The sequence below is a fragment of the Aotus nancymaae genome, unplaced genomic scaffold (assembly GCF_030222135.1).
Source record: "Aotus nancymaae isolate 86718 unplaced genomic scaffold, 86718_ANA_hifiasm-v0.15.2.pri h1tg000057l, whole genome shotgun sequence".
In the NCBI taxonomy this organism is placed as follows: domain Eukaryota; kingdom Metazoa; phylum Chordata; class Mammalia; order Primates; family Aotidae; genus Aotus; species Aotus nancymaae.
In genome coordinates this window covers 4,888,171-4,960,259 of record NW_026988471.1, presented here as the reverse complement: position 1 = coordinate 4,960,259, position 72,089 = coordinate 4,888,171, and positions in this window count along the sequence as shown.

Genomic DNA, 72,089 nt, shown 5'->3' with positions numbered 1-72,089 from the left:
ATTATTGTCATTAAGAATTAATCTTTGGGATCAGGATGCTAGACTGCATGGCAGGAAGGATGTATGTCCTTCCGCTTCATGGGAAAACCCAACACCCATCAGTTTCCAGGTGTCAGTGGCACTAGCATCGCTACAAGTGTGGAGGAATCTCTCCTCCATAGACCAGAGCTGATGGTTGAAGGGTCTCTTGCAGATGTGGCTCACAGGGCTTTAGGGTATGGATAGGAGGAGACACTTGGAGCCCCCGGGATCTACCTGGGCACCCTTGATGCTCCTTCACCAAATGGGATCCTAAATGTAGACAGACAGTAACGCTGGTCTGTGAAGGGGAGTGGCTGGAGGCTGACGAGGGTGTGAGGAGGGAAGTGACTCACTGAGGCTAGCAGGCAGGGTTGAGCAGGCAGAGGATCTAGAGAGGAAGCAGAGCGTGGGGGTAGTGAGTGTTGCTGTGGCTGTGACCAAGGGCAGCAGCAGGGGCTCCAGCTCTGTCTCCATGCTGCAGTGGTTCATTGCATGGGTTGACTTGGCTAAGCTGTGGTGCCCAGGTGTTTGGTCAAACAACAGTCTAAATGTGGCTGGGAAGGCATTTTTCAGATGTAATTAACATACATTTATTTATTTATTTATTTATTTAGACAGAGTCTCACTCTGTTGCCCAGACTGGAGTGGTGCAGTGATGCAATCTCGGCTCACTGCAACCTCCGCCTCCTGGATTCAAACGATTCTCTGCCTCAGCCTCCTGAGTAGCTGGGACTACAGGCGCTGCCATCACACCTGGCTAATTTTTGTATTTTTAGCAGAGACGGGTTTTCACCAAGTTGGCCAGGATGGTCTCAATCTCCTGACCTCGAGATCCACCCTCCTTGGCCTCCCAAAGTGCTGGGATTACAGGCGTGAGCCACTGCTTCCAGCGTAATTAACATTGAAGTCAGTAGATGCTGGGTAAAGCAGATGAGCCTCCTGTCAGTTAAAGACCTTGGAAGGAAAAAACTGCGGTCCCTGGAGGAGAGGAGACTCTGCCTTCAGGTGCCCTTGATGACATCAGCTCTTCCCTAGGTCTCCAGCTTGCCCTGAACTTTTCTGACTGGCTGTCCCCACAGTCATGTGAGCCAATTCCTTTAAAAATAAGTTCCCCGACCGCGTCTCTCTCTATCCCACAGGTTCTGTTTCTCTGAAGAATCCTGAGTGACTCTGGAGTTCCTGCACAGAGAATGCCCCTGGCAATGGGAGCCTCTGCCTAAAGGTGTCCTCAGATAAGTGGGTGGAGCACGTGGAGGGGCTCTGGGTCCACACAGAGATCTCTTCAGGGCAGAGCTCATGGCCAGCTGCGTCACAGCAAGGACACAGCCCCTGCAGTGGGTACATGGGCAGCTGGTCAGGGAAAGGCCTGGGGATGGCTCCATCAATCGGCGTCTGCAAAGCCAAGCACTTTTCAGGATGACATCCTCTTTCAAAACTCTAATTCTATTTGGAATTATTTCCACTGTTGTTTTCCTTTTCTTGAGTTTAAAGGGATAGGGAGGATACGTCTCAAAATCTTTTACAGAAGGGATTTTTCTTAATGGTATCTTTTTTTTTTTTTAATTTTGGGGTGGGAAAAGGACTTGAAACTTTAATTTTTTGGAGCTCCTTAAAACCTACCAGTCAGCGTAATAGCTCTGTGTCTCACTCCATAACGGAGATGCTGCAAGAAATACAAATTTCTTGCTTTTCCATAATTCAAGGTAATTTTCACTTTGAGTTTCTGCCTAACTAAGCTGGCATAAACTTAATCTCAGATATTTAGGATCCTCTTTTTCCCTATGGCTAGACTAGAAGTCTATGTTCAAATGTCGTTAAGACACCAGGGGAAAATGTATCTAGTCCTGAAGTCACCCAAGCTGCCAAGTCATGTCCGCCAAGACTGTCACGATCACACCTGGTCCTGCTGTCGGCCCACGGAGATTGCTCCTGTTTCCCCTCATGTCCCCAGGGGTGGTCATTCTCTCCCATACCAGGTTCCCTGCAAGCGGGATCTTCCTTCTTCTCTGTGCAGCACCAAAGCACGATTATCTTGTCGACACTGTCGAAAGCCCTGTCTCCCGCAATCCACTTTCGAGTTAATCCCTGTCTTGGCTTGGCTGCCTCCATGGGGTTTCTGCTGGAAATCAGGGCACAGGATCCTCCCCTATTCACGACTCCACTCCCGCCTTTTCTCTTACCTTTTAAACTTTAGAGAATCTTCATAACAGTGAGGATGTGGCATAATCAGGTGAAAAGAGAAAGCCACTCTTGTCACAGCCCGATTCATGAAACATTTTGTCTCCTGTGTTCTTTTTTTTTTTTTAACATATTTGATAGTCATGCTGCTTAGAGAGAGAGAGAGAATCTGCTGTTTTCTTTTTTTTCTTTTTTTTTTAAGAAGAAAAAAAGGAAGAAAGAAAGAGAGAAGAAAAAAAGAATGAAGAAGAGGAAGAAAAAGGAAGAGAAAGAGGGAGAGAGAACGGGAGTATTGCTTTATTGCCCAGGCTAGAATGCAGTCTAAAAATAGGCATTGAAAACCTCTTTTATGCCAACAATTGTGCTTAACAATGGAGACAGGAAGGAATAAGGGAAGAAAATAACAAACAAGCAGCCAACCAATATTTCATTTAAACCTATGAAATGCTATGCAATTATTGAGGAGTGATTTACTTCCAATTATATAGTCACTTTTGGAATAGGTGTGATATGGTACTGATAAGAATGTATGTTTTCTGTGTTTGAAGTGGAGAGTTCTATAAATGTTTATTAAGTTTACTTGTTCTGGGTCTGAGTACAAGTCCTGGATAGCCTTGTTAATTTTCTGTCTCGTTGATCAGTCTAATATTGACAATGTGATGTTACAGTCTCCCACTATTATTGTGTGGGAGGCTAAGTCTCTTTATAAGTCATTAAGAACTTGTCTTATGTATCTGGGTGCTCCTGTATTGGGTGTGTTTATATTTAGGATCATTAGCTCTTCTTGTTGCATTAATCCTTTTACCATTATGTAATGTCCTTCTTTGCTTCTTTTGATCTTTGTTGCTTTAAAGTCTATTTTATCAGAGGTGAGAATTGCAACTCCTGCTTTTTATTTATTTATTTATTTTTGTTCTACGTTTGGTTGGTAAATCTTCCTCTGTCTCTTTGTTTTGAGTCTTTGTGTATTGTTGCATGTGAGATGGGTCTGGATACAGCAAACCGATGGGTGTTGGCTTTTACTGCCATTTGATGCTAGCTGGCTGTTTTGCCCATTAGTTGAAAGGCTGATACTGGTTGCTCCTTTATATGTGTAGTGCTTCTTTCAGAAGCTCTTGTAAAGCAGGCCTGGTGATGGTGAAATCTTTAAGTACTTGCTTCTTCACAAAAGATTTTTTTTCCTTCACTTGTGAAGCTTAGTTTGGCTGGATATGAAATTCTGGGTTGAAAGTTCTTTTCTTTAAGGATGTTGAATATTGGCCCCTGCTCTTTTCTGGCTTGTAGGGTTTCTGCTGAGAGATCTGCTGTAAGTCTGATAGGCTTCCCTTTGTGGGTAACCTGACCTTTCTCTCTGGTTGCTCTTGGTATTTTCTCCTTTATTTCAACCCTAATGAATCTGACTATTATGTGCCTTGGGGTTGGTCTTCTTGAAGAATATCTTTGTGGTGTTCTCTGTATTACCTGGAGTTGAATATTGTGCTGCCTTACTAGGTTGTGAAAGTTTTCCTGAATAATATCCTGAAGAGTATTTTCCAACTTGGATTCATTCTCTTCGTCACATTCAGGTACACCTATCAAACGTAGATTAGATCTTTTCACATAGTCCCATATTTCTTGGAGACTTTGCTCATTCATTTTTATCCTTTTTTCTCTAATCTTGACTTCTCGTTTTATTTCATTAAGTTGGTCTTTGACCCCTGATATCCTTTCTTCTGCTTGATCAATTCGACTGTTAAAACTTGTGCATACTTCATGAAGTTCTCGTGTTGTGTTTTTCAGCTCCATTAATTCACCTATATTCCTCTCTAAATTGTCTATTCTCGTTAGGATTTTGTCAAACCTTTTTTCGAAGTTCTTAGTTTCTTTGCATTGGGTTAAAACAGGTTCTTTTAATTCACAGAATTTTCTTATCATCCACCTTCTGAAGCCTACTTCTGTTAATGGAACACACTTGTTCTCCATCAGGGCTTGTTCAGTTGCTGATGAGGAACTGTGATCCCCTGTAGAGGGAGAGGCATTCTGATTTTGGGTATTCTCAGCCTTTTTCTGCTGGTTTCTTCCCATCATTGTAAATTTATCCCCCTGTCATCTTTGTGATTACCGACTTTCATATTAGGTCTCTGAGTGGATGTCCAACTTGTTGATTCCCAGTGCCGAAATCTGAGCAATCCACTGCGCCGGCCAAAACAGCAGTGTTAAGATTGATGGTGCTTTTCTGCCCAGGACTCTGCACCAAGAACTGCCACGCCAAGGTGCCGGCAAAACCGCCATGCCAGCAAAACTGCCACACCAGCCACAAGAGTCACTCTGGCGACCCGTGGGGCTCCTCCGCTGGGAATCTCCTGCTCCGTGAGCAACAAAAGTTCGTCTGAAAGTGTGGCGTCCTCTCATTCTCTGCACTTACACTGGGAGCTACAATCCCGAGCTGCTAGTAATCAGCCATCTTGTCTCCTATGTTCTGTTTCTCTAAGGCATTAGGACGTCAGTACTCAAAGAGGAGGGGCCTGCCAGGCTGTGCCCTTTTGTGGATCCTGTTATCTCTCTTCTAGGAGGCTAGGAGTGGAGGGCAGTTCATCTACCAAATAGGATGGAAAACAGTGGTGGGAATAGTGAGTATAAAATACAGCGACCCTCATAGATGCAGCAAATCACCATGGCACGTGTATCCCTGTGTAACAAACCTGAGCATTCTGCACATGTATCCCAGAACTTAAAGTAAAATAAAATATAATCAAAAAAAAAAAAACAAAAACCACAGTGACCGGGGAAAAATAAACCTCCAAGAATATTTTGAATGCCTCCTTCCACCACACAGATGTGAGAAACTCACATTCCAGTGGTGATCGGGATCCCAATGTATTGAGGCTTCTCTGTTTTGGATTGTACTTGATTGATTGATATGACCTGACAGTTTCATTCTATGCTTGGAGGAGCCACTTCTTAACTCCCTCTCATATCCTCTGCCTTCTGCCCTTACTTCTCTGGGCTTACCGCAATGCTTGATCATAGTGCAAGTGCACAGAAATATTTGTTAAATAGGTGAATGAATGAGTTTAGATGGATTTAAAACTCCTAAAACACCACCAACAACAAAAATCCTGTCCCTTTGCTCATCTCCTGTGTATGTCTCTTTGTTTGGGCTTACTGATATAAAGCATAGACTTCAATTGTTCTGACACATTACCATGGGCATCTGCCTTCTAAAGATGCAGGAGAACAGATGCTAGTGAGCCTCCCACAAATGGTTGTCTGCAAGTAGTGTGTATAAATCAGGCTGCTCAGTCTGGAATCAGTTCAGTACATGCATAGTACACTATTGAAGATTTGCTGATTAAATCACCCAAGCCGAAAACAGTTACAGTAACTCCAGACTCCAATTGGATTCCAATGTCAAGGCAAATCATTTGTGAGCACTGAGCTCATTTAAGCCTGGGAAGTAAACATCACAGGAGAACTGTTTGCTTTCCATACTACTTTATTGCTCAGTCCTTGCATTCATCATTGTGTCTAGCAAACAGCACATCAAAATGCCATTAAATAATGTTGTTGAATAGGTTTTCTTCTTCTGCACAATTAACTATAATATGACCTAATAGATTATGTTAATACTTCAATGGAAATTTATAGTCTCTAAAGATTGATTGGTCTGCAAATCCTTTTTCTTTTTCTGTCATTTCAGAAGAGGTAGTTGCTTTAAAGGGATGTAAAATATTATTTTAAAATGTGGAACCAAATAAAAGTTCAAGCCTGACAAGGTAGCTCATTGTAAATCTGAAAGATGATTGCAGTGATGGTGAAGTCTCTGGAAAGGCCAGTTACTTCATGGGAAAAACAATGGGTTTAGTATCAAGGAGATTGGACTTCCATCTTGGCTCTCCTCCTGGGCACCTTTGGGGTGTTGGACAATCCAGTTGACTAATATTTCTGGGTTTTCTGTAAGTATAAAGTGAGAAGTTTGTTCTCTAGTTTCTATGGCTTTATGAACAAGAAATGCTAGCGGTGTGGTATTTTTCATATTTATGTACTCACTGGCACCTAAATCAAATAATATCATTTGAGATAAGGTTGAAAGGCATCTGGTCCTTAGGTTTTGTGGAGATATTAGGAAGGTTTTGTAATCAGAGTTGGGCCTACTTTCTTGAATGGTCCTCTGCTAGCAACATAACCCTGGGTAAGTTCCTCAGTTTCTTTGGTTCAGTTTCTCAACCTGCAAAATGGTGGTAATGTTACCAAATTTGAAACGTGGTCATAAGAGTTGGAGATAACATATATAAATCACTGAACAATCTTTGATATGTGGTAGGTATTTTGTAAGTGTTGGATAATTTTATTTTTAGCAATTAAGTCAAATTACAGTAAAAGGGACAGGAGGGACATTATCAAAATCACCAAAGTTTTTAGAACTAAGGGACTGTCAAAAGGAAGAGAGTATCTCAGTGAAGCTTTCTCAGAGTTTTGCTTGAGCCTGATTCTTCTAGCAGGTGTACATTTTGGGAATCATTAATGATGAGGATGGACAGAATCTATTATTGGCACCAGTTACAAGAAAAGATAGCATATTTGAGTTTCTTGGACTAGTAACTTCACATACTTGTTTCTAAAATTAAGAGACCTTATTTTTAGAGCAGCTTTAAGTTTATAGAACTTATGGAAAAATTGAATAAGTAGTACAGAGAGTTCCCATATCCCCCTCAAGATATAGTTTCTCTTTGCATTGGTGTGGCACATTTGTTGCAGTTGATAAACCAATATAAACACATTATTATTAATGTAACATAGCTTCTGTGTTGTGCAGTATATTCTATAGGTTTTGACAAATGCAAATGTCACGTATGCACCATTACAATATGACACAGAGTAGTTTCACTGTACTAAAAATCCCTTATGCTCCACCTTTCCGTTGCCCTTATTTTATTCATACAAAAACCTGTGCATGAATGCTTATAGCAGCTTTATTTATAATTGCCCCAAATTGAAAACAGCCATGATGCCCTTCAATAGGTGAATGGCTAGACAAACTGTGGTATATCTACCCTATGGGATATTATTCAGTGATGGAAATAAATGAACTACCAAACCACCAAAAGACATGGAGGAACCTTAAATGCATTGTACTAAGTGAAAGAAACCAGTCTGAAGAGGCTACGCACCATATGATTCCAACTGTATGACGTTCTGGGAAAGGCGAGAGACACTAAAAAGATCTGTGGTTACCAGGGAGTAGGGGAGAAGGAGGGATGAGTAGGGGGAGCACAGAAGGTTTGTGGGGCAGTAAGCAGTCTGAATGGCACTCTAACGGTAGATGTCATCTAGTTGTCAAAATCCATGGAATGTAATACAAAAAGAGTGAACCCTAATGTGAACTGCTGATGTCAGTTAGTACAGGAATACCTTGTTCTACTGTGTTTCACTTTATTGTGTATTATAGATATTGCATATTTTTTTCCTTTTTACGAATTGGAGGTTTGCGGCAACTCTGTTTTGAGTAAGTCTATTGTGACTAGTTTTCTAAAAGCATGTACTCACTTCTTGTCTCTGTGTCATATATTGCAATATTATTGTAATATTCAAGCTTTTTCATGGTAATTTTTGCAATAGCTCAGTAATTTGGTATTCTAATATGGTGATTATTGCAATATCTCAATAATTTGGTATTCTAATATGGTGATTATTGCAATATTTCAAGCTTTTTGATTATTACCATGTCTTTCATATCATATCTGTGATCAGTGATCTTTGACATTATTACTGTTATTGTTTGGGGGCACAAAAAACAGTGCCCATTACATTCAGCAAACATAATTGATAAATCTGCACATGTGAGTTCTCCACTTGCAGGCTGTTCCCCCATTTCCCTCTCTTTCCTTGGGCCTCCCTATTTGTCAAAACACAATATTAAAATCAGGCCAATTGATGCTCTGTAGTTGCCTCTTAGTGTTTCAGGAAAGAAAGAGTCACACGTCTCTCACATTATTAGCTAGAGAGGAGAAGTCAACAACTGGCTTCAGATCTTCAAAGGACAGGCTGACTTTTTGTGAGGGGCTCATGCATCTGGTGACTGTAAGTTGAAACCAGGCTAATTTAACATTCTGAAAACCCTAGGATTCCTTAAGAAGTATGCTAAATTGACTCCTTGTCCTCTGTAAATGGAACAAAAAGCCTATGTGACAGCACATCTGTTTACAGCATGGTTTACTGAATATTATAAGCCTACTGTTGAGACCTACTGCTCTGAGAAATAGACTCCATTCAAAATATTACTGCTCATTGACAGTGCACTTGGTCACTTAAGGTCTGTGACATACATATGCAATATTGTTTTCCTGCCTGCTGACACAGCATTTACTCTGTGGCCCATGTAGCAAGACGTGGTTTTGACATTGTATACAATAGACACAGTATAGTATACATGAAACTTTTATATGCACTGAGAAAACAAAAAAGTTGTGAGACTTACTTTATTGACATATTTATTTTATTGTGGTGGTCTAAAACTGAACCCTTAATATGATGCCTTAATAATGTGTTGACTTTGCTTCACCAGTCCTAACCAGTATATGCACAAATGCGTGATGTTAATAGTCATGTTAATAATAGGAGAAATAGTGTGTGGGAGAGAGAGGTTACAGGAATTCTTTAAACATTTCATAAAACTTTTATATAAGCTTAAAACTCAAAAATAAAGTCTGTTTTTTAAAAAACATAATATCAATTTAACTGTTATGGGAGATTGCAAAACTTTGTTACATGAAAAATCTGGGCAAAACAGTATGTAGTCTATTCTAAAATTTGTATTTTTAATAATATACATATGTTTCTCTGTATAAAAATATCTATGAAAAGATATATAAAGAAACTATGCAATATAAGAAAACAGTAATAGGAAAAATGATAATTTAAATATAAAGCTAAAAGACAAAATAGAAAAAAATATCATTTTGTACTACATGTACATACAATATATATGGTACTAAATGATAAATAACACTGGGAGAATTTATACACACACCTAATACACACACACACCTAATACACACACACTTAACAGCATATATGTATTCTATTCAAAAGATAATACCAGAAGAATTTGTTAATTCAAGTAAAATTTGTAAAGAAAAGAATTTCATGTAGCACAAATATTTAAATAGCATTACTACACAAAATTTCAGAAGCAGCGATCTATAAAAACTCATATATATTCATGAATAATTGTGAAACTTTAATACCAAAAACATTAAATCTATGTTTTAAATTTTAATTTTTAGGTATTAAAGTTGCAGACAATGGAGAATTTTGAAGAAATGTGTGATATTGTCAAAGTTATGCCTTGAGTGGATGAATTCAAGTCTTGTAGAGAGATCCAAGAGAGGCACTAAAACCATCCTGAGCAAAAAGAGCAAAGTGGGAGGCATCACAGCACCTGATTTTAAATTATACTATGGAGCTATAGTAACCAAACCAGCATGGTGTTAGCATTAAACCAGATGCATAAAACAATGGAACAGAATAGACCTCAGATAGAAATCCAGGCATTACAGCCAACTCATTGCTGAGGAACCCACTAAGAACATACAATGGAAAAGGACAGTCTTCGCCAGACAGTGCTGGGAAAACTGGATCACTACACAGGATAATGAAACTAGACCCCTATCTCTCACCATACACAAAAATAAAATCAAAACACATTTAACCCTTAAATCTAGGAGCCCAAACTGTGAAAATACTAAAATAACAATTTAGATAAACCCTCCAGGACGTTAGTCTGAGCAAAGATTTTCTGCATAAAACCTCAAATGTACAGAAAACCAAAGCAAAACTAGACAAATGGGATTATGTTAAGCTGAATAACTTTTGCAGAACAAAGAAAATGATAAACAAGGTGAAGAGACAACCCTCAGAATGGGAGAAAGTATTTGCAAATTACCCATCTGACAAGGGATTAATAATCGGAATATATTTAATATAAGGAGCTCAAAACTCAATAGCAAAATCTGATTTAAAATGAGGGAAAATCTGAATAGAGGTTTTGCAAAAGAAGACACACAAATATCCATGGGATATAAGAAATAATGTTCAACATCACCAGTTATCAGGGAAATGCAAATCAAAACCACGATGAGACATTATTGCAGCCCAGTAAGAAGAGCGTTTATCAAAAAAAAGACAAGCAATAACAGATGTTGGTGAGAATGCAGAGAAAGGGGAATGCTTGAGGACTGTTGGTGAAAATGTAAATGAGTACAAACACTATGGAGAACAGTATGGAGGTCCCACAAAAAAACTAAAAGTAGAACTGCCATAGGACCCAGCAATTCTGTTACTGAAAATACACAGGAAAGAAAGGAAATCAGTATGTGGAAAAGATGCCTGCACGCCCATATTAATCACAGCACTATTCACAATAGCCAAAATATGATCTCAACTTAAGTGCCATCAATGGAAGAATGGATGAAGAAAATGTGGTAAATATGCACAATGGAGTATTATTCAGCCATAAAAAGAATAAATTCTTGTAATTTGTAGGAAGATGGATGGAACGAGAGGTCATGTTAAGTGAAATAAGCTACACACGAAAGACAAATACTGTTCTCACTCATATGTAGGAGCTAAAATGGTAGATTTCATGAAGACAGAGAGTAGACTGGTGGTTATCAGAGGCCGGGAAGGGTACAGGGGAGGGAGGAAGATGAGCAGCTGATTAATGAGTAAAAATATATGGTTTGAGAGAAGAAATAAGATCTAGAATTAGATAGATCAGTAAGGTGACCATAGTTTACAATAATCAAACATACATTTAAAAATAGTTAGATGAGAATAATTCAAACTTACCTATCATAAAGAAAACACAAATATTTAAGGTGATGGATATAACAGGTACACTGATCTGATCTTTGCAATTTATATCCATGTTCAAATTACTGCACACACCCTGAAACTATGTACAACTATTATGCATCAATAAAAAATTTAAAAAGAAGCATAAGAAAAATAGGAAGTCACCACGGTATTTCAACCAAGAGATAATCAAGACCTGTGCCAGCAACGTGACCCCGGATGCAAGACTGAAGTGCACAGAGCTTGAGAAAAATGGTGTGCAAAAGAAGGACAAGAGTGAGCAATGAGGATCCCAAGTTTTGATTCCTAGCAACTGAGAAAATTGTGGCGTGAAATTTAAAAATGGGGAGGAAAGAAGTGATTTGTTTTTTTCACTTTTAGGAAGGAGTTAGCAAGACATGACTGGTATGAATTTTGCATCACAGTGAGAAATAGAGACATAATTGGCCCCAAATATCACTAACTCCAGGGCTTATAGAGTGCTTCATCTTGCAGGGCTGTATTTACAGAAAAGGTGTATGTGTATGAAAAATGCATGTTTTGGTTTTGTGGCAAACAAGCTATATATCGTATGATGGTTTATAACAAAATTAGGAGAAATGATTTGTATAAGGGAACAGGAGCAGCTTAAAGCAATGTTCATAATAACCATCTGCCTGTTTGGCTCCAAGTCAAAAAAAACTTCCAGTGTTTCATGGTTGTAGAAATGTAGAATTTGGAGGGTTTTTATTTGGAGTGGAAAAGCAGACTGTGGCAAAATTTCCAGGTCTAGCAGCGGGCTATCAGTTGCATGCTTAACTTGTTAACAGTAATTGAGGGTGGTCACAGCGGCTCATGCCTGTAATCCCAGCACATTGGGAGGCTGAGGTGGGTGGATCACTTGAGCTCAGGTGTTCGAGACCAGCCTGGGCAACATAGCAAAACACTGTCCAACAAAAAGTACAAAAATTAGCCAGTCGTGTTGGTGAGTGCCTGTGGTTCCAGCTACTCCAGAGGCTGATGTGGGAGGATCCCTTGAGCACTGGAGGTGGAGGTTGCAGTGAGCCGAGAGCCTGCCACTGCACCCTATCCTGGGCCACAGAGCAAGACCCTGTGTCAAAAAAAAAAAAAAAGAGGGTGAAGAAACACACTTATAATTAGAAAGAAAAACTCAGGGTGTACTGGAGGTCGATTTAGGTTACGCTTTTTTGTTTTATTTTGTTTTTTGCAACCTCAACCTCAGTGTGCTTATTCTAGTTAATTCTTGAATTTTAGAAGTAAGCAAATATAGCTGAATGGGAACTAATTTCTTTCTGTTTTTCTTCTCTCTCTCTCTCTAATGGAACACTGCTCTGTCATCGGCTAGGCCAGAATGCAGTGGCACGATCTTGACTCATTGCTATCTCTGCCTCTCGGGTTCAAGTTGTTCTCCTGCCTCAGCCTTTTGAGTAGCTGGGACTACAGGCACGCACCACCAAGTCTGGCTAATTTTTATGTTTTTAGTAGAGACAGGGTTTCACCATGTTGGCCAAGGCTGGTCTCCAGCTCCTGACCTCAAGTGATCTGCCTGCTTTGGTGTCTAAAGTTCTGGGATTACAGGCATGAGCCATTGCTCTTTAAAGCAGAAATTGTTATGTCCTTCTCCTCTGCCCCTGCCACAGGGGGGCTCTTGCTCTCTTCCCTCTCCTCCACTACAACTGTTTTCAAGAGCAGAGCTGGCCGGGCGCGGTGGCTCAAGCCTGTAATCCTAGCACTTTGGGTGGCCGAGGCGGGTGGATCACGAGGTCAAGAGATCGAGACCGTCCTGGTCAACATGGTGAAACCCCGTCTCTACTAAAAATACAAAAATTAGCTGGGCATGGTGGCGCGTGCCTGTAATCCCAGCTACTTAGGAGGCTGAGGCAGGAGAATTGCCTGAATCCGGGAGACGGAGGTTGCGGTGAGCCGAAATCGCGCCATTGCACTGCAGCCTAGGTAACGAGCGAAACTCCATCTCAAAAAAAAAAAAAAAAAGAGAAGAGCTGCTAGCAGTATTTGCACCTTTTGCTTTCAGCTCTTGTGCTCCCTGCCCTCAAACCCTGTCCCTTACTGTGGCAGGCCCTAGCGTGTGTTGTTTCTCCCCATGTGTCCACGTGTTCTCATCATTTAGTTACTAGTTATAAATGAGAACATGCAGTATTTGGCTTTCTGTTCCTGAATCAGTTTGCTAAGGATGATGGCCTCCAGGTTCATCTATGTCCCTGCAAAGGACATAATCTCCTTCTTCTTAATGGCTGTATAGTATTCCATGGTGTGTATGTACCACATTTTCTTTACGCAGTCTAACATTGATGGGCACTGAGGTTGATTCTATGTATTTGCCATTGCGAATAGTGGTGTAGTGAACATACACATACATGTGCCTTCATAACAGAATGATTTATATTCCTTTGGGTGTATACCCAGTAATGGGATTGCTGGGTCCCCTGGTAGTCCTGTCTTTAGGTCTCTGAGGAATTGCCCCATGTCTTCCACAATGATTGAACTCCACCGACAGTATATAAGCATCCCTTTTTCTCCTAAAGCTTGCCAGCATCTGTTAATTTTTGACCTTTTAGTAATAGCCATTCTGACTGGTGTGAGATGGTATCTCATTGTGGTTTTGACTTGCAATTCTCTAATGATCAGTGATGTGGAGCTTTTTGTCATGTGATTGTTGGACGCAGGTGTGTCTTTTGTTTTTTTTTGAAAAGTGTCTTTTCATGTCCTTTGCTCATTTTTTAATGGGGTTGTTTGTTTTCCTGTAAATATAAGTTCTTTATAGATGCTAGATGATAAACTTTTGCCAGATGCGTAGTTTGTAAATATTTTCTCCCATTCTGTAGGCTGTCTGCTTACTCTGCTGATAGCTTCTTTTGCTGTGCAGAAACTCTTTAGTTTGATTAGGTCCAATTTGTCCCTTTTTTTTGTTGTTGTTGCAATTGCTTTTGGTGTCTTCATGAAATCTTTGCCCATGCCTTTTTCCTGAATGTTGTTGCCTAGATTGTCTTTTAGGGTTTTTATAGTTTTGGGTTTTACATTTAAGTCTTTAATTCATCTTGTGTTAGTTTTTGTGTATGGTGTCAGGAAGGGGTTAAGTTTTAATCTGTATATAAGGTAGCCAGTTATCTCAGCACCAAAAAACGATAATTTAAATGTGAAGAAGAAAGATAAAAAGGGAAAATGCATTCATATATGCTATTAAACAAGAAATGATACTGTAATTTTCATATCTTTATTTTACACACACTCCCCAATAGCCTATACATATGTATATTTGAATATATAATATGAAATATATACACGTGCATATGATTTCTTATATAGTATAAAATAATACTATGAGAATTAACTGAAGTAAAATTTATAAAGAAAGGAAATCTGTAGAAAGATTTTAGCACAAATATTTAAATAGTATTGCCTCACAAAATTTCAGACGCAGCTATCTATAAAAATTCATATACATGTCATATGTATTACAGACAAAACAAAGGTAAAGAATTGCTTATTTTTCTCACAACAAGACTATAAGGCTCAATGCAATTATGTTAAACGTTAAAGGGGAAAATGAGGACCTAAAACATTGCATTTAAAGTAAAAATATATAGTTTCCAAATAAGGGTTTGAGGCACTTCCTAAAAAGGAAAATATGCAATTTAGCACATTTATTTCATTATATTTTGGAGGTTATTTAGAGATTTCCACTGCTTTAACTTTATTATTTCAGTTTGTTTTCTCTAGTTTGGCATGCCATATATGTGGCCTCCCTGAGACATCGCTATGAACATTGAATATTGTAAGAAGAGCTCTTCAGAGCCTTAGGCAGGAAGGAAGTGGAGGAAGGAAAGATCAAGTCTGAGGGGTGCAGGGCTCAGGAAGAACTGCAGAGAAGAAACTCAGTGCTGGCCAGGGCAATGAGAAGGGTGTGGAAGTGGGTACAGGGCCAGGAGGCAAGCAGAGCCTTGTAGGAGCAGTTCATGGTGGGATTCAATCATAGAGGTTGTCGAGGGGGTTTCCATGGTGTGACTTACCCTGTCTGTAGCCTCACGGCTCACTGCCCCAAGATTGGCATTGATGATGTGGAGGTCCTTGGTTATACATTGTGACAATCTTCCCATGGTCTAATTTCGCTTAATCACGTTTTTTTCTAATGGTGTCAGTTTTGCTAATGGATGAGACATGGCTTCTTTAAGGTATGGAAACCTATAATTATTGCCAGTAATATTCAGTACATTACTTATGCATGCTCTAATTTCATTTCCCCATCGTTAGAGTGAATGTGGTTTTGGAGATGGAGGGACATCATCCTGATTTCATGCTATGTGATTTTGGACTTATTCAAAGCTCTAGTTTCTTTGTCAGGAAAACAGGGAGTTGGTGTGGGACAGATGTGACACACAGGAGTCCATGGCCTGTGGGGTCACTGAGACTGGGAGCTCCGGGTCCCACTGGAGAACAAAGCCTCTTCTGAGTGTGGCCTGACCACGTCCTTCTGTGGACAGAGTTACTACATTCAATTTGAATAGACATTAATTTTTTATTTTGTCTTTAAGTTTATGTGAAAAGTATTTTAAACCTCAAATTGTCATGGATATGGATAGTTTCTTTTTCTTAATGGGCATTTTGAGCTCCTAATGTGTTTTGGGTGCAAGATATCTTGAAACTTACATGTGGAGTGGAGCTTATGAATTTTTGAAACCCAATATACAAGTAATAAGAAATAACTTATATTTGAAATTCCTGTCACAATGCAAACATGGCCTTCGTGCTGATGGAGAGGTTGCAAATGAATGATATCTGGGTTCCTAAATACCATGGAGCTCACATACCCGTCCTCCCACAGAGAGTAAGATATAGCCCAGCACTGCCCAGGCCAGAAATAGCTTGAGAGTCTAAATTCCTTCACGGCTTTTAGAAACAACGGTTGTAGGGAGAAAGTTCTACAGCCATGGCAATATTGCCTAATGATACTTCTTTCTATGATGGTCATTTTATAATATTGTTTTAAAGTTTTTCTTATTAAGCAATGGAAATTTGAACAGAAAAATATTTAATTAAAACAATAAAAATTATCCATAATCACACTAGACTGTGATAACTGAACTGTTAACATTTTGGTTTCATAAGCTTTTCGTCTTTTTCCCTATGTATACAAAAATATTTAAAACCCAGAGAAAATTATATCACAATGGATATATCAACTTAGTATCAATTTTACTCATTTAATATGCAAAGGTAACCCACTTATCCTTTGACTACAAGATCTTTCTAAATGTCTGTATAATATTACATCAGGTGAATGCAAAATAATTTATTTTAAATATTTTCTTATTGCATATTTAGATTCTTTGACCCATATTCCTGTAGCTAAATGCTTATGTTATGTATCTGATTATTTCCTTAGGACAAATTTCTAACAGTGGAGTGTCAGTCAAAGGATATGTATGCCGTAAACATTCAGGTGTGTATTATAAAATTATCCTTCACTAAGTTCTAAAATATGCATATTTACTGTCATGGTATAAAAAAGCATAATTGTTATTATCATTTCAAAACATCTTTATCAGTTTAAAAGATAAACTACGTTATCCTCTTGTTGTTAATAAAGGTGCATTTCTTTGATTACTCCCCCTTCTACAGAAAAGTAAATGAAGATTCAGTAAGTTTGAGTGAGTCATGCATGGACGCATAGATAACACATGTAGAAAGCGATCACTCCAATTTTCCATATTTGAGGACCTCTCCGGGCCAGGTACAGTACAAGGCACTAGAAATTCAAAGCCACAGATAATGCCCTCCCGGGCCTGTAGGATGTCCTTGTTAGGAGACAGGGGCAAGGCCCATCCAGTGCCCACAGTGATGTTATAGCCCCAGGTGAGTGCCGGAGGGGATCTTGTAGAAATACTGTCCAGCCAAAGAACTCAATGAAGTAAAGATAGGCAGGAGGCAGGCAGAAAGGAGGCAGAACTGGCAGGTGGTGGGGTTGAGGAGGGACCATGGAAGCGGAGCCAGACTTGGCAACATAGATGCAGGTGGCACCTGTCATAGGCACAGGCATGGAGATCTGAGGGCTTGGAGCAGAGAACACCACTCGCCACCAATGTCAACTGTGTGGAAGCAAACTTAGGCTACATCTAAGCGTCCTAAGGGCAGGAGAGGAGGAGGTAGAAAGAGAGAACAGAAGTCCTGGGTGGGAAGCAGAAACATTTCCTGAGTCAGTGAAAGAGCCCCGAATCTCCAGACCTGCCAGGGCTCAAGCAGGCAGCTCCAGATACCAAAGCCTATAATCCAGCAGCTCAGGTTGATTTTGCCGGAAGAGTGTGAAGAGGCCCTGATTTTCCCCTTTGATGTATATTCATACAAAAGGCAGAAGAGTTATTTGAAAAGCAGGAGATTCACACAGTTACAAGCACTTGAGAAACACAAGAAAAACTGGCTAAAGGGGTCTGGGCCCTTCGATGCCGACAGCCTTCTCCAGGAGCCCTGGCTGCAGCAGAATGAGGCCCCTCGGGGACAGAATGAGGAGGAGCCTCAGTGGGTATAAAAAGGTGGGAAGGACAACAAGGCAAACAAAACAGCACCCTCAGGACTGCGGAGAAGTTATTTCAGGAGATGCGCTGATTCCACAATTTTCTTTCCAGAGGTTGCTGTTTTGTGACTTTTTCTTCCTTAGGTGAAAGAATTAAGCATCCTCCCCCACTGTCTAAATAAAGATATACCTGTCATCAGGCGTGCTTTTACTTACTTTGAAGGGGACAACCCTTTTCTAGCTTCAATATTTATTTCGTCTTTTGATGGGGAAACTTGTAGGAAAGTAGAAAGGCTTGGGGGAGACAATTTACATGGTTACTAAAAAATGAATTAAAATATTTAGTACATGTCTTGAATGTAACCCAGCCCTCCAGAGCTATTTTTCTCACTGTATGAGTCCATCTTCATACTGCTATAAAGTGCTGCCTGAGACTGGGTAATTTTTAAAGGAAAGAAGTTTAATTGACTCACAGTTCAGCATGGCTTGGGAGGCCTCAGGAAACTTACAATCCTGGTGGAAGGTGAAGGGGAAGTAAGTTACCTTCTTCACGAGGCGGGTTTTAATTTAGAGCCCTACTCTTGACACCTCTTTACACAGTCATGTGTCACTTAACAACTGATATATATTCTGAGAAATGTGTCCTTAGGCTATTTCATCATTGTGAGGACATCATAGAGCGTACCTACACACACCAAGATGGTAGCACCTACTACACACCTGGACTGTATGGTGTAGCCTATTGCTTCCAGGCTACAAACATGTACAGCAGGTTACTGTACTGAATATTGTAGGCAATGGTGAGTATTTGTGTATTTAAACCCATCTAAACATAGAAAAGGTACAATGTGGCTGGGCACAGTGGCTCACTCCTGTAATCCCAGCACTTTGGGAGGCTGAGGAGGGTGGATTACCTGCAGTCAAGAGCTCGAGACCAGCCTGGCCAAGTGATGAAACTGCATCTCTACTAAAAATAAAAAAAATTAGCTGGACATGGTGGCGGGCACCTGTAATCCCAGCTACTCAGGAGGCTGAGGCAGGAAAAGCACTTGAACCCAGGAGGTGAAGGTATCAGTGAGCCCAGATCATGTCATTGCACTCCAGCTCGGGCGACAAGAGAGACACTCTGCCTCAAAAAAAAAAAAAAAAAAAAAAAAGAAAGAAAGAAAAAAATAATAAAAATAAAAGGTACAATATAATATGGTATAAAAGGTAAAAAACGGTATACCTATATAGGAGTGGAGCCATGTATAGAGAAAATTAAAATCTTTCTGTAGGCTTATACAAATAGTAATGGCAAAATAATAATCCAAAAGCAGTTGCACAGATAGAAAAGAGTGATGGAATTTATCTGCTGATTTCAGAATCCCATAATGGAGGGTTTTCCCTTAGGGATAGTAATAGCCCTACTACCTCCCTCATCTTTACACTTCTAGGCTACATCTGGCCTAGAACTCTCAAGGATTGGTATTAAGCCCCAAGGAATTCCTGTGAAAGATACTTGTAACCCTCTGTTTTAGTCCAATTGTGCTACTATACTAGAATACTTGAGACTGGGTGATTTATAAACCATAGAAATTTGTTTGGCTCATGGTTCTGGAGGTTGGGAAGTCCAAGAGCATTGCACCAGAATCTGAGGGGTGCTTTCAGGTTGCATCATTCTGTGGTGGATTGTGAGAAGGTGAGAGAACAAGAGGCCAAAAGAGTAAGAAGATACTAAATTCACTTTTATAACAAGCCCAGTATTGTGATAACTTAACCCACTCCCACAATAACCATGTAAGTTCATTCATAAGGTCAGAGCCTTATTAGGCCTCACCTCCCAATACTTTTACATTAGGAATTAAGTTTCCAACACATAAACTTTGATGAACACATTCAAACCAAACCACCCTTGATGTGTGAAGCCATCAGTCTCCTAAACATGTGGTCCAGGAGTCATTTTGCCACATCACGAGGGGATCTAGCCCAAGACTATGGCCATTACCCCAAGCTTTAAAAAAGTAGAAACCATTTTCTATAAAAGAATGCTTAAAAAGCAACTGATACTTAATGGAAGTGAATTTGTTTATTGTCAATGATGCTTAGGAGAACCGTGTCCTTGTTCCAAATAACACCAGAAAGAATAAAATTTTACTAAGCTGGACTGTGTCAGAAACATTTGAAATGAATTCTTCAGTGTCTAATACAGTAACAGCTGACCACCTGTGGCTATTTAAGTTTAAAGTAATCATAATTACATATAATTAAAAGTAAAATAGCCACATGTGGCTAATGCCACCATCCTGGACAGACAGCACAGATGCAGAGCATTTCCATTGCTGCAGAATGTCTGTTGCTTAGTGCTGGTATACATTATGTATGGTTGACTGCAAAAGCAGTCTGGAATTCTTGCCATCCCTGTTCAGCCCCCTTTAAAATGTAATTTTGCAGGGACTCCATCGAAAGTTGATGTCTGTTTCTCTACCCCTTAAATCTGAGCTCGCCATGTGACTTTCTTCAAGTCACATATGGGAATATGGTTAAATTCATAAAAGTGCTGACAAACATCTGTGTATGGCCACTCACTCTAGCTGCTCTTGGTTCCCATACTTCCTGATGTGTGTCTTTCAGGTTCTAGACATCCGAGCTGTTCCCTTGTCTCTTCAAGATTCCTATGGCTGTGCTAGCACCTCTCTCTCTGCCTGAAAAGTACTTTGCCCCCACCCCACCATCTGACATCTTCTCAGATATGAAGACTCAGCTCAAGTTTCTCTCTCTGTATGTAACTCCTTTGCTCAGCTCTTCCATCCTTCTAGACTGAGCATCTCAGTGGGAAAAACTTGATCTTATTCGTGTGTGTATCCCTTGCCTCTGTCATGATTCTTGTCACTGTGAATAAGTACCTCGTAAATCCACAATAGACAATTGAAAACACTTTACACATTCATTCTGCACTTCATTTAACATCTGTCACCCAATTCCCCTCTCCAATCTGTTAATATTGCTCTGTGCTCCAAAATCTAGCTAAAGTACCATGAAGTTTTTATATACTGTATTGTCAGTCATCCTGATTCTGACAATCCAATAATTTCAGACCACAAAGATTAAAAGCTGTGGCCTAGTGGGAATAGCCTCCAGAACTCTGTTACTGGATTCCTGCTTGCTCTAAGTCCTTCCCTTCCCACAGCTTTGTTCTTCAGAATAATGATTTAAGATCCCTCTATAGAATATCCCCACATGGAGAAGACTCCTAGGAGTGACCACATGAACTTTGGAATAGCCTGTCCTCTAACTCAAGTGCCCAGTCTCACTTTGCAAATGTTGAAGGAACATGGTTCTGGAGGTTGGGAAGTCCAAGAACGTTGCACCAGTATCTGAAGGGGCCCTTCATGCTGCGTCACCTTGTGGTGGAAGGTGGAAGGGCAAGAGAACAAGAGGACAAGAGAGTAAGACGTTACTACGTTCAACTTGAGAAGCTTGAGTTTAGCCCTGGGTTATCTACTCTATGTACTCATAATGTTTCATCCTTCCTTGAGGAAGAAGGTTAATCTCTCTGTGTCGTCTTGGTTTACCCATCTCTAGATGAAGGTAATGACAGCCTTCCAGAATTATGTTAACAACTGCAGACTGTGCATGCATATGTTCAGCTGTGTGTCTACTCCAGTGCCTGGCACTTTGGTAGAGCTAAACATGTAGCTGCTAAAGAATATCTAGAATTCAAAATGTGTTACCTGTTAGGATACTTCTTAGGTGTGTGACTGCTCTTGTCAGAAGCCTCCCATGGCCCAGAGAAGTATGTTTGCCTGCCTTTAGAATCTTCTGAGCATCTCATTGGGTTTGGAAAATCCTTGTGCTCTAAACTGACAGAGATTGGGAAGCCTTTAATTTTTATATAACACCTGTTTTCCATATTTTTTGCTGGATATTACAGCTGAGATCATGGCAAACACCACCCACATGGAGATGGTCTAGCCCTAATACAAGACATGCTCGAGGGAAAATCTAAGATACAATGAAAACAGCAAATCTACCAATTCTAGTCAAATTCTGGCTCTAGAAATTTTTCAATAAAATTTTATTGCTTCAAAGAAAAGCATTTGTGACATTTAGCTAATACCATTTAGAAAGCTGATAGGAGACAGGCATAGAGACAATTAAAATGTTCTTTCTGTAGGCTTACACAAATAATAGCAAAACAATAATCCAAAAGCAGTTGGATTATTACTAAATTATAAATTAATATTATTATTATATATGTAACAGATAGAAAAGAGTGATGGAATTTAATGATTCTGACCAGAAAGCAAATGAAATATTTGGAAGTCATTGACCTCTTGGCTTCAGGGATGATTTTCATACTCCGTAGCATATGGGACTCCATCTGAATGGTGCTTGGAAACATCTGTCCGCACCTCCCACCCAGCACATTGTCTCCACCATCCTGCCTGGTGATGGAGCTCAACCGCTCCACAGAAACAAACACTTTCTGGATTACATTCTGTCTGGGTTAGCCTGACTTTTAGAGATAATTTTTTCCCCCTTCCAGATCCTTGTTAAAATACAGTGAATAATTATTAGCACTGATGAATACTTTTAATTTATTACAATTATTAAATATCCTTATTTACTGACATTTAAGGCTGTATGCAAATATGCAATCTGTTTGGCAGTTGTGACATAGTGACACTGAAAGTGCAAAAACCAAGAAGCCTGAGTCTATCTCTGGGCTCTGCCAGTGCTGAGCTGTGTGATCAAACCACATCCTCTTCCTTGACTTTGATTCCCCAGCGGTAAAATGAAGGGCTTGGATTAGGTGATATTTCATATCCTCTTCTGTCCTGACATTCCCCGACTCTATAGGTTCCTGGTGATATCTCAAGAGAAGAAAAGACAGCCCCGGTTAGTACAAATTTTGAAGAGACAAGAGAAAGGAAATGAAGAGAAGGAAAGTCTGAGGCCTGGAACTGGGGAGAGGAGTGACATCAGGGCAGAGGCTCCCTGAGCAATTTGATGTCCTTGGGATTGAGGCACCAGAAGGTAAGGGAGCTTCTGGAAGGACCCAATCACAGGGAAGGGATTGGGAGGAGGGACGTGGGAGCCACTGAGAGGCAAGTGCTGTCTCCTTCCCAGGGTGGCCTCAGGCTGGCTTTACCCCAGATCCATCTTGCCAATATTTATAGGAAGTGGGATTTGTGAGGTTTGGAAATCCAAATAATTTTTAAAGGACCTGAGAGAAGTAGTTGGGCTTATAATTATGTTAATAAAACATTATAGACGCCAAACTGGGGGAGACCTCAGAACTCCTCCCTACCCCTCACATTGTACAGAGGGAAATCCAACCTCGGAGAGGTGGATCAGCTTGCTGAGAGGCAGGCAGCGGGCTGCAAATACATTTCAAACAGGAAAAAAAAAAAAAAAAGGACCATCCAAAGATTTAATTTTCCACTTCGAAATGCTAAATCAGAATATATCGTTTTACATATGCATCTCAACTGCAATCTTTATTGAAAAGCAACATTTAAGGAAAATATAACATGTGGAATTAACTGAGTCTTACTTAACTGACTGATAGGCACAAGCTTTCAAATGTCTAACCTCAGTCGCCTTTGGATGCCGAGCGTCCAACCCCAGGGGTGTGCCCTCCATTGGAATGGGCTCCCGAGGCCACTGCTGGCTTAATCCCACATGCAAAGCAAACAAACCGCGTCACATTCTGATGCTGGCCATGTTCACGCTTTTCCCTTAAAACCAAAAATAAGAGATTTTTAGGTTATTGGGTTCCGCATAAGAAAAGCAGATGAAGGAAAGAAAGAATGGAGGGTGAGGGAGAGGAGGAAAAATAGGGATAAAGGGAGAGGAGGAAAAATAGGGATAAAGGGAGAGGAGGAAATATAGGGATGGAGGGAGAGAAGGAAAGTGAGAGTTGGCAGGAGCGGTACAGTTTTAGGAACTTGAGGTAGCCATGACATTTCTGAACATCATTAGAAAAATGTTTTTATTTCCCCAAAGAATAACACAGATTTCTTCAAGGGGAGAACTCCTGTCAGTTTGTGTAGGTCTTCCGTTTTCCAGACACACACAGATCCAATCTGCCTCACTTTGGACTACTTGATCCTGAAGATGAATTGCTTTCATTCACCATTGCCAGGGTAAAAACAGCAAAGCTCTCTAGTTTCAGAATCGGAAGCCATAGGAACCAGAGAAAGGCCATGGTAGCACTGGGGACCTTCAGCGGACCTTCTGGAGCCAGGGGCTGGCAGCTGCCCTTTTCAGAACCCTCCTTGAGGGCTCCCCTGCACCTTCCAGCTCTGCTGACTATAACCTCAGATGCCTCCCGGAGGGAATTCACTGGAACTTGTAGCCTCTTAACCTCAGCCTTGACTCATTGCCTTTGGCTTATGGCTCTGATCTGTGACCTGTCATGGGCTCATCACTTTATATCTGCCCCAACAGCAACATAAAGATTAAAATTTTAAAAGGACTCTGCTCTGCAAAGGACTTTCGGCTAAGAAAATCCCCTTTTTCTTCTTCAGTGTGAAGGAGACCCTGGGTGGATGGAGTGGAGTCCAGTCCAAGGGGGCGGGGCCGAGGGCGTGTGCGCAGTGAGGATGGAAAGGAGAGCGGCGGGAGCGCTGGGCCCTGCTGGTGGGAGGAGGAAGGCTCTGCACAAACCTGAGGGAAGACTATAAACAGAACCCAGAACGGCACCCGCTGTGTTTCAGGGTTAGCCCTATTTATCAGATGCATCCTGCAAGAAGAATGCATTCTAAAGGACACTAACATCTGCGGAGCTTTTGTATGTCAGGTGCTGGATTCAGTGAATGTCCCAGGTATTGACTTGTTAAACATATTTTTCTTATAGATCTGAAGATACTGGTATAACTCAGGGCCATGATTTTGTCAACTTTAACTGCTTAGTCAGCAACATGATATGGCCAGGAGATGGGCAGCAAACCTGTATTCAAACTCAGACAGGTGCACACATCATCTGAGCTATTTGAGCCATCTTTATAAAATACAGGGGATGCTGAGGGGCTCGCCAGTGTCTCCTCCTCCTCCAGCCTGTCTCCATCGTGCACCCTGCACACATCCCAGCAAGATGAAGCTGCTCTTTTAGAAGCCATCTCCGCCTCTATAGATCTGGGCTTCAGGCAGGGAATGTTGGAAAATCGCCTTACATTTCTGGACCTCAGTTTATTTTCCCTGTGATATGGAAATGACAATATATACCTTATAGAATTATTTAATGATGAAATCACCTGCCAGCACCCACAAGTCATCAGCAAAACCTGGGAGTGGTCCCCACCATGTCTCCCCAACGACGAGTGTTGCGAAAGGTTCACATTCCCAGTGCAGCACCTCCTTAATCTGGATGACAGGAAGACGAAGCTTGTAAAAGCCCACAGGGCTGGTGATGTGAATTTAAATTAACTGACATATTATTTTAAAATCTTAGCATTACAAGAAAAAGGAAATACTACCTTTCACTAGGTGAACTAATTTAGCAACCAAAAGTCAGTTATTTTCCTGAAACAAAACAAAACAAATCTCATTTAGCTGAATGCTCCAGGTGGAGATTCTCTGACTCTGAGCCCTGCATTCAGCCTCACCCCCGAAGCACTGCCCCAGCCCCACGCCCTCCTCCACCACCATCTCTGCCCCTCCCCACCCTGTCTCACCGGGGCTCCAGGAAGGCCAGGTCTGTTCCTAGTTAAGGACAGGAAAAGAATGAGGTGAAGTCGTTGCTGTTTGCTATAGATGTCAATTCCATGAGAGATCACAGGCAGTGTGTCTACATTTTTACAATGTGGTTCTGTATTTTCAGGGTTTTCTGTCTCCTTTAGTTCCTGCTCCAAACTCCCTGGTTGCAGACTGCATTCAACCTAATGAGGCTCTCACTACCTCTCGGAGCAAACGCTGGGGTCTCATGCCCACCTTAACATACGCAACCAAGTGACTTGTTCCCAACTCTCCTTTTCAGTTAAAAATAATCATGGTCTAGATGTGCTTCTGTAACTTACACAATAAGAGGATCTGGTGTCCAAAAAAGCACTTTTTAAAAATGAAATATAAGGTCCTGTACATTAAAACCTTAACACAGCTTCTAAATTCTAAAAAGTAGAAATTAGATATGAACTATATTTTCAAAGCCATGGTCATGTGGGGAGGGGGGACCCCATAGTGTGACGTTTCTAAGTCATAGACAAGAGAGCAGAAATATGAGAAAGATCTGTTGTCTTCCAGAGAGCAGTATTTCTTTTGATTTTTCATTTTGATTACACTACGATCTCCCAGATGCGTTTTTGGTGAAGTGGTTTGAACATTTAAGGTTTCTCATTTTGAAAGACGAAGCAATTATCAATTGTTTTTTAAATTTATAAAAGAAGTTGTAGGACAGTTACAGTAGAGGAGTTATATTTCAAGAATCTTTCATCTCTACTTTATGGGATGCTCCATCCCCCTTACCCTGTATCGGTGACAGAAGTGATTGGATTTGGTCATGGGTGGGGCTGGAGGCAGGCAGGTGAGGAAGACTCTAGAGTTACCATTGACTTTCAGAGTTTTAATCTGAAAATTAAAAAAAATTGCTAGGACCATTTTCCAAATATCCTACATTGAAAGATGAACAGGTTTGGGGAGAGTGGGGAATTTTGGGTTCACTTTGGATGGGCTAGTTTTGAGGCACCTGCGAGGCATGTCACTGGAGATGCTGAAGCAGCTGTGAGAGGCTCAGGGCAGAGCTGGGAAGAATCTAGCTCGGAGGCTCACGCTGGAGGGCACCAGAAGGCAGCAGGTCAGTGAGGCCATTGGCCTGAGTGAAGGTACTCAGAGACCCAAGTTACTGTGGAAATCAAGATGCTCCCGAGGACTCCAGCGTTTAAATGAAAGCACAGAGAAGACGATGTTTTAAGGAGAGAGTGGTCTAGTCGATAACCCGTGTTGAGGGTTTGTCTTATCTGGGTTGCTATAACAAAACTGCCATAGACTTGGGAGATTAAACAGCACATTTATTTCTAACAGTTCTGAGTGCTGGAAAGTCTAAGATGAAAGTGCCTGCCGACTGGCTTCCTGGGGAGGATGCTCCTTCTAATTCACGGATGGTCACTTTCTCCCCGTCTTGCTTTGTCCTTGTATGTCAGAGAGGGAGAGAAAAAAAATTACCTCTCTCTCTCTGCTTCTTAAAAGGGCACAAATCCCATTCACAAACACTGCAACCTTATGACCTGCTCACCTCCCAGAGGCCTTGCGTTAGTCAGAGTTAACTGAAGGACAGAACCAAGAAGATATATGTATACATAAAAAGGAGTTTATGAGGTTCACAACAATTGCAAGGTAAAGTCCCATGATAGGCCAGCTGTAAGCTGGAAAGAGAAGCTGGTAGCATGGCTCAGTCCAAGTCCAAAAGCCTCAAAACCAGGGAGCTGAAAACACAGCTGTCAGTCCAGGCCACAGGAAGCTGCTGGTTCAAGTCCCAGAGTCCAAAGGCCAAGGAACCCAGAGTCTGATGTCCAAGGGCGGAAAAAGAGGGAGCAAGCATTTGGCACAGGAAGGAAAAAGAGAGACAGGAGAATCGGCAAGCTGCTTCTCCTTCCCCTTCTTCCACCTGCTTTGTGATAGCCTGGGTGGTAGCCGACTGGATGGTACCCACCCACATAGAGGGCGGGTCTTCCTCTTCCAGTCCCCTGACTCAAACAGCAATCTCCTCTGGAAACACCCTCCCAGAAACTCCCAGAAACTACTTTACCAGCTATGTAGGCATCCTTCAATCCAGCCACGCTAACACCTAATACTACCCATCACAGTCCCCACGTCCTAATACCATCCAATTGGACAGCAGGGCTTCAGCATATGGATTCACAGGGAGGAGCAGAAGCTTTCAGTCAAATAGCAGGGATTCCTGGAAAAAAAAAGTGTTCCCGAAACTGCAAGAGAAAACAGTGTTGGTGGTACAATGGGGTCGGGGACAGCCAGCAGAGGTGAGGATATGTGTGGACCGTGAAGGATGGAGAAGGCAGAATTCATTTCAGGCTGCTCAGCTGAGAGGCACAGGAAAGACTGGTTGAAGGCTGGAAGGGACATTGGATTTAGAGATATTATAACATGTTAAAGATAGGAAACATTTGAGCATGTATGAGTGCTTATACAGAGGAAAAGGGAGGTCGGTCAAAGTGGAAAATAAAGACAAGGATGAAGGGAATAAAAACTCTGAGAGATGCAAAAGAAGGGGCTGACTTAGGCAGGAGATGGGTCCAGGATGGCAGAGGATGCCTGGAGTAATGTGGAAAGAAAATAGGAACGGGGTGGCATAGACACACAGGGGCTTCACATCAAGTTCCCGCTCTGCCTCTTTCTAACAGCAATTGTCAAGAGTTGAGTTGTGCTCCCCAAAAGAAGCTGAAGTCCTAACCCATATTATCTCAGCGTATGACCGTATTTGGAAATAGGGTCTCTGCAGGTGATCAAGTTAAGATGAGGTTATTAGGATGGGCCCTTAGAAGATATGAGCACGTCCTTATAAAAAGGATAAATTTAGACACAGACACACATGGACGGAAGACTTTAGGAAGACACAAGGGGAAGCCAACCATCTACAGCCCAAGGAATACCTGAGGGAACAAAAGCTGGGAGAGAAGAAAGAAATGGACTTCTTAGAGCCTGCAGAAGGAATTGACCCTGCCAACACCGTGATCTCAGACTTCTGACCTCTGGAACTGGGAGTCAATAAGTTTCCGTCTTTTAAGCTGCCAGTGTGTGACACTTTGCCATGTCATCCCCAGAAAACTGTAGTAATCTTGGTTCTTCATTTAAAATTCAGTCATTCCTAAATTTGAAGGATTTCTGTAGAGGTTAAATAAGGTAGTATACAAAAAGTATTTAGTAGGCACTCAATAAAAGTTTCCCATGAATCTGGTTCAGGTTTAGGTGATAATTATAAATGTCTCTCATTAAACATCTATAATTAAAGCCTTTATTGTTAATTATATTAATTATCCTAATAGGAACAGCTGGGGAAACAATCACAACACTCATTTAGCAAAACAGTTCTGGGTCACACTTCGGTTGGCAGGAGCAGGGCTATTTCAGCTTTGTGCTGCTACTGCAGTATTCCCTGCCACGGGGCCTGCTGCATCTTGGCTGAAACAACAGCAAGGGGAAGTGAGGTGAAGCACAGCCCAGCTGCAGAGGTGGCTTCCTGAGAAAGGGGGCTTCAATTACTTCTTGCCAAGGTATCCACAACATACGAGGAACATGGAGACCTTGTCGCTGGGGGCTCAAGTACGGCAATGGTGGATCCCCAAGAATTAAGAAGCTGTATTTTTCTTAAGAGACAGGGTCTTGCTCTGTTGCCCAGGCTGGAGTGTAGTGGTGTGATTATAGCTCACTGCAGCCTTGACCCCTCAGTCTCAAGTGATCCTCCTGCCTCAGCCTCCCAAGTAGGTGGAACCACAGGTTCATGCCACCATGCCCAGCTAATAATTTTATTTATTTTTTCGTAGAGATAGATTGTCACTATGTTGTCCAGACAGGTCTCAAATTCCTGGTCTCAAATGATTCTCCTGCCTCAGTCTTCCAAAGCTCTGGAATTAAAGGCATGAGCTACTGGCCCCAGCCAAGTAGCTGTATTTTTATCAGAAAGAAGCAGCGATAGAAGATGTTATTGCAAAGTAAGCCTTGCCAATATCAGAACCAAATTATGTATGCTTGGCTTGTAAAATTTTCTGGTTCTCTTTGAGCAAAATATCTACTAGCCTACTTGGCATACAGAAGGAATAATGAATTATATTCGCTAACATGTGTAAAATGTTGACTATGTGCCAAGCATCATTCTAAAACACACACACACACATACACAAACACACACACACACTCTCACACATACTCATTTATGTGCTTTGTTAACACAACACTACGAAAAAATCATTTTTATTATCCCATGATAAGGTTTGGCTGTGTCCCCATCTAAATCTCACCTTAAATTGTAACTCCCATAATTCCCATTTGTTGTGGGAGGGACCTCGTGGGAGCTAATTGAATCATGGGGGTGGTAACCCTCATGCTGTTCTTGTGATAATGAGTGAGTTCTCACAAGAGCTGATGGTTTTATAAGGGGATTTTCTCCCTTTTGCTCAGCATTTCTCCTTGCTGCTGCCGTGGGAAGACCGACCTGTTTGCTTCCCCTTCTGCCATGATTGTAAGTTTCCTGAGGCCTCCTCAGCAATGCTGAAACTGAGTCAATTAAACCTCTTTTCTTTATAAATTACCCAGACTCTAGTCTGTCTTTACTGGCAGTGTAAGAACAGACTAATACACCAAATTTTACAGATGAGAAAAGATAGGCACAGAGTTACTTAGGTAACTGCCCATGGCCCATGGTCATGTAGATAATAAGCCACATTTGGTAGTTTAATTCTTCTTTACCATGTCCCATGAAAATTGAATCTGGAAAACCACCAACTGAGAGATGAAATAGGGGAGGAAACATAGATTTCGATTTCTTGGGATTGAGGTATCTGCAGGATTTTAGTGAAGATAGACAGCCAGAAGGTGATTACATAAGTCTGTCATTGAGAAAAGATGCCAAGAACCCAGCACAGATATACAGATTTGTTCAGCCATTAGGAAAGTTGAGAAGTACATAAAAAGACAAAAGGGATGGAAACACACACTCTTGGGTACCTTCAAATGCATCCTTAAGATTCAGAAGTAGAGGGCTACAAAGGGAGAGAGAGAATACATTAATTAAAATACACACACAAAGCTGAATGCTGGAACAATCATTGATCCATATGTGAAATAACAAATTTTAAGAGCCTTGATTTTAAAGTTTGAAAGGCAAAGCGTTAAAGCATTTTAAAGAAAATCTGGGAGAGTATTTTTATGACTGCTGGGATATGGAAGTCTTTTTTAAACAAGACTTTAAAATTGCAATCTATAAATTTAAAAATGGTAAATTTGGCTCTATTAAAATTGAAATGAATATCATAAACAAAGTTCTAAGACAAGCCACAGACCGAATAAAGATATTTGAAACTCAGAAAGCATGAAAGAAGTTAATAACCAGAACATATGAAGAACTACTATAAACCCATAAGATAAGTAACCAAAATAGAAAAAATACAAATAGAAAGGAGAATTTGAATAGCTAAAAGATATGGTGAAATTCTCAGCCTCATAAGAAATGAGAGAAATATAGAGTAAAACAATGAGATGTCCTTTCAAAACTATAAAACCAGGAAAAATGTAAAGGTTTGATAATTTCAAAAGTTGAAGAAAATACGCAGCAAAGGGAACTCTCATACATTATCATAGGAAGGTCAATTGGTAGAACTATTTTGAAAGATAAGTCTGTTATTTCTAACAAAGCAAAAAATGTACAGATACCATGACCTGAAAATGATACCAGTGCGTGTATAAAACTTAGAAAAGGCCGACATATTGGGCTAGGAGACACATGAAGACTGTCTATATGGTGTCACTAGGAGGAGCCAAAATGTCCAGCAAAATAACGATGAATAGATACAAACAGGTGCTCGTCATGCAATGTTCTTTTATACAGCAGCTGACATTAATTGTCTAGAACTGCATACAGTACCAAAGATGCACCTCAAAAATATAATGCTGAATTAAGAAGCAAGATGAAATGCATGTTGTACAGCATGAATTCATGATATCAAGTTAAAATCGTATTAAATATTACCTGTTATTTATAAATATAGTCAAGATTAGTTCAAATTTAAAAACATTCATAGGAGGAGGAACAAAAATTCATAAAAACAGTAAACTCTGAGAGAGATGAAAATGGAATTGAGAGGAGGAACACTCAAGGGATGCCAGTGATCTTTTTCAAATATTTCTAAAGTTGGGCGTTTATTATAACATGGTCCCTGTTTCTGTGTGCTTGAAATAGTTTACTTTTTCGACAGCAGTGGAAGCAACACTTCTCAGTCATTGCCCAGTGAAGTTTTTCTGGACCTCTGCCCATGCCCATTCCCATCTCCTTCACTCCTTGATGTGGTTTAATCACTTGCTGCCATAATGTGACTCTGGATCTAATTGGTCTTCTGGAATTTTGATTCTATGTTAGTCAAGGTTCTTCATATAAACAGAACCAATTGTGTATGTGTGTGTGTGTGTGTGTGTGTATGTGTGTGTCTGACTTATTATAAAGTATTGGCTGACACAATCATGAAGTCTGAGAAGTTCCACAACTTGATGCCTGAGAACTGGAGAACAGGAAAGCCGGGTGCAGTTCCCGCTCAATCCTGAGACCTCAGCACCAGGGGAGCCAGTGGCATAAGCCCCAGTCTGAGTCGGAAGGCCCCAAAACTAACAGCAGTCACATCTGAGGGCAGGAGAGGATGGAGTTCCAAGCAAAGACAGCAAATTCACCCTCCCTCCACCTTTCTGCTGTCACCCAGCCTTCCACAGATTGGCTGATGTCACCTGCATTGGCAAGGGTGAATCTGGTTGACTCAGTCCACTCTATCACATGCCAAGGTCTTCCAGAAACAACTCACAGACACACCCAGGCAGAATGTCTTCCCAGCCACCTGGGCATCCCTTGGCCAGTCAGGTTATCACGTGAAATCGTCCCTCACAGGTGCTGTCTTGACGAATTCATCTAATGTCAGCTCTTTCTCTGGTGCTGCTTCCTGCCAAGAGACCTCAGCCCCGTTTCTGCCAGGCCCTGGTGCTGCTCTGCCTGAGACAAGCACACCAGGATGAGCAACTTTTGAGCGATGATGCCCTGGCCACAAACTTCTTTTTTTCCCACAGATGTTAATGGAATCTTTATAGAGCAGAAGGAAGAAGAACGGTTATCACGCGTTAAAAGTAACATTAAGGGAAACTAGAGAAAGAGAAGAGTGGTATCTTAGGACCCAAGGCAGGGGAGAGAGGGTGGAAGATACGGCAAAAGTCAAACCAGCATGGGTCATAAAGGAGGACATTCATTCTGAGAAATGGAATGAGGACACAGATTGAAGGGGAAAGGAAATAGTGAAAAGTCAGCTCTTCCAAAGTGGAAGATCAGCTCCTCTTCTCTCCAGTATGGAGGCTGTAAGCATGACAGAAACAGCCACCACTTTCTCAAGAAATGCTACTGCCTTTTACGAGAACACTACCAAAATATCTGTACAAATGTACGATGCCTCCAAAGTGATTTGTACCACGTGGGAAAGGGAATGTGTATGGAATGAGAAGAAGACGGTGAGGAGAAAACAACTAAATATCCATGAATACCCAACTTAGAAACATCCAACTTGGATATTCCATGGAGGTAGATTCCAAAGGGGAGGGAGATAAGAAACGGAGTCAGATCACACACAGGAATGGCATTGGTTTGCCATGGAAAGGAACAGCTTCTCCCCTGAGATGAGCAGGAAGGAAACAGGGAGGTGGTGAGTTATTATGAAATATTGAGGTGGAGGAAGAAAAGAGTTGAAGGGAGGAAAGGAATTCACCATTAGTAACGTCTAAGATCCCTGAAATAAGTTAAAGATTACACTGAGAATGTGAAGGTCAGTGATTCAGTTAATGTTAAGAGAAGTCTCAAAAAATTGGTGCAGTCAGTTTGGGGAATAGGAAACTAACAAGGAATCAACTGCTGAAGGCCAAATTGAGTTTGAAAGTTTAAAAATCAGCCATGGAGCTCATGCACACATCTGTGTGCAGAGTTTGACAGCTGAGCAGCAGGGCTGGTTTGATCCAAAGATGGAGTTTGGCAATACTGGGTAGACAAGCATGGAGAAGCACAGATGATCGTGGGTACAGTCCCTGCAATTCGATTATCCTGCTTTCCCGTGAATATCCAGATGTACTGGCTAATAATGACATTGTTTAGTCCGTTCTCAGCATCTAGCTACACGCTGGGTTCAATGACCTTGTTAGGCAGCTGGTGCAGAAGGCTGGCTAGGTGGTCTCCTGAAATGAATCTCCCGTTTATGCTTTGGAATACTGGATTCCTCTTTTATTCCCCTAATCTGTTCTGGTTTTGGCATCGTATTCGATTGTAAACTGGTGGGTTGGATTTGCTTGGATTCACTCTGTACAACTCTGCCTGCCTTAGCTAATGCTCCTCCTTGTACCACTTCTCCTTGAGTCACAGCAACATATTTTTGTAGGATTGTCCGTATTTAGGAATACAAATGGAGGTAGCTCTGAGATGGGGCATGGCACATTTTCGCTCGCTTGGAAACATCATTAACAGCTGCAAGCTTCAATTTCCAGGCAAATTTCCAGGCAAAACATCCAGGGTGAAAAGTTGCTGGGCAGAATTCTTTTAGAGAAAGAAGAGAGACAGAGTAGGGAGGATAAACTTTATTTGTTTGTTTGTAATGAGGTAGACGAAGTACCCAGAGCAATCAGGAAAGCCCACGTCTATTCAGCTGTCAACGTTCATGGGTCCCGGTAGCATCACTAGTCTGATTTGAAACAAATACACCAAGGATGAGTATCATGCTCGTTATGATTTTACTGAGTCTCAGTCAGGCAGTTCATGCTTAAAAGGCAGAAGGAGAACCTGTGCCTCGGAAATGATACGCTTTATTAAGAGGTGGAGACGAATCTTTACAGTCAAGCTCCTGTTCTTCTATCTGCTTCATAAGACCAGATCCCATCAACTCTACCAGGGCTTTGAGTCCACAGACTTGCCTAGAGCTCCTGCTGTGCATCAGGCATGGACTTATTTGTGTTGTTCTGTCAATCTGGTGGAATTCCTCCAGCTTTGCTAGAATAGCTTCTTATGGAACAAGCCAGCAATTGTGCATCCACTCAAAATGTTCTGAAACTGGTAACTTGCATTGGGAAATAAGGCATCTGATAAACAAATTAAATATCTCATGGCTTTCCTGAAATTCTGAAAAGAATAACTGACTAATTTCAAATTAGTTCTCCTACCTTTATCAATGATGGGTATCTGATTCAATTGCTTTGCTGGCAAACAATATAGCTTTCCTTCACAGACTATTTTCAAAGAGCTCATAACATTAAGAAACTCATTTGCTACTTTATCGAGACCCCTACAGAGTCAATTTATACAATGCACTTGAATAGCCTCCCATTTCATGAGAAATGTTAGACTAAATTTTTACTAAGTATCTTTCATTATCACAACAGATATTTATACTGCATTTGTGTTGGTGTATTTATGCTTATAAAATGTGAGTCTGATCGGTGAGGTTGAAACAAAACCATTATGTTTTATGGATTATAATTATTTTCTCATAAACCCAATTCTATAAATGTATGGATTTGAGCATTATTGGACTGATTAATTGGCAGTTCTTTCAAAATTTGGGCTCGATTTATTCAGAGTTGTTTGAACTCCATCAATTTTTGTGCCTGCCTTTCTAAAATTAAGTGCTTTAACATTTTCTTGGCCTCTTTTTAAATTTAATTTGAAGTATTATATATTTTACTATTTTGACATATCTAGTGAATATTCACCCAAGATGTTAACCTCATTTCTTACTTCGTGAAGAAAATAGATGGTGTTAACTGGGCAGGGACAGTAGACCTACAGGAGAGCATAGCAGTGGTCCCAGCTACTCCGGAGGCTGAGGCAGGTGTATCAGTTGAGCCCAGAAGTTCGGGGCTGGCCTGAGCTATGATTTTTCCCACTGTACTGTAACCTGGGCAACACAGCAAGATTTTGAGCCTACATTTTTTAAGTTAGAAAGTAAATAAAATAAAATGTTAAAAATGTAAGGATGTTATAATCTTTCATAAGAAGTATAACATGTTGGACCCTGGGGGAAAACTGTGTCACTTAATTCTCACGGTAGAAACAGACTCAAAGTCTAGGAAATATTTTCGAAGCCCAAGTCTTAATTAGTAACACAGTGAATGTTAGATCCTAAAACACATCTTCTGGTCTAGTGGTCTTTCTATTACGCTCATAAGGATTGTTTACATTTTTAAATATTCTTGCTTTGTATACAGAGTATTTAATGTCTTGTGGATCTGGTGATGAACTCAGATTTTCTGTTGAAATAATCCAAGTTAGATATTTCAAGGTCTCTCTCAGTCCCTTCCGTTTATATTCATCCTTTGCTCTTTTCTCATTCCAGGCCCTCATGCTCCACAAGCGCCTTTCTCAACCTCACTCCAGCTAAAGGAGTTCACCTGTGGCCCAGGTTGTGCCTCCCAGAGATGACGGTGGCAGCATACGGAGGGTGGAGGCAAGTAATTGACGTTATCGTAAAATTGACTGTTTACTTACATATCTCTAAGAATGCACCTTCTTAGAGGGACCAAGCCCCAGTCTCTTCCCCATTAGATATTCAGTGTCCAGCAGACTATGAATATAAATCCTTGTAGAATAAATTCATTAAGTACTTGCTGATATCATGCAATTTGCTGTATTTTCTTATAGTAATTCATGATATTTAAAAGAATATTTATTCACTTGCGTGTAGGCTTTAAGAGGTTAAGTGATTTACTGAAGGCTCTGTGAGACAGCCCTATATTATACTAAGCCTATGCTCTCTTCAATACCCCAAGCAACCTTCTAACATAACATGCAGCTGTCAATGAGCCTTTTCCAAGGCCCATTTAAGGTCTTAGCTCATTACCATTCTTTCACAGAGTCTGTCAGTCTGTCTTCATATTTACTATGCAGAAAAACAATTCACTTTTTGTCTTAGGGTGTTGCTTTAGTGCAAATGTTAACAAAAATGACAAGAAAGAATGAATGTAGAAGCTATCAGTTCAAGAATCAGCTCCGTAAAAAGACTGTTTCAGGTTCAGTTCAGAATTGGAGAATAAATACACACATTTGTTCTCCACCTTTCAAAAACCTCCACTGAAATAAAAGGTTAGGATCCCTCAAAGGGTGGATTGGAGGGGTGGGTTTATAGTCAACAACAGTCTCGAGATTTCTGCCAGTTTCTGGAGGGAGATGGGAGATGACAGTAAGAAGAAACAAGCAAAGAGCCGCAGAATCTTTAAAAGGAAGGAAGGGAATCTAGCCATTGTCAGGGAGGCTCTGGGTTTAGAATTAGGAAGTAGGAGAGAGGTTGGTATTTAGAAGTAGAACTGAAGTGTGACTTTGAGAAAGTCCCTTAAACTATCTTGCTGAGTTTTGTTAGCTGTGAAATTACTTGCTTGTAATATATTGACAGTCCGTACATAACAACTAAGAAAGCATTCAGGAAATTGGCACAGAGCAGAAAATGACCTCCAAGTCAAGTTATTTATTTGTTTGTTTGTTTGTTCATTTTGAGACAGAGTTTTGCTCTTTTTGCCCAGGCTGGAGTGCAACGGCATGATCTTGGCTCACTGCAATCTATGCTTCCTGGGTTCAAGTGATTCTCCTGTGTCAGCCTCCTGAGTAGCTGGGACTACAGGCACGTGCCACCATGCCTGGCTAATTTTGTATTTTTAGTAGAGATGGGTTTCACCATGTTGGCCAGGCTGATCTTGAACTCCTGACCTGAGGTGATCCACCTGCCCCGGCCTCCCAAAGTGCTGGGATTACTGGTGTGAGCCACTGCGCCTGGCCAAGTCAAGTTACTTAAATAATACTAGTCTCATTCAGAAGGCTCACAGTGGGTTTTCATGTCACCTCCTCTCCCTTGTTTGTCGGAAAAAAATGAAAGAGCGCATGGATGTTTCAAGTTGAGGAGAGATGCGTTCACTGCTTTCACCTCCAGGTAGGCTTGTTATTAAGGGAAAGGAAACAAAGGCGTCTCTCTTATGTAAGATGACCTTCCGTGAGAGAAGAAGAAATTTGAGTTGGTGAAAAGAAAGGAATTCAGTTTCCCAAGTGTAATATCCTGGAATGGAAGACAGAAGTTCTGAGACTGTCTCAACTGTAGAGATGTTGAGAAAAAAAAAATAGATGATTACTTCTTGTGGTTCATTTGTTGACTCGTAGAGTTTGTCAGATGCCACGTCAGGTACCTTACATGTGTTCATAACCTCAAGACATAAAAGGGAAGGAATTTTAGAATAATTCCATGATATCACTGTGTTGCCTAATAAGCAAATGATTTGTTAAGAGACACTTATTAACAAATCTAATAATAAAGCTTCCTTTTCAATTAACAAAAATGCCTTTCTTCACATTATCTTTCTTTATGTTCTTTGACAAAATACCTCAGCCCATCAATATTGTCTATCTTATCCAAATTGAAGGATTATAATCCAAATTTAAGAAAATATCTATTAAAATAATGACAACATTGACCATTTATTCAGTATCTGCCGGGTATATGGTACAACAAACGTCCGTGGAGTGAATGCCAGGCCCTGTGCTGAGGCCTCCACTCCCCTTTAGCTCACGTGCACCGAACAGTGAGTGGCACAGGCTCCCTGAAAGCTGCTCAGACACCACCGTTTTTAATTCCCACAACAGTCCCAGGAGAGGTGCTGTGTGCACCCCAGGGACAGAGGAGGGAATGGAGGCCAGGTGGATGCCCTCAGGGAGAGAGCCACACACCAGTGGACCCTGCTCTGGAAGGACTGATCCCTTCTCTACCTGACTCTAGAAAGTCTACTGTCAATGATCTCAACCTCTACTTTATGTCTGCTGTTTCTGGTTCAGAAATGACCTCATGCATGTTTCAAATTCTCCAGGTTTTCCTTGTTGTTACTCCATCTTGTCACTACTAAAATAAATAAAATTATATATATATATATATATATATGTTAATCATGTACAAATAATTTCCTAGATGTAATTGAGTATAAATTTTAGGCAAAATGCTAACTTGAATATATGTTTATGTTAAACCTTTTCCATATTTCATTCACTCATTACTAAGAAAGAAAAACCTTTGTACAAAATATCATGGTAGCCTTTGCCAGGTGACAGAGGATTGGAAGTCACAGACTGTGTTCCTCAGGAGTGCTGAGTTCTTCTGAAGGTGGGAGACTGCACATGTAAGCACAATAGAAGCAAAAGTCAGGGCCGGGTGCAGTGGTTCATGCCTGTAATCCCCACACTTCGGGAGGCTGAGGCGGGCAGATCACTTCAGGTCAGAAGTTTGAGACCAGTCTGGCCAACATAGTAAAACCCCATTTCTACTAAAAAAAATACAAAAATTAGCCAGGCATGGTGGTGTGTGCCTATAATCCTAGCTACTTTGGAGGCTGAGGGTGAAGAATCGCTTGAACCTGGGAGGCAGAGTTTGCAGGGAGCTGGGAAAGTGTGACTGCACTCCAGCCTGGGCAACAGAGCAAGACTCTGTCTCAAAAACAAATAAACAGACAAAAAAGTCAAAGTCAGATGACTAAGGCAGTGATGATTGCCACATCTTGTTCTGGGTAGTCTTGGGATTTGGCTCAAACACACTTGATCTAGTTCGTGATGCCCATTGAGATAAATGCTAGGCCAGTTACGTAAGATCTTTGAGGCTCAATTTCCTTATCTGTGATGTGAGAACAGTAATATTGATATTGTTAAAAGGCATGAGATTTAGATATAGGTAAAATACTGGGCATAGTACCTGACAAAGCTGTACATGCTTAATCTTCATGAATGAGTCACAAAAAGCAGGTAGAGTTAGGCAGGGTTGTGGGAGCGGGAGAGGCCAGCTGCGTTAAAGACAGGGAATGGGCAGATAGAATGCAGGACTGACCCCAGATACCTACCGCCTGCAGCAGGGGTGACCTACTGAGCTGAACACAGAGAATTTGAGTCACTTTCAAATGTACAGCTCTGTGTTACCTTTCACCCCACGGTAAAATCGGCCCTTACCCAGAAAAAAAGTAAAGATAAAAATGAAAGAAAAGAGGGATGGGGGAGTAAAATCCATGTATGTGTACATGCTCGGACATTTGGTATGCTTACATCAGAAAAAGAAAGCTTCTGCAAGTTTTCGTGGCACAACGGAATAGTCATTATTTTTTAAGTGTCTACGGTGTCTCTCATCTATTTATGTATTCTGAAACTGTTGACCTCTCACTGACAACAGCATGCTGCTTTTTCCAAAATTAGAAATTTTAAAATGTAATTGTTGATAATAAACAAAGGACATTATGCTACGTGAAGTGAGCCTGTCAAAAACAAAACTCATAGATATTACATGGTTCAGCTCATTTCAGGCTGTTGTCAAAGTTATTGTGGTTTTGCCATTAAAAGTAATATAAAGGACCTGGAATAGTCAAATGTATAACAAGAGAAAGTGGAATGGCGCTTGCCAGGGGTGGGAGGGAAGGAGAAAGAGGGAGTCCTTGTGTGTTGGGTGCAGGGTTTCCATTTCGCAAGATGAAAGGGTCTGTGGTGGGCTGGTGTCGATGTCTGCGGAACAGTCACACTGCTCACAACGTGCAGGACACCGCTGCCCTGAGTACGTCTTAAGTGGTTAATGATACACTTTATGATATATGTATTTTTCTACAGTAAAGAACACTTTTTTTCTTTTTAAAAAAGTTGTGTTTAAGTTCAGGAGTACATGTGCAGGACGTGCTGGTTTGTTACATTGGTGAACTTGTGTCATGGGTTTTTATACCACAGATTAGTTCATTACCCAGGTATTAAGCCTAGTACCCTTTAGTTATTTTTCCTGCTTCTCTCCCCGCTCCCACCCTCCACCTTCCAATAGGCCCCAGTGTGTTGTTCCCCTCTGTGTGTCCCTGTGTTCGATCATTTAGCTCCCTCTTAAAAACCATTCTTGTTAGTATGTAAAGAAATGTGAAATAAAAAAGAGACATTTTTTAAAGTGTGAACTGGTGTGTACAGGTTCATTGTCTAGGTATGTACTCATGAAAACAAATCTCTTTTGTTAGCATATAGCACTTCTTAAGATTGTTTCTTGCATATCAGTGAGAGTTTAATGATCTTATATTCAACATAAATATGACAGGCTTTACACACATCCCCCTTTTCATCCACTGAGTGAGTTTATCAGGAAAACCTAACAAAATCCTTCCAGGTCTCCCTGGCGGAAGGTACCCAGTCCCCTGCTCTGGAGGAGGAGGTGGAGGCTCAGACCGGTTAAGGGACTTTTCCAAAGTCACCAGCAGCAGAGAACCTTGACGTGAACCACAGGCGTGTTAAGTCTGTGCTTTTCCCACGTCCGCATGCCATATTTAGGCAAGAGCCACATGGGAAGCTATTTCTTCAAGGAATGACCGTGACGAGGTTCAGGATGGTAGAGCTGGGCTGGTTTGTTTTTGGGGTTTTTTTTTTTTTTTTTGAAACAGAGTCTCGCTCTGTCGCCCAGGCTGGAGTGCAATGGTGCAATCTCGGCTAACTGCAACCTCTGCCTCCTGGGTTAAAGCAATTCTCCTGCCTCAGCATCCCTAGTAGCTGGGATTACAGGCGACTAATGTTTGTATTTTTAGTAGAGACAGGGTTTCACCGTGTTGGCCAGGCTAGTCTTGAACTCCTGACATTGTGATGCACCCGCCTCGGGCTCCCAAAGTGCTGGTGTTTTTGAAATACAGCCTGTCTCTTTGCACCTTGTGGGCGACCCTCCGAACCTCCTCCTCTCCCACAACCACTGCCCTCGCTGCTTCTCTCAGCTGCTCTCCCCGACACCTGGATGACTCCTCTTGACTACCTGGGGGATGGCACTGTGGGAGGCGGCCTACTTCAGTGGGTGCTGCTGGGATCCCGGCCCACACCCAGCAGTTGCCTGGAGATGGAGGTATGCCAGGTATGTGGGCCAACAGCTGCAGAGCTGCCCCTGACAGGCCGGAGGAGGATTCTTTGTCAGTGACCACACCAGCCCCAGCCCCTGCCAGCTGTCCCACTCAGAATGCCCGGGTTTCCAGGGCCCCAGCCAGGGAAGGGTGTGGACATGTGATACAGCGGTGGCCACAGGGCAGGGGTCAAGAGGACAGCAGGCAATACTAGCAACAGAGGAAATGACACTTCAGAAGCGTCCTGTCTTACAAACCAGAGCAACTGTGTGTGTCCCAGTGAGTATGGCAAGCTTCGTCCTCTCACATCATTCAAGGGTCTCCAAGTGACTGCGCGTACGTTTTAAAAATAGAGCCAAACTTCTTTTTCTTACCCCAGCCATTCTTTATAACTATATCTAGGGAACTGACTGGTTAAATCTAAGGAGTCAGGAACTAAAGAAAAGATCAACATAGAAACCTCAGGTTTCCCAGAATCTTGCATATTTCCCTCCTGTTTCCCTATTATAATTTAAATTTTAATGGAAAGAGACACAGTTTGAGCCAAATGTTTTAAATCATGAAAACAAGTGAACCTCCCTTGTCTGCTCATGATAAACTTTCAGATTTTGTGACTTCTTTCCACCAAGGCAAGATGGGTTTCATTGGGGGGAACTGTGTTTTCGGCCTCAGCCATCTGTGTGTGCACTGTGACAATATGCTTCCGAGCTGGACAAGACGCCTACGATTTTTTCATTTCACTAAAGAGCCTCACGTTGCTCAGCTACAACCTGGAGGAAGTGTTTGAAAGCTGATTTTCTGATGCCCAGCCCCAGGCCTCCTTCTGTGCCGCAATATCAGACCTGCTTTTCTCTAAATCAGAATTAGGCACGCCACTCCAGATGAAAGAGCCCTGTCGTGGAAATGCCTTTCTTTGGCCCACACTAAGTATAATTCTGCTCCCGGTTGAACTCAAATATCACATTTATATTTTAACAGCTGCTGCTCTCTAAGCAAAGTTATTCACATAGAAAATCCAGGATTATGACTACTTATTTTTTTCTCTCTATACATAAAGCAGATTCGCTGGAAACGCAGTCATCTTAAGTAGCTGGAATTGTCTAACTTTGGTTATTTTATTGTTTACAAATCAGCCAGGTGAGAACAAGAGAGTGAAAAGCAGGAAACAAGACAGGCAGAGAAACAAAGCGCTTGATCCGAAGAGCGGCAGGATGCCTGAGCAGGTCCACTGCGCTCTCAGGGCTGCAGCGAGACTCAAAGAACGGCTGTGGTCTCAGGACACGCCGTAGATCAGACCACGGCTTCCAACCATGCCGCAGTCTGTCTGTGCGTGTCCTTCACACCATTCTTCTTCTCTTTTAGTGATCTGAAATCAAGTTTGGGCCATGTGTATACAGGCCAGTCAGGGGAGGCTTCCAGAAGGAGGTTGCGTCTGAGACTAGTCATAAAAGATGAGCAGGATTTCCACAATTGCTCGAAGGAAAGTGGCATTTCAGAAAGAGAGAAAAACACGTTCATGTGAGCACAGGGAGGAACATGGGGCATGTGCATGAAACCTATTGATCCGGAGTTCACATGCACAGGTGGAAGAGGCTTCACAGCCCTCAGGGTAGAAGGGGAGATGGTGCAGGAACTGTGGCTGCTTCAGGAAAGTTGAGATCCATTCTGCAGGCTCAAGGGGAGATGGAGTAAGAGGAAGGGCACCCTGGGGTCATTGTTCTTGGGAGGACAGAGTAGAACGGGGGTTATCTCATGCCAAGCAGCCACTTCCAAGTAGGGAAGTTGGAGAACTTGTTGTCATGTGGCAGAAAAGAGAAGACCCTTGAAAAGCTATCCAGGAACGAACATGTACATGGATGGTGTCTCTCATGCCATAATTCTGATCCAGGTCATTGACTTAACTGCATTGCCATCAAGCTTGTGAAAGAAGGGTAAAGCCAGTACCAGACATTGGTTATATGTCCACTACGTGTTTGACTCTTTGTGAGAGGTATTACCTACGTTATTTCTTAATATTCTACAAGCAATTCTACGAAACCCATTGCTATTTTGTAGAAATGAAATCTGAAAATGAAGAGTGTCAAGTAAACTAAGAAGTCTACATATAACTTAAGAAATGGGGCTGCCTGACCCCCATCCTGCACTCCTGGCTCTTTGTGACTTCGCTTGTTAGCATTCTGAACTCAAAGTGTTCTGAGCATCTCCAGGTAGAGGGCTTAGGAGGCAGCTGAGTACCTGAGTCTGGAACTTAGGGGAGTTCCAAGCAGAGCTGTGGGTGTGGGATGGGGTGTATGGGAAGGAGGGAGTCAAAGCAAAGGGATGGGAGCTGCCAGGGGAAGGGGTACGGGAGAGTGGCCTGGCCCTTCTTAGATCATTGTCAACACAACTTGTCTCAATGGCTTTTATGCCCTCAGTTATCACCTGTGTTATTGCTGGCCTACGGTATTTCACAGCTCTTTGGGAAATAGTGATCCTTTGTTTCTGACAATGTTCATCTTAAAGGGTTTATTGTCTTACTTACTAGGGATAATTGGGGAATAGAATGTTACACAAAGTAATTTTTTTCCTAATAAATGAAGCTTATTCTTATGATTTCCAGGACTTTGAATTTGAATCTTGCTTGACTTTTTTTCTCTATTTTATTAAATTGTTTGCTTCCTCCCCAAAGACAGTATATTTTTGTATTTTCACAGAAAAATGAGAAGCCCTCATTATGAACATAAGTGATTAAATTGAGCATTTCCAAGTGATGTCTACATCACTGCTGAAGTGAGATGAGACCAGAGGATGAATTGCTACCACCTGAATGATCCTAGAATGCTCTGCATTTATTTAGTTCATTGGACAACTTATTCATTTAGTTATTCAACAGTTATTTATCAAGTGACTCCTATAAGAGGGACTAAAACAGAATTTCCTGCTTTTGTAGACTTCACATTTTGGTATTTCCATAGTGTCTAGTGTTTCATGAAATTATACAAAATTTCACTAAATCTAAAATATGATTGGTGATGACATACACTCTTTAATGTGCTAATATTAAATAATGCAGAAATTAAGTTATGATTATCTAACGTAAGATACACTGCAATTTCATATACGAAATTTGAACAAGTAAACAAATGTTTCCCTTGGAATCAGTGAAGTCTATATCTAAATCCCTTAGAATAGCCTTAGCACATAGTGTTCTATGAAAGCAAAGCTCCAGTTACTATTGTTGGATTGTATCCAGATTAAGATACTATTTAAGTTTCTACTTTATGTAAAGCACTTTTTCATATGGATATTCTCTATCCTAACAATAGCCCATTTGTTACACCACAAGTAACACCAGATACTCTGAATAATAATGACAGTTAAAGCTGTGGTCTTGTGGAATTTTGCTTATATACGTCACTGTTGATTCAAACAATATAGTAGTTCTAAGAACATCTGTGCTTCCAGTCTCTAAGTTTGAACTATAAGAAAATCATTTCTCTCCATGCTGCTTAAATTAAAAAATCTGAATATTTGATAAATTTTATGCTTTTCTAGAATGTTTTATCAATATTATATTCTAGTAAAAAAAGTAAATGTTCTTTGCCTGAGAAAGATTTTATTAAAAAGCTTTAGTAAGCATTATACTTCATAATGTTCCTGTACTATACTAAATGTGTAAGTATAACATTCTTATACTAAACAGTAAACTATATTATCTTTGAGTTTAGGAGTAAGATGAGTAAATATGTAAATGTAATAATGAGAAACTGTTAAAATGCAGTAGTTTGAATATGATTATTTAAATAGAAAATCCAAAAATCTGTACATGAATTATTTAAATTAAAAAACAAATTTAATGAGTTTACTAGATACAAAACTCATTGTCCAAAGCAATTGTATTTCTTTACACCAGCAATAATGTTAGAAACAATAATCTGAAAAATTAACTTCATATTTCAAGAAAAGTATAAAATTTAAAAATAGTGTACAAGGTTTTTAGATACAATAATATAAAACTTTTTTACAATAATAATATCAAAATGAGGGATGATATGTATCATGTTCACAGGCTAAATGTCTCACCTTTATAATAATGTTAATTCTCCTCAAACATATTTATATGTTTGACAAAATTCCAGTAAATGCCCAGTACATTTTGTGGAACTTATAAAGTATATAATCAATTAAAGACTGAAACAATCCTCAAGGAAAACAAGATGAGAAGACTTGACATATCATGAATGATTCCAAGTTTATGAATTTCAGAATTTCTCCCTTTGTACTATAAACATGCAATGCTATCACATTTCCCCTAATGCCGACTTTATGTGCAGCCTACAAATTGTGATGCATTCTGCTTTTGTTTTCATCTTTGCTCTCTTTGAAACATTTTCTAAGTTTATCTGTGACTTCCTCCTTGACTCAGGAATTTTTAGAAGTTTCTAAAAATTAGAAACGTAGAGTATGGTCTCTAAGCACAACTAAATGGAACTAGAAATAAATAATTTCCAAATTTCAGAACATTTGGAAATTATTTATTTCTAGTTCCATTTAGTTGTGCTTAGAGGCCATACTGTGTATGATTTCTCTCCTTTTAAATGTACTGAGACTCGTTTTTATATCCCATATTATCATCAGTTTTAGTGAATGTTAAATGTGCAGTTGATAACAATATCTTGTATATTTCTGTTTGGTGAACTGTTTTATAAAAGCCAATCAGGTAAATCTGATTGATAATAGTATTATTTGTCTTCTATCCATTTGCTGGTTTCTTATCTCATTCTATTAGTTACTGAGGAAAAAGGGCTAGAATCTATAATCTCCAACAATAATGGAATTTATCCATTTCTTCTTTCAGTTGTATATTTTTTCTTTATGTATTTTAAAGCTGTATTGTTAGGCAACATTTAGTATTGCTGTGTCTTCTTCTTGAATCAACCCTTCTAATATCGTGAAGTGTAATTCATGTAATTTCTGGTAATATTTCTTATTGTAAAACTTACTATTTCTGTCCAAATCTATGCCCTATCCCTTTATAAAATAATGATGATAACAAAGAATTCATAATATTTATTGTCTTTTTATCCTCCATTTAAAAAAATCTGGGGGTTTAGATTATTTAAATTTATATAATTATTTATAAAAACTAAGATAAAATCCATTATCTTTGTATTTGTTTTCTATTTGTTCCATCTTATTTCTTAATTTTATTTTTATTTTTAAAATTTTTATTTCATCTAGTGTTTACAATACACATCTTTAACTTATCACAGCTTTATGTAGGGTATAAAAAATGTACAGCAGTGTAAGTCAATTTTCCTCTTCTGTCTTTTGCACTACTATCGTACATTTTACTTCAAATACATACATTGAACATGTGCCACTAATCCTATAATACTTTATTGTTTTTGCTTTAAACAATCATCTTTTAAGAAGATAAAACAATAAAAAAATTTAAATAATTTTTATATATTTCTGAATCCCTGAATTTTTTTTATACATCAAATTTTTCTTCTGGTATTATATTTCCTTCACTAAATTAATTTTCTTTAACACGTATGTAGTGCAAGTGTGCTCATAATGAATTAGCTCAATATTTGTTCTGAAAGGCTTTAATTTTCCTTTATTTTCAGAAGACATTTTTGCTGGTTAAAGACTTCTAGGTTGGCAAAAACTTTTTTTAGTACTTCAAAGAACAGTTCTATAGTTCCTGGACATTTTTTTCTTACTTTCATAGATTCTGGTGAGGTGTCTGCAGTATTCTTTGTTTGCATGTAGTAGGAGTTTTCCCTCATGAGTTGCTCTGCCCCTCTCTCTCAGTTCTCTTCTTCTGGCACTCCAATTACATGTACATTTAACTCCTTGATGCTTTACCAAGTTCAGTGCTGGAGACTGAAGGTTTAACTATACTGAGCTTGGACTGTGAGGATGGAAGCAGTGCCTGAAACTAATAGATAGTTAGTAATCATTTCAGATGTTTGAAGAACAATTGCAATGTAGCAGGCAGTATTCTACTCTTCATCTGTGTAATTCTGACTTAAGATTTATCTTAAAATTTTCCAGGAGGCCTTTCTATACAAGGTTAGTTTACCCACTTTTTCAGTTTTACTGTGCACTGGGTTTTGGTGTCTATAAATCTATTACCCTTTATTCTATTTTATCTTTTTATTTTTAATCTCCACGGCTAGGCTGTGAACTCCGTGAGGGCAAAGACTATGACTTTTATCTTGTGTCATAGTGAAATGACTGCTCCTTTGCCCAGGGTACGTTACATTCTCAATGGGTGTTTGATGAAAGAATGGATGAATAAATGCTGTCTTCCACTAGACTGTGAGTTCCTCAAGGGCAGAAATTATACTTTTCCCATTTTTGGTCATCCTGGTCCAGTATATAATGATTGATGTAAAAGAGCTTTTCAGCAACTGCAGTTTGGTGGGTTTTTTTCTTTTCTTTCTTTCTTTCTTTTTTTTTTTTTTTTTGAGACAGGGTCTCTCTCTGTCTCCCAGGCTGGAGTGTAGTGGCACAATCTTGGCTCACTGCAACCTCTGCCCGTGGGTTCAAGTGATTTTTGTATCTCAGCCTATCAAGTAGCTGGGATAACAGATGCAAGCCACCATGCCTGGCTAATTTGTGTATTTTTAGTAGAAACGAGGTTTTGCCATGTTGGCCAGGCTGGTCTCTAACTCCTGACCTCAAGTGATCTGCACCCCTTGGCCTCTCAAAATGCTGGGATTACAGGTGTGAGCCACCATGTTCTGCCCAGTTGTATTTGAAATGCAGTATTGAAGGCCTCTGTGAACAAAAAACTTCACCACCACTCTTATTATTTCACGACATTAAAGGAATAACAGTAAAACCTAGAAAAAGAGAAAAGCCTATCTTTTATAATAATCTGGTTCCTCCTTTAGAAAGATTCCTGCATGGAAATCTGACATATTTGCCTTCTGTCGTCTGGCCTATCACCTTCCTGTTGGATGATAAATATTCTTCACAGGCTAGCCATAAAACAAGAAATGAAGGAATTCCTGTTTCATGTCTTGGTTCATAGCACTATTTCTGTCAACATTTATGCCCTGTTCTCCTACAAATAACAATAATTTTGCTAAAGGCATAACATGTATTCAGTGCTAATGGTGCCAGACACCACTATAGGCATTGTACAAAGATTATTCTTGTTATTTCACAGGTTAGAAAACTGAGACTTGGAGAGATTATTCGACTTTTCCAAGGAAATATTATTAGGTAGAATAGCAGAATTTGAGTCCTCATTCGTTTGCCAATAAAGTCCATATTCTTTCCACTAAATAAACTGCTTTCTACCAATTCATCTTAAGATATAAAAAGTACAGAACAGCTCTATAATTACTGGCCAATGCTATATTAGATGCATAAACCCTAAAGTCAGACCATATAGCTTCATGTTCAGGCTCTTCCATGCTTTGGAAAAATTCTTTAATGCTACAATCTTCAATGTCTTCATCTGGAAAACTGAGATAATAAAAACATAAGTATTATAAGTTTTTATAAGACAAAATGAAATTACATATATAAAAGATATTTTGTCCATTGGAAAGCACTGTGTACACGCCAGTCATGATCTCAAATGTTAAGTGATTTTAGAAGCAGCAAGAAGATCACCCTTTTATCCCAAAATATGTCTAATGAGAAAGTAATACTTTTTGATGTGTAACCATGCCTTGAAAATGTAAATATCTTATTGGAATCTATTTGTCAACTGCCTAGGCATCATTCATAAGCTGGAATAAATTATTCCTGTCCAATTGAAATCCTGACTACTAAATAAGATGAGTTTCATCTAATATTTGGGACATTTTCAAGTAAAGAAGAAGGCAGTTGTATATCACTGCCTACTACAGATCTCCTGACCATGTCGGGGAAAAAGGGTAGATAAGATTGAGAGGGCCCGCTGTGCTGGTGCTGGGGCCAGGTAGCCCTAAGACACTAAACTCATGGGAGGCAGAGAAGCATCAGCCAACAGGAGCGGGGAGGAGGAACCGTAACAATTATATTTAGGCCATCTTTGTTTAACATCAGGAGATTTCAGGATAAAATTATTTATGAAGAAGTGAACCAGGGGTAGAAATCGTGTTTTAAAACCAATGATCTGTGGCTTCAGCAAATCACAGAATTGTCAGAGCAATTACCCAAAGTTCCAGGGGAAAGCAAGAGTCAGTCTTGTTTGTGTGCTTGTCTGGCCTGGATCTTTTCATGGTCTTGTTGCCACCATGTTGCTGAAGAAATCTTCATTCCCTTTGCCTGTGCATGTTTGGGATGGATCACTGAAATCCTTCCTGAATTCTACTTATGTGAAATGTTACTCCATGTGGTTTTAATTCCATGAAGATATTTCCTCCAGTATATGTGAGTGACATAGGTTGGGAATAATTAGAAAAAGAAATGAGTTGGTTAGAAACAGGAAAGAAAGGTAAATAAAATACAAGGAAACAAAGCACAAAGCAGGCAGAAAAGGCAGAGGTCCTGCAAAAGGGATTTGGGAAAGGAAGGGGAGCGCTGAGAGCCAGGCTAGGCCATCTCAGGAGGCAGCCTGCACATACATTAGAGGGGATGGGTGAAGGTTATTGGGAAAACATCCTCTGTCCCTGTGATCATACTGTTCATCAAAGGTGCAGACAGGCCGGACATAGTGCCTCACACCTGTAATCCCAGCACTTTGGGAGGCCAAGACAGGTGGATCACCTGAGGTCAGGAGTTCGAGATCAACCTGGCCAACATGGTGAAACCCCGTCTCCACTAAAAATACAAAAATTAGCTGTGTGTGGTGCTGTACGCCTGTAATCCCAGCTACTCAGGAGGCTGAGGCATAAGAATCGTTTGAACTGAGGTTGCAGTGAGCCACGATCGCACCATGGCACTGCAGCCTAGGGGACAGAGCGAGATTCTGTCTCAGAAAAAAAAAAAAAAAAAAAAAGCAAAGGTGACAGACAGACCTTCACACCATCAATTCAACCAGGAATCTTATGAAGAAACCCCTTCGGAAGAAAAAAAGCAAAGTAAACACGTCTCTCGGTGGGTATGGTATATTACCCATGAGGAAGCAAAATGAATGTACGAGCATTTGGTTGGAAGAGTCAGGAGAGGAGTTCCTGAGAAGATTCTCCTGACAAAAGATATTAACAGGAAATGGGCTTCAGAGAACTCAGTGCATTAAGATGTGCCAAATGCCTTGTATGGCCTGTTTCCGTTTGCCTTTATCGTTGTATTTTAATAGATATTAAAATTGATACTTACGAGTGTCTTCAGGGTGAGTCACAGCTCTTGTTTCCCAGCCCCCGCTTTCCCAAATCTTCCATTTCTCCATTGCAAGTTTTCCAACTCAGATATTTTCAGAAGCCGGATTCCTGAATTGGGGAAGTTGTTCTTCACTTTAATCACTGACTTGTCCCTACACAAGGGGAGAGGTTGTAACTAGCACAGCTAATGTGAAGAGAAGCTGTACCATTCGATATGTGTATATGAATGCTGCCATTTTAATTTTACATGCATTTATTTGCTTACAGAAAACTGCATAGTGCACCAGATCTATAAAAAGTTAGGCCTTATTGTCAAGAAGCTTAGAGTGACCAAAGACAAAGAGAAACCCATAATATGCTCATTACTGCTTAACCATATCCTTATGCTCCCCACATGTACACATTAAAGGAAATGGCAGTAATTAGTGAAGAATTTAACATAAGGAATCCATGTAAAAACAAGGTTTTAATTATAGCATTTACACAGGTTACAAATTCTAACTTGCCTTTGTATAAGACACAATCAGATCCATACTTTTTTGTTTTCTAAGCCCTTTTGGGGAGAGAAAAAAAATAAAAAACAGCCTTTGATATTTGATTCATGCAATACATTTGGGTTCCAAGATAGTATTCTGGGATTTTTCAACGAGGTCTCCTTTCTCGCTGTGGAAAAAGGGTCAGTCTCACAGTTTACAGTGTGTAGTCACATCATGGAGAAATGTGCGTCTGACCTCATGCTGGGATACTTCTTCCTGTGTGACACCAGTTCCAAAGACTTCTTCTCAGGTTAGTTCCAGGACAAGCTTCAGTGAAATGTTGGCTTTCAGTTTCATGAACTGCTAATGTTGACCACGCTCCAATGATGGGAAGAATTTTAGGTCATCAGTAGTTACTGGGACATCAAACCCACACTATGGACCAAGAAGCAATATGGATTTATCTGGTCTACAAGACCAAAGATATTCAAAATGGGATATAAAAATTTGTCAATTTGGCCAGGTGTGGTGACTCACGCCTGTAATCTCAGCACTTTGGGAGGCCGAGGCAGGCGAATCACGAGGTCAGGAGTTCAAGACCAGCCCGAACAACATGGCAAAAACTCGTCTCTACTAAAAGTACAAAAAATTAGCTTGGCGTGGTGGCACACACCTGTAATCCCAGCTACTCAGGAGGCTGAGGCAGGAGAATCACTTGAACCAGGGAGATGGAAGTTACAGTGAGCATAGATCACATCATTGCACTCCAGCCTGGGTTACAGAGCAAGATTCCATCTCAAAAAAAAAAAAAAAAAAAAAAAAGACAATTTTGTTCTGGAAATAAATTGTGAGAATTTCTATATCTATTTCTATTATCTTAAAAAGTAGGCAAATATCTGTTACTAATATTGAACATGTAGACTGACTCCGGATTCCCTCTCAGTCTGCATGTCAGAGATTTGCATAGCAAGCGAGGTCGCAGGTTTCCTGAGAACTGTGGGCCCTGCACAGGGCAAAGGCGCTCCCACAGCCCCACTCACAGGTTCCCTTGCAGCTATTGTTAAGTGGCACAGTCATCTAGCCCAGGCAAGTCAATTTAAGGATTAAATTGTCTACTTTTAACTAAACTGACTTCACAAAAGGTTAAGTGGGTTAAAAAGTTTCCTACAAAGAAATAGCAAATTAAGGTAATATGATAATTCAAGGACAGTAAAATATCAGAGCTACGTTGCTTCAATTAATTGTATATACTCTTGTCAACCACATAAGAAAGTTTAAAACAATGGCAAGGAGTCAGCCAATTATCATCAGGAAAGCATTTTGAAACATAGGTTACATCCACTGTCATCAACGTCAACTCGCTGTAAGTGCATATTCTAACTCAAGAATAAAGTTGATGATAGTATTCAGGAAACATGTACAACTTGATTACTCATGCTCAAAGCCATGTGAAATTGAACCAGCTCCTTTAAAAAGTTTAATTAAACTTAATGATGAAAATTGAAAGTCTCTTTGAAAGATCTTATCAAAGAGCAAAAGACAAAAGCCACTTACTATTGGAGGAAATGTGTTCCTTATAATATACAAGCTTATTTTTCCCATCATTTTGATAAAAACAGGAAAAATATGTGAAAACATATAATAAAAAGCTGAATAAATAAAACATGCAAAAATATGCCGTGTTACTTATTTTAACATGAATTTCTATGTGTTTACAGTTATCCAAAACAAATACAAATGGTTTGGATCCTTGTGATCGATAGGTAACAAATTTAGAAAGCCTGCCCTTGACATGCAGCAAACTTTTAAAATTCTTTCATACAACAAACTTTTAACTGATTAAAGAAATGCCACTCTAGTTATTTATGTAATACATCAAAAATAGATGTCATTTTATTTGGATTGCTAGATTTATCATTTATAAATGCTTTTTCTGTAGTATTCATTTTGTCCATAAAGTACAAAGCTCTAACTCATATACAAACTCCGCCAGGTACTTAGTGTAAGTGAGTTGATTTTCTTTTCTTCTTTATTATTTTTCTAACTCTGTAGAGAGTTAAATTCATCAGCTGCTTTTCCAGATGCTCCTATTTTGGGTCCCTTGACTACCATCGCCTACATGATGAGATGGATTCAGGGGATCCTTGGTGGACTAATGAAGAATGAAGCCCGTGTACCCACTCTGCTTCTATACACTGACAGCTGTAGAACAGAGGCAATGGTGGTGCATGATATATACATGTATCTGGGAGCTAATTCCTTTTTGAACTTCGTACTACTTAGTTTTGCGACTAAACTCTATGGGCTTCAGTTTTCTAGTCTTGTTAGATGGGAAAACTGTTAATGTCTGTGATTGTAGCACATCACAGGTAAAGATAAATGAGAAAATGGATGCTTTGTAAACTTTAAGCCTGGGAGATGGCTAACACTCATGAGGAAAGACTTGGCCGGGACAACCCCAACCCCAGAACTACAAGGTGAATGATACCACCCAGAACAGAAGGGCCATCATGAAGATAAGAACATAATCTATCAGAAAGGATTAAATGTAACTTTCAAGAGTAGGCTTGATGGAGGAGGGTGAATCTGATTGGAGCCCTGAGCTACAGTGGGGTTTACAGCACAGGCAAAACCCGGTGACTGCATGTTAGATGAAAGGAATTGGACAAATAAAATAACTGAGGCAAGAGAGGTTGGGCATGTTCAAATTCATATCTGTATGGCATAGGTATCTTAAGAATGAAGTAGAGCCAGAAAAAGCATACCAGGCCCAGATTATGGAACATGTTCTATGCCAAGCTAAGAACTGTGTTCTATTACATATGCTAAATGGATCCAGCAGCACTTTTTGAGCAGAAAAATAACCCAACTAATGTGACGTTTGAGGAAGATAGTTGGGTAGCAGTGTGGAAGAGGCACTGAAGCAAGCAGATTGAAGGCAGATGCTACGTGTAAGACCATAAAGCTTATGCACTGGATTAGATCAGTTGCAACGAAGGCTTGAGCTTGGATGATGCTCTTGGGAAAGTTTAAAAAAAAAGAAGATGAGGAGTCATAACTGAAAGCCATTTGATTGTGACTAAGAAGTCAAACATGTTAATAATCTCAAGAGATATTGGAACAAGCAGAAAATATTCCTCTTTTGTGCATTTATTCTTTTTTTTTGAGATGATATTTTGATGCTAAAAGAAATTTATCAACTAGTTCTTCCTGTTCAGGTAAGTCAGTTCAGAGTTTGATAATTCTGAATAAAAAAGACAGAAGTTATGATGCTGTTACTATTTAACATGGACTGTGTTAGATTAGAGATGAGAGACAAACATCTCACCCTAGTATATTTGTTTTCATTGATTCCAATATCATCTTTAGGTTTTCATATATTTCTTTCTGATTTTAACATCTAATATGATTATTTTATTTATTTTCTTCTTTTCTCCTCTTCCTCCTTCTTTCTCCTTCCTTTTCTGTCAAATTGTTTACCTTTTTCTGTCCTTTTTAAAAATTCTCAGCATTGGACTCAAAATTGCTTTTTCTTCTTTGCTTCGTTTCACAAATCTTTCATTGCCACAAGTCATTCAGGTAGAAAAAAGTCCAAGGTTGCCTGCAGTGTCCTAGCTATTTACCTAATTGACCCACCATATCTTTTATATAAACAAAGAAATTAACAAGTTATGGAAATAATTTATATTCAAATATTCAGAAGTGTCTTAGACATATTTAATATGCCATCAGCAAACTTCTTTTAGGGAGAGACCACATGCAACTTTAGAATAGAGGAAAGAAAAAAAATAAACAATCGAAGGTTTTTCTTTACTCTCTTTATGCCAAGAGCGACGTATTTCTTAAACTCTACACTTTGTGGCCATCACTCAAAGAGAATGAAGAAGAAAAGCTACTTGATTTCTAGTTTAAATTGCAGTCTCGTTATTCTGTTGGTGAATGGGGAGAGGAATTGGAATTGTAGGTCCAAGTGGGCAGTAATTTGAAGTCAACGGACATGTATACAAAACAGAAGCACAATCAATCACGACCCAGCAGTTCTGGAGCTGCTCACTTTTTCTGCCTTATTGTAAATGTCCAATGATAAGGTTCTAATGGAGACTGAAGATCCATCACCTGCTCCACATCTCCAGGGGCCCATGTGTGGATCACAGTGACAGTCATGCATGCTTCCTTCCCTCCCATGGTAAGGGCGGTATTTACTGATGACAGCTCACATGCATAATGAAAAGGCTTTGCTACCATTTACTAAGGCCTAGGGCACATACATTCTTCCAGTGTTATATAAGTTAATATATGAGTTATAATCCCTATTTCACAAATAGAAAAAAACACTCTCAAAGAAATGAAATGTCTTGCTCACCAAATATTATTGACAAAAATATGCAATATTTGTGTTTCTTTTGAAAAATATTGTAAAGATTCTCAAATTGTCTAACCAATCATGTTATCTGTATTTGCTTGTTCTCAAGCTGCTAATAAAGACATACTCAAGACTGGGTAATTGACAAAGGAAAGAGGTTTAATCAACTCACAGTTCAGCATGGCTGTGGAGGCCTCAGGAAACTTACAATCATGGCAGAAGGGGAAGCAATTACGCCCTTCTTCACATGGCGACAGCAAAGAGAAGTGGAGGAAAAGGAGGGAAGAGCCCCGTATAAAACCATCAGATCTCGTGAAAACTCACTCACTATCACCAGAACAGCATGGAGGTAACTTCTCCCATGATTAAATCACCTCTCACCAGGTCCCTCTCATGACAGGTGGGGATTATGGGAACTACAGTTCATGACGAGATTTGGGTGGAGACAGCCAAACCATATCGTTATCTTCGTAAGATATTGCTTTGGATTGAATTGTGTTCCTGCAAAAATCTTATGTATAAAAGTTCTGATCCCTGATGTGACTGTTTCTGGAGACAGGTATGGCCTTTAGTAGGTACTTAAGGTCAAATTAGGTCACGAGAGTGGGACCTCAGTCTAATAGGACCGGTGGCTTTATAATGAAAGAAAGAGTCAGATGTCTCTCCCCCTGACCATGTGTATATAAAGATCACATGAAGAAAAAGCAGCCCAAGCCTGTAAGCAGCCCTCACCAAAAACCAAACCCTCCCAACGCCATGATCTTGGACTTTCCTTCCCCCAAAACTGTAAGAAAATGAAATTCTGCTGTTTATGGTGTCGAGACTGTGATATTTTGTTATGCCACCTGCACTGGCTACTACAGATATTCAGAATCAAATGAGTCACATACCCTAAGCACTTTCTAAGTATACACAGCACAGATTTTACCTTCTAACCCCCCTTTTTTCCTTTCCATGTTTTTCTTAATTACTAAATAATCTTTCATTGATTTAAGAAATATTTTCATGTGGTTCCTATTCAGGCCCAAGCACTGCTTTTCTGTGCTGGAGATAACGTGTTGGTAAAAGCTGTCCAGGCTTATTTGTTCATCATGATATTTATGCTTGACAAATCCTCTACTTATGTATGTATCACCTCCATAATCTTTTGGAACACATAAAATTTTGAACAAAATGGAACAGATAAAGAGCTAGATATATACATATAATGAATACATTTGAAATTTTGTACTTTGCTTTACAATTTACAAAAGAACATCATATGCAATGTTCTATTTGATTTTCCCTTAAGCTCTATGAAGAAGAAATTTTTCTATTTTGGTTATTTAGTGAAGAAAATGAGCAGCAAAAAGTGCAACAACTTCCCAATATCCCACAGTTACAAACAGAAAGGAGGGAACTTTAAGTAGACACTTGGTGTCCAAGTCTGAGTTCTTTACGCTTCATGGCACCAGGTAAGGTGCAGTGAGCACAACAAATGTACCCTCTCAGGAGCCAGCTAAGACCCTTCTGGGGGCTTCTACTGGAGGTACAAAGTTTGCAAGCCCCATCCGAAATACATAAACATTGACATAACTGTCTCACAGTTTAAGAAAAAAAAAAACCAAAAGGGAGGAAAAAAACAAAATTTGTTCAACAGAGTAATTGTACATAACACAAAAGATTGGGAAAAACACAAAATGCATATTGAAATCGGAGGCTCAGTCATGTGAAAATAAAAGGTCTTGTTGAATGTCTAAGTCTTGTCATTGCTAACAGCTGGTTTTGTAGAATACCAGTAAACTCAGTCAAAGGCATTACAGTGAACAACTTCAGGAAGACTCCTATACACTTCAATTTTCTAGCAATTCATAAAATTGACACATAAAAATAGGATTTTATTTCCCTTGTTCATTCTAAATCTTACCAGTTCTTATAATATACTTACATATGTATAGAAACTCAAGGTTTACAAAGCATATTCATGGTCTTTTATCCGATGCTTCTCAAAATGTTGAGAGGGACTCTGACAAAGTCCTGTTTGTACTATGTTACAGATGAGAATGCTGACATGAAGAGGGGCAAGTACTTACCCAATCACCTTGGCTTGGCATAATGAAGCCTCACTTAAATCCATGATCTGATGTTTTCCCTTTAACTGATGCATCTGAAATACAGTCAGGTAAAATGAAGAGTTAGGGGCACATTTTAAAATACATTTAAGATGCATCAAAATTTCAACCAATCGCTTGTAACATCTTTAGTTGCCCAACTCATTGGTGATCATTGGCATTTAGAAGGACCTAGGACAATTGCAAGATCCTAAATAATTTTCAAGACATATTAGAGGATATGTTTTTACTGTTATTTATGTAATAAATCTCTTTTTAATATATTATAGCTTTATAGGAACAGATAATTCATTTTTGGAATAAATTTGTGTTTTAATTGGCCAAAGAGTTAAATCCATTTTTTTCTAGATTCTCTGGGTAATTAGGAATTGATAGTAAAAAGCAATCACACTTTTCTGATAAAATAATATGCTCAGTTGTTTAAACCCACATTCTTGATAAAAACAACTAAAAATTTTGGATAAGATAGAAGAAAAAGAAGATTTTTAAGTAACAAAGAGCATGGGGAAAATGCTGCTCTTGTATAAATTACAATCTCAAAAACTCAAGCTATAAATTTAGTTTAAAACAGTTCACAATGCCTGATGGAAACAAATGTGTAGTTCCTCCTCATCCTGAAAGAATTCCCACAGTAATATTCCAAACAAAATAATGGACTCATGATAGATGATTGATAGATAGACAGAGAGATAATCACCATTACAGAGAACTGGAAAAAATAGCAGAGAAAGAAAGAGTTCTCCAAAGACCTGGATTTAAAAATAATCAGAGAAAACTTCTTTAAAAACAACTCTTCTTATAATGTACAAAGCTATAACAAACTTGAAAGAATCTCAGCAAAAGGAAGCTGTTACAAAATGACCAGCATGGAATCTCTGTTCCCCACTGTCAGACACCATTTCAGTGGTCCCTGTAACTATTGCTATGGTCCTGAATAAAGTCTTTCTCACCATGCTAGGAAAAAAAAAAAAAAAAAAAAGAGAATTGCAAAATATGCCTCTGACAAAGGACTAGTATCAAGAATGTACAAGGATCTCAAAGAATTCAAGAAGAAAAAAATAAACTACCCTATTAAAAACTGGGCAAAGGACATGAACAGACATTTAAAAAATAATAATAATAATACAAGCAGCCAACAAACACATGAAAAAATGTTGGGCATCACTAATCATTAGAGAAATGTTCATTAAAACCACAATAAGAGATAATCTTCTATCAGTCAGATTGTCCATTATTAAAAGAAAAAAAGAAAAAAACAGATGTTGACTGACTTGGATGCAGAGCAAAGAGAACGCTTACACACTGTTGGTGGTGGGAATGTAAATTAGTTCAACCTCTATGGAAAAAAGTATAAAGATTTCTCAAAGAATTGAAAACAGAACTATCATTTGTCCCTGAGATGCAGAGAAATGGGAGTTTTTACTGGACACAGGGCTGGGAGCAAGCAGAATGCCTTTCATGGAGAGAAGCTGCATCTGTCTCTACTTCAGCCATTCAATCAACAAACATTTCATGATCATCAGTTAGTGCTGTGAAAGGTAGATGCTGAGGGTAAAACAAGGAACAAGATGAGAATGCCCAACTCCCATAGGGCACATATAAAGGCATAAAAGCCTATTCAAATCATGTTTGAAATAGAAGGGCAATGGCATTGCCTCCTGAGTCCACATGGGTCCGTGTTTGTGGACACCAGCACATATTAAAATTATCTGTAATATTCAGTTGTGAGCCCCTCCACCTGATATGGTGAGGCTTCATGTCCCCACCTGAATCTCATCTTGAATTGTAATCCTCATAATCCCCATAATTCCTGCTTGTCAAGGGAGTGTCCAGGTGGAGGCAACTGAATCTTGGGACTGGTTTTCCCCGTGCTGTTCTCATGATAATGTGTGAGTTCTCCCAAGATCTGATGATTTTATAAAGGGATCTTCTCCATTTGTTTGGCACTTCTCCTTCATGCTATGTATATAAGTTATATACTTATATACATAGCATATATGTATATATCTACTTACTTGGTAGAACCTCTGATCTAAATTTTGTGCACAAGGCTTAGTTCAAAGGAGATCTGAAATTCCTAGAAGTTTCGATTACAAATATTTAGTCTACTTTGGCATTTTGAATTTAAGAGTGATAAAACTCCTGCCTCACCTCAAATAACTTCCTTGACTATTTATGCCAGAAATATTACAATTGTAGTTTTAAACTTTAGATTAAGCCATTCAGGAATTTTTTTCTCCTTTATGTTAGAATAAAAATTCTCCTATGGAGTTTCCAAATTGTGTCAAATAATTTACTTTTATCTTAATGTAAACCGTTTAATATATAAAAATCACAAATCAACAGCGAACCTTTATCATTGTTAGTTATTCTTTATGGTGCTCCATTTCACCTGTATCTGGATTGCTGCTTTCTTATAGATGCAGGTTAGAGTTGGAAGGCACCTCTGTAATAGGATGCGTCATGGTTATTGAGCACTCATTCTGTGTTGAGGGCTGGGACCTAGAGTTTCACTTTGATTATCCCATTAGTTATTTCAACAATGCCTTAAGATGGGCCTTGATATACCCATTATTATGGAGAAGGCTGTCAGACTCAGAGAGATTAAGTGGCACGTTCAACACTACACAGCTAGTCAAGATTTAACACCAGTCCTTTCATAGCATTTTCTATGATGGCAAATTACTTTGAAAAGGATCAGATTTGCAAAGCCCTAGGAAGATTAGAAATGAGATGTTTTGCGTTCCAGCCTATATGGTTGACCATATGAAACTACTGGCATTCTGTCTTGTTTCACCGACAAAAGCAGCGATTCATATGGCTCCACCTAAGCCCAACCTGAGAGTCCCTGGAGGGGCTCCCTGCAGCTCCATCCTCCATCTTCCAAGGATTCTTTATACACTTTGTATCAGGCTCTGTCATCTCTCAACTACCGACTGGAGAGGCGGAGGATCCTAGAATCAATTGGTGTCTTGGTTGAAAGTGTTAGATATTGCCCTGAAATCCTCACAGTAAACTGTTGTCCAATGCACATATCCCTCTTGATTGCTGTGTTCTTGGCCGTGCAACCATATTCTGTGTCCTCAGACTTAATGCGTCTACTTGGGCTCCCTACTCAAGTTTCCTACCTTGCTCTTCTTGTTTAGAATAATGAGTGCCACATGCAGCCTTTGCCCACCTCAACAGCATGTAGGAAAACACGTTTGCTTGGAGTTTTGGATCAGATACACTGGGCTCTGTTCATTTAGGCTCCTCTAGGAACACACCCTGAAACAAAGATATGAGTGAAAAGTGTATTTAGGAAGTGATTCTAGGAATGAGACAAGGATGGGAAGAGAGTCAGTAAAAGATTTGCTATCAAACAAGTTATGAATGTGGTTAACTCAGCTTGACCCTGCTGGGGAAATCTGAGTGCTGATGTAGAAGTCTGAGCATTTATACAGTGGAGGGGAAGGGCACTGGGGTACATAAAAGCCAACCTTTAGAGGAGCACCAACCTGTCCAGGAGCTAAGAATCTGTTACTTCTAATGTGCTTGTGAGCAGACAGAGTGGGCTTTGGTGGATAGAGAAAGCCAGCAGGCAGAAGATGCAGACTCTAGAAATTAGAAGTTGACTGGCTCAGATGAGTTCAGTGGCTCACGCCTATAATCACAATCCTTTGTAAGGCTAAGGCCCACGGATTGCCTGGGCTCAGGAGTTCGAGACCAGGCTGGGCAACACGGTGAAACCCTGTGTCTACTAAAATACAAAAAATTAGCCAGGCATGGCAGCATGCACCTGTAGTCCCAGCTATTTGGGAGGCTGAGGCAGGAGAATTACAAGAACCTGGGAGGCAGAGGTTGCAGTGAGCCGAGATTGCGCCACTGCACTCCAGCCTGGGCAACAGAGCAAGACTCCATCTCATTAAAAAAAAAAAAAAAAAAAAAGAATTTGACTGGCTCTTGATGGAATATTCAGGGGCTGGTGATAGAGGGGTACCTGCACTGGCTTTGAGTTCAGTCTGCAACTTTATGTGGCCTTAGGCAAATCTTTGATATCTTTGAGTCTCCATTTACTAATAAAACTGTGAAATGGTGATATTTTGCAAATTTTAGTAAATAGCAAAATGACGACAGTTGTTCTGTATTGATTAGAGATGTTATATATATGTAAAGTAACGTTTTACTGAAATCTATTTTATCTCTTTCAGGCCAAGTTTTTACAGAATTTAACCCTATATCTGAATTATATTCTTGAACTCTCTGAGGAAGAACCCTGGGTCCTACCCAGCTATTTGAACTTGGAAGTTGTTGGAGAATACTTGCTTATTCTGTACAGTAATGAGATTATAAGGCTATCTTGTTTTTGTTTTTTTAAGTTTCTTCCTAACAAAAGCTACGTCTGCCCTTGAGCAACTGTGTAAAGCTCCTGCCTTTGACTTTTGTTTGGGAATAATGATTTTTGAAGAATATTTGATGCTGTCTCAGAACTGACCTAAAACATATCTCACAGGTCCACAAAGACAGGAGGTCCTGATGGATTTATTTTGGGCAGAGACTGGGCTACAATTCAGGCCTGTCAGCATTTCTATTAAAAACTGGGAGTGATATTGGGGACACAGGGGCATGGATGAATGACCTTGATGCAGACAGAGGTCAAGTGGCCGTCAATTCTCCAGCCAGGTTCCCAGTGGCAGGCTATGCCCTGGCTTCCTGCACCTTTCCTGCAGCTCACAAGCACCATCCAAGTCCATCTTGATAAGGCATGAATCAAGCAATCAGCACAAATATAGTCAGTAACTACCAGAAGCAGTGAATAGCAGCTGAAAGGGATTTGGACTCAGAGTTTATTTGGTTTAATCTGGGTAGATTTTAGTCTCTTGCAACTTCCGTGCAATTTGATCACTTGAGTCTAATTTAGACTTTGAAGTGAGACAGACCTTTTGCTCAAATTCCAACTCTGCCCCTCACAAGATGCTCAAGATAATGTATCTTTCTGTTTCCCTTTTTATATAAAATGAAAGCAAAAACCATCTACTTAACAGGATTATTGTGAGGCTTAGCAGTAAGTCTTGTAAAATTCTTGGCACAGAATCTATGTTCAATAAATTACAGATGCCTGTATGTCTTTCAGAGATATCTGGTGGGACAGCCCATTATCCCTATAAACTCAACATGTCAAGTAAATGTTACATTTATTTACTTCTTCCCAAACAGATTTCTCCTCTGATATTACTTTGCCACATTTTTTTATTTTTCTTTTAAAATGAATTTGGCTTTTATGGCTCTTAATTTCAGATCTTTCCATGTAGATCCACTCATCCTCAAATCCAACTGCTTTCCATTCACTGTGGCTCTCTCTGTCCCAACTCATCTTCACACTACTGCTACCAGCATCGCTCTAGAACGATACTTTTACCCAATGCAGCACAGGCCTCCACAGCCTCAGTGAGGAAGGTCGCAGCCCCACACCTGGTATCCAGTGATATGGACTGATAAAACCCAAGTTTGCCAGGAGCCGTGAGGTGATCACGCATCGCGTCACTGGATTTTACAGGAGCAATTGCTCCTTCAGAACGTGGAGTTCAGCAGACAAAGACAACCCCTTGCAGAGAAGCCAAACCAAGACAGGGCCATGAGCATGAGCGTCAAGAAGGGGAGTGAGGCTGGGATCCTGGTGCTCCAGGAGGGAGACAGGAGCACGAGCGTGAAGAAGGGGAGTGAGGCTGGGATCCTAGTGCTTTTGGGGGAGACAGGAGCACGAGCATGAAGAAGGGGAGTGAGGCTGGGATCCTGGTGCTCTGGTGGGAGACAGGAGCACGAGCGTGAAGAAGGGGAGTGAGGCTGGGATCCTGGTGCTCTGGGGGGAGACAGGAGCACGAGCATGAAGAAGGGAAGTGAGGCTGGTTTCCTGGTGCTCCAGGGGGGAGACAGGATCTAAAAGGAAGCAGCACATATATGGGAATTTGTTTTTCTCCAACCCAACATTCGCTCTATTTTTTTTTGTTGTTTGTTTTTTTTCTGGCAGAACCCTGGATATCCTTTGGGGAGTCACCACTCCCTCATTCTCAGACAGTAGCTCAGATGGGTCCCCAGATGTGTCCCAGACCTGACCAATCAGGGCGGAAATTCTCTTATGGACGCAATGCCTATTCCGGAATGAGCATGGGATTTAAGCACATTCAAACCCGATGAATTCCAAGACTTGCTTGGGAGCTACTGCGCATGTCTTCTCTATCGATTCTTCCCATGTCTCAGAACAATTAGGCAGGCTGACTGCTTTGCCTTTTGCACAGAAACTGAGGGTAAAGTCAACACAAGAGAAAGCAGGGCTGAGAGATGAAGCAGATTTGATGCTGATGATCTGTTTAGCCTCTGGATTAAACCATACCCCAAAATACACCCCTGTTTTGCCTAAGCCAGTGATCAGATTTTTCTATCACTGTCTCTCCCCAAGCCCAAATCCTATTGACACAGACCCCAAAAAGCTGTGAAAATTGTTGATTATGGCATTAATGTCTGAGGATATTCAATTCTGTGTCTACATGATACTAAATTAAGAATTGTAGAGCACTTACTGGTGAATACTTTTTCCAAGTTCATTTGCTCATGAAATCATACCATAAGAGCAGGTTTCCTCCTACAGAAATGGCTGTGACCCATGGACAGAAAGGACAGTAAGAAAGGGTCACTCATTGAATCAGAAACAAACTATATTCAACTTCAGTTTTAGCCTGTGCCCGATGCTCCTGTCTCCTCCATCTGCACTGACTCTCCCCTGCCCCTCCAAAATCCACCAACCCTTTAAAGTTTAATCAATGATGTCTTTTTTGGAGCTTGATAGAGGGGAATCTTTTGATAATACATTAATCTACAGTTTCTCTCATCACTTCCCCTTTATTACTAAAACATTTATGCTTTAGTCATGTCTCTTCAGGACTGCATTTCCACTTGGAATTCAGGCATCATTATAAAACTACCTCTCTCTAAGTATCTGTTCTTCCCAGTCAGATGAAAACTTCAGCACCCAGCTTGATGGTCACCTTTGAGTGGTGAGTGTAAATGTTCCATGAAAGAGATTTACTGCCATTCCTAGTGACTGCACAGGAAACATTTGTTCAAAGGTGTGCCCTCTTCCTAAATTGAGAAATTAGCCTATCATTTATAGCTTTGAAAACTATAATCATGCAAACTTTTTTCCCTTTTAAGAAATGTTTCTCTAAATATTGTCTTGTGGAACACTCATATTCTACCAGCTGTACCTAAAGGTATATAAGGAACTATATTTTGTCAGTTTGCAAGAGAATTTTCCTAACTCTATTTCCCTCTCTCTTTTAGTATGTGCATGTGTGTGCATGCACACAAACACACTCTTATTTTTGTGTATTGATTAGTGGATTAAGAGAGTTTTCTGTATTTTAAGGTTCACTCCATTTTGAAGGCATTGTTATAATAAGTCCTGGTGTATAACAACAATTTTAAGGGATCTACAAATATTAATTGAAATACTAAAGCCTGAATGATTATCCTTGGTTTAGCTGTTATTTTTTGGATGTGAATCCTCGTGGCCGAAATATCTTGTGGCAGGCATGGAAGACAGGCATATTTCTGTAGTAACATTCCTCAGGTCAATATAATAGGATTACATATGAATGAACACTCCATGGTGTACTACAAAGAGTACTATGACTTTCAAGTGCTCTACTCTCCAAATAAGTGTGAGAGCTCTTGTTCTAGACTGAATAAACTTGATATTTGCAGTGGAGGTATGATGGGATTGGGATGAGTTTATGCAATGATCCATGAGCAAAAGAATTTTAATGTGAAATGTGAATAGTTAAAAAGCAATTACTTGTGATTGTGTAACCCAAATCCATTACAATATAGACTAATCCATTAGACAACATCTATGTGCTTAGTCTTTTTCATCTCTGAACAAACATATTTTTGAGTACAGTGATTAAGAGCCCAACATGTGATGATTTGAGGCTGAGATTGTTAAAAGGCGATCTCACCCATTATTTTGTGAAAAGTATTTCTCTCAGGCAATAAGAGCAATTCTAGCAGGAAAACATTTCCTCTTAGTATTTCCTTATTATCTGCTTGGTGTTGATATTATCTGCGTTCATAAACTTTCCCTCAGGTTTTTAAAGGGTGAGGGCAATGTAATTTCTTCATTTCTTCAGACTGTGTTTATATTCTGAGGTGCAAACGTGTGTGTGTGTGTGTGTGTGTGTGTGTGTGTGTGTGAGATGAAATAAAATCTATCCAAATTGTTGGCTTCAAAGTGTTGCAGAGGATGGAGGCTTGTAGCTGGCCCATCCTTGTCTCTGTATGAGCTGAAGTTGAGCGTGTTAAGTCTCCCTAAGGAAAAGACAAAATGCGAATCCTAGAAGCACCCAGTTTTTCCATGGAGCACGTACACATAACATGTCCACACAGGCGTCCTAGGCCATGAGGCTGAGGCAGAGTGGCTACTTTCAAGGACTTATCCACTCACTCTCCTCATCTGTTGTCTTGCATGTCTTGATGTGTAAAGAAAATTTGGAAAACGTGGGGCTGTGCTTGAGCAGACACGTCTTGTTTTTTCTTTCAACAGCAGGGAATACTGTGACCAAGAGCATTTGTAGTCATGCTGTTGAGATAACCGTGATTCGGTGTCAGGTTTTAAAAGAGGAAACAAACTGTCCAGGAGTTCAGAAGACACTTCTCCTCTCCTGTAGCAACACTAAGGATACTAACAGGAAGAACCATTCCTGGTTGCACTTAGTTTGTTCGTTCATTCAACAAACATTCCTTGAACACCCATCAGTTCATCCTAGCTACAGTTCTGAGCAGGGAGGCAGAGCCAGGACAAGAAAACCACATGAGCCAGGATGGGAACGTTCTGCACAGTGATGTGTTTTGTTCTGCACCCCAGAAGACGCAGGACGGCAGATGCCCAAAACCCAGGGGCTTTGTTTTATTAGTTTGAGGGAGGGGGTCTCTTGATAGTATTTTGAAATGATTTTGCTCCTAATGAAACAGATGCTTTGAATGCTCGTCCCGCCCAAAAGATTTTTCTTTTTGCAATGGAATGCTTTTGCTTTTAGTTGTCTTTTAATGTTCAGGAGAATCTTGTTTGTTTTACTGGGTGGTTTGCCCCTGGACATTCTTCATTCTATGCTTAAATGAATTCCAGCAGAATGTAAGTTTTGAGCTGTTTTTTTTTTTCCCTTTTTTCTTCTGAGGTTGATCTTTATTAGTCCCTAAGCTTGTGTCATTCATTTTAAAGTCGTTAGTTAAAATATTATGAAAACAGAAACATTTTGGTTTGAAAGCACACAAATCTTAGGCAAACTCTTTCATTGTCTGCTGCCTGAAACAGAGCAGGCCTCAAGCCCCCCACGAAACCCCTTCTTGAATGTGACAAATCTTTTAGTTCCTGCTGAGCCAGGTATTTTTTGAAAAGAGCAGAGAAGAGTGATTCCTGAGTGTTTGGCCTTTCCACAGACCACAGGACCTGACGCCTGTGGAAGCAAACACTGCAGAATTTAAGTTTTAGCAAACACATGTTGATATGCAAATCATTTAGTTCTCATCATTTTGCAAAGCACATTTGCGTCTGTTATCTCTTCCCAACTGAAAAGTAATAATTATAGCAGCCATGCCTGTGTTGTTTCTCAGTTTCCCTATGGTATGAGAAAGCTAATAAAAAGAGAAACTTGGTCTATTGTGTCCATAGGGACAATGTTAGCAAGAGACAGACCACATCTCAAAATGACCCTTACAGATGCTAATGCCAGCACCCTGACACTACAGTGCAGACACAGCATCGCAGTGTGTCTCCCACGTGGTAAAGGAGAGAGTCAGAGAGGTTCGAAACAACCCAACAATAAGCCCATAAAGTCATGTGAAGCGTGAGAGCACTGATGTCTGTCCGCATTACTTCTCTTTGGCCTCTTTGTAAGGCCATGAACTCCTGGATGTGGAAGCGTTTTCTTACCTGCACCTTGCAAGCAAACATGGGCTGTTGCTTCTGTTAGCTGTGCTGTTGGTGGCTACTTCGCCTTTCAGCCTCTGGTTTAAATTCACAGAAAATTCTGCTCTGAACATCACCTTCCATTTTTATAAAAGGTCCCTCTGTTCTCTTCCTAGCCAAGCCCGACTCCTCCAGGGCTTCCTATGCCCCAGTCTTCCTCTCAGGATGATTCCAACAAAACAGCTTTCTCCTCTGGCCGGAACCTTGATTCTCATACTCAATCTTCAGTGTCTAGAACCCACCATATAGCTTAAAAGTGCCTCAAAATATTATTTTCATCAACCAGCACACATGACAATGCCACGCAATTCATGGCCCTCAATTTCATAAGCCCCCAAAACCTCTTTGTCCCCATTTCATTCCTTCATGTCAAATTGAAAGATGTGAAAGCTGTGGTAGACAGGATGAAAATCAGGATGGATAATAAATTCCATCTCAGAATCATAGACTGTTGGAAAGATATGCATATCTTAGACTAGCATTTCTATATATTTCTCAGTAATACAACTTTTCCCTACACAAAAAAAAACTCTACAAGGAACCCCTCCTTGTGCAATTGCGAAGTGTTGCTCCTCTGGTGGGAGGTGGGGGACGGGGGATGGGGGTGGAGTGGGGGAGGGGGGGTGATGGGAGATCCAGCCTCACCTGCTGCTCTCCTCTTAGAGGAACCCTCTGGCCCCACGGAACCCAGTATGAAAATCCACCGACATGAGACAACATCCCACACTTTATGTTGAAGGAAGCGGAAGTTAAGAAAGATTGAAGGACTACTCCGAGGTCACGTAAGTAGTTGGCAACAGAACCAGCACCAAACTCCATCTAGCCTGAGCTAGCAGCTAGAAGCCTCCGCTGTAGCAGATGCTGGGGTAAAGCATTCGTAGGAGGGACTCTCGTCACACTTTGTTACTACTAACGGCAATAGAAATACGTTTCTGCTGTTGATTATCCCATTGCCAAATGGTCACAGGATGGGTGATTCCAGCAGCCGAGAGTCTTGGCCACATCTACGGAAACAGCGCTTGGCCCTCACTCTCTCTGCCCGCCTCCCGCGCTCAGCCTGTGCTTGGTGACTGTGTTCCTGGCTCCTGCCAGATGTTGTGCTGCTTTCTGTGCAAACTTCTGGGTGGTCTTCAGGAATAGCCCCCAGTGGAACGCTCTGCTTCAGTTCAGGCAGTCTGAGAACTTCCCACAGATACAGAGCAAGGCCCCCCTGCCCTAGCATCACCTGAAAACTGGAAACAGCTGCCCGTGTGGGTGTGCCCAAGTTCCCCTGCAGTGGCTGGCATAGCACCTTTGGTGGCCATGTGGGATGGAGGCTGCCTTCCTCCCCTAGCCTGGGCCTGACGGCCACTGCATGTGCATGCACGCGGCTCTGCGCTGTGAGGCGGTCCTGTGGAAGCTGCCCAGCTGATTCTGAGTGCATGTTCCTGGAGGTCGGTGCGCTGCGTGGGGGCCCTGACATTGCACAGCATCCAGGGTAGAGCCACAGGGGTGCGGGTGTCCAGGAAATGTCCTTTGGAGGCAATGATGACTGTCACCTCACATGGAGAACACACAGTTTGCTCCTTTTCATCTACAGCAGGAATTTAATCAGAACCCAGGACGGGCAGATCGGTTTATGTTTTGAGTGAAATAAAAGAGTGTCATGGAAAATTAGGCTAGAATGGAAGGAGACCAATTTCAGCGTCAACTTCTCCCTCTCTTTCTCTGACCTCTGACTTTCTGCCTCTGATTCATGTTGCAAATATTGCATAGAACATCGTACGCCAGGAACACCTTTTTTGTTGTTTGTCTGAAGTTCAGATTGAACCTGGTGTCCTGAACGTGTTCACTAAGTGTGGCAGCCTGCCTCCATTTCCTGAAGCTGCCCCTTTATTTCCACCCTATTCTCATTTACCTGTTTCAAGCCGAACGTAACCTTCATCCTTCTAGCTGCTTCGTGAACACTCAGAATAATTCCCATCTATTCTCCACTCTGCCACATTACACGTTTTGTTCAGATGAAGTAACACTGTCATTTTTGGGTTCAGAAATTCTTCAGTGGCATCCCAAACGGAAATCCGTGAGTACAACATACAGCATGTGGTTTGGCCTCCGCCACCCTGTCCTGCAGGACCTCTGAGCACCTCCCCTCGCCCTTCATGCTTTCATCTTGGAACTCATCTGGGATTCTCTGAGCACACGAGGCTCTCTCATGGCCCCGTCAGTGCCTCTGTCTGGGGCTCCGTCTGCTTGCTTATCTGTGTGGCCCGCAATCCTGAGGAAAAACGTTTCCTCTTCCACGCACGCGTTTCTGATTCCACGGGCAAACCTCGTGCCCTTACACCTGCCTCCTCTCCGGCACTGGAAAGTCACATTATTTTGCTTGCTCACTTTTCTGTCCCTTTTCTCATTCAGCAACAATAAAGGTAAGCACAGTCTTATGTCTGTTCAAATGACAACAAAACCAGAGTTTCTGAGATGGATTGAATGTTTTAAAATGTGCTTTAAGTTTGGAAATGATAAGCTAATTTGCCGTAGGCTGTGTTGTTTTGAAAGGTTAGTGACCAGTCCAATGAACTGTTTTGTCATTCCTACTCCTCATAGATTTTAAATCCTAAGATGCACAGAGAACAAAACAAATGTTCTATCTGGTGGGAATGTCCCAAATCATGATAGCTGATTCCATGGGAGGAGCTGGCTATGAAGATCTCTGTTGGGCAGGGCAGAACATGGCTAAGAACATGGTCTTTGTGGGTCAAGCCTGGCGCCCTGGCCTCATGCTGGAGCTGCTCGGTAGAGGGCACTCAGGTGCCCAGAGGTGATTAATAAAACAAAGCAGTGTGGAATTTTCGTCCTGGAATGAAAAACACACCAGCCTCGTTCAGCACCTCCCGCAGGCTGCCCCTGTCCTGGCAACAGTGCCTCGCCCATTCTCAGTATTGTCTTCTCCTCCCCGCATCCCTGCCTCAGCCCACTACCCACCTGCTTGAACATCCAGGATAGAGGGCCTATTGTCAGCACGTGTTCCGAGGACCTTCAAGGTTGTTCTTGCTTCGTGGTGTGATTTAGGTTTTCTGACGTGGCCATCTGCGGATGGCCCAGTTTTTATTTTCCCGAGTAGGCAGCATGCATGTCCACCTGCACTTCGTGAGACTTTTCCTTACCTGAACTCCACCGGTGCCTGCCATGCTGTCAGCATCAGCCAGATCTGCCCTATAGCTGCAATCCCGGGAGACGGGAACATCCCTATCTAAAGAATCCATCCTATCATTTCCAAGAATTAGATGAGTTAACAGTGACATGTACTTAAGTCAACACAACTCATAACCTTCTGGATAATATTTATACTTCTCAGGTGCTCAAATAGATAATTCTTAAGTTCTATTCTCCCCTCTAAATTTTGTACTTTTGATTCGAATATCCTGTTTCTTCTTCCTGGAGTACTTCTATTCCCAACCTTTATTCAAAATCTACCCTCTGAGCTTTGCTAGAAACACTGCCTTCAGGGCACCTTCCACATGCCCAATGTGGACAGTATGAGGCTATAGAGAAGAAGGCTTGTCGCTATAGACCCATGTGACTTCCAAGCCTCACGCTGGCATTTACTGTGCAAACAACAAGTCACTTAAACCTTCTGAGGATTCTCTTTCGGGGCCTCATTGAGAAAATGGGGTCTGTACTGTGGACCTGTCTTATAAGTTTGTTCTGAGGAGCAGAAACTATTTGATACCAAAGGCAGCTTAGCACAATACCTACTAAAGAATTATTAGTTAAAAAAGTGAGTTCAAACCTCTGTGATCCAGATGCATTCCGTGTGTGTATTCTTTTACATTTACTATAATTTATTATGTACATTAATGTCCTTCAATTCTACCCCCACAACTTTGTACATGCCTTGAGGTTAATTTAGTCTGAGTCTGGCCAGAGCGTGGCACAACCTAAGCATGCTTGTTGACTTGAATTTGTTTATAACCATAGCTTCAAGATCTTATTCAGAAAGAATGAGAAATGCCTGGAATCTTAGCTCTGGGAGAAGACTACTGGCAGAAATGGAAGAGATCTTTGGGAAGAAAAAATAATTTTCAGTGGTTCTTAACTCATGCGAGTAAGAAATCAAAACTACTGCTGAACTTGCTAGACAGCCACCTACGAAGTCCTCTAATCAATGACAAGATGGGAATGGGTTTATCCCTGACAATTTGGGACTCCCCCACCTGTGTTTAATTTCTTCACCAGGATTCTAAGTCTACCCTTTTCCATCTGATTTGGTTAGAACATCTCTGCAAATAACAGAGAGAAGTGGGAAATTTGAAACTGTTTGGGAGTGGCTTTCTCATAATTTCCTCTGCTCCCCTTTCTGTTGGAGAATCTTTTGAAATATGAGAAAACTTAGTGAAAATATTGATCATGCAGGGATTTCTGAAGCAGTAACATAACTATTCCTCCCCGTAAGAAGCAGATCCCTTACTATACTCCAGCATGGGGCTGCTGGCCATCCAGCCTCAAACTCAGCAAGTAGCAGAAAAACCCAGTGCTTCCGGCTTCCCTTTCTGGATGCAGCCTTGGACACCATCTGCATTTCCCAGGTGGTATTTTCCAGGGACAAAGAGAATTTTCTGACACTCATTGTGAGTCACACGTAAAATCCCTGTTTTCATCCTCAAAGTGAAGGCGCTGCGTCACGGAGCCTGGCCCTTCCCTTTGTACAGCTGACAGGAGGCGGCCATATGGCAGCGGCTGCAGAAGACTGTGGTGAGCCCAGTCAGTGATGT